General features: G+C 41.0%; 1 long non-coding RNA gene across 3 annotated transcripts; it reads right to left on the bottom strand.

Annotated features, from left to right (window-relative positions):
- Positions 1–4,778: 4,778 nt before the first annotated feature.
- LOC118776288 lies at positions 4,779–60,511 on the bottom strand. 3 transcript variants are annotated; one of them, XR_005004918.1, is made up of 4 exons: positions 59,879–60,511; positions 37,081–37,169; positions 9,562–9,635; positions 4,779–5,420 (listed from the first exon to the last, which is right to left on the bottom strand). It is a non-coding gene; the product is annotated as an uncharacterized LOC118776288 (long non-coding RNA). The 3 variants fall into 3 exon arrangements; XR_005004920.1 differs by having other exon boundaries at positions 37,071–37,169; XR_005004919.1 differs by lacking the exon at positions 59,879–60,511 and adding an exon at positions 57,149–57,289.
- Between the last annotated feature and the right edge of the window lie 11,578 nt (positions 60,512–72,089).

Here is a 72,089-nt window from a genome sequence, read left to right on the forward strand (position 1 = left end):
GCTCACAAGCCTTTTTTCTTCTCTAGCAACCGAAAGCTAAGGGCCTGCTTCGTACTCTGTTTGCTTCTTGCAGACCTGACCAGCACTAACCTCGCTCAGAGCTGAGGATTTCCTTGCGTGTGTGTAGACTCTGCACAGCCGTGTATCGCGTATCGCCGAATGGTTTTTAAAGATGTTTCCGTTGATCGTTTTCAAAGAGTTATCGCATGCAGGTCGTCTAGCGTAGTGAAGTTTCTTATCTCTGGCAGGGTCGGAGAGGTCAGGTCTCATATCAGTAGTACTGAATCCCAGAGAATGTGACCCTCATACAAAACTTACATGGGTGGTACATTTGGACAGCAGAATATAAAGAGCACCTTGTGAAAGAAAAATCAGTAACTCCCCTTCCAATTATCGATTATTATATAATATTTGTATCTTTTCTTGTAAAACGTGAAAAACATTTGAAATATTTACATCAGGGGAAGGTGTCCAACCAAACATTTCCTTGGGTTTTACTTTCCCAGTGACCAATTCAAGCTGCCTTATACCGCATAACAACAAGAGCTCCTCATTATATATGGCTCCTTGCACAGATGAAGATTTAAAGCAGAAATAAATGATAAATAAATAATAAAACAGCCAACATCCGCAGCTGGTAAACCCTCCATGCAAGAAGGATAAAATATACTTTTTAAGTTCAGAGTTTTAAAATTGTGTGGTACATGCTGGAGAGACACTTCTTTCACAAGTGTAACAACTATTTCCTGACTTAAATTAACAGAGAAAACTTTTGTAATACGGATTGTCCAATTATATATACTTTAGTAAAATGGATAGTTAAATAGATAGATAGACAGAGAGGCAGATAAGTTAAGAGCCACTGTTCCAGGTAACGTGGATGGAAATAAAAGAGGCATCGCAGCCATTCCTCTCCACATGAATGTGAACCCCCTTCCATGTTTCCCCAAGCCTCCTTTAAACCAAAGCACTTGCGTGCACGCTTTGCTTACTGCTTATTCACTCTTTGCAGTTATCTGCAGAGCATTTCAGGGAAAATTCATAAAAGTCTATTCACAACACCCCCATTTTTCTTCTTCGGGAGTTTCAAACTTCGGGAGAGTTGTTCGGTATCTTGGCGTCCATGGGGAGCGTGGGGCTAATGTTTTTTTTTTCCCTGACTCGTTTTCAATAAAAAACAAGATAGCAAAATCCTGCTATCTAAAGATAAACCTGAAACACAGTATTTTCCCAAAACTCTCCGAAACATAATAGAGTTTGGAAGTGAGATATCCCCTACCAGCTCCTCCAAGGTCATGTGCGTGGGCCTAAAATGACTTTATGTATTCAAGTGTCAACAACAGAGTGCTTTGTTTTGCATTCTGTTTATCGTGGATCAATCCTAAGTCATTTGGACGGAGAGGCTGGGCTTTCAGTGGCTGCTGGTTCTGGTGCCTGAATTCAATTGTACCTGAAAGATGCAGCGGAGAGCATCACAGTTCCAGTAAGGTCCACTTTAAATCAGTGGTCCATAACTTTAAATGTTCAATAAATCTTCCAAAAGTCAACCGAGATATTCAACGTGCTTTTTCAGTGCAGACGTTTTTATGTGTCCAGTAATGGATTGTGTGTAAAACACAGATCCTTTCACAGAGCCGTATGGCTAAATGACCTCTAATTAATAAAGCGAGAGTGTTTTCATTAACTGTTTGTTGATGTTCCTCCATGTTAGGAGAGTCACTGGCTCCCTTGGGTAAGGGCGTATGCAGGAGCCAGGGAACGGGCCAAAATATATGGAGATGCTTGCAGTCACTTCAGAGCATGTCTGTTAAAATCACAGGCTGGTTTGTCATTGATGCAACCATTTGCATTGGGTCACAGAAGAAAAAAAAAACATGCCACTCATACTTCTTGACTAAAGCATCAGGTTACGTTGTTGCAATGAATGAAAAGGTGTTTCCTCTCTGTGTTGTGAAGATGGTTTTTCTTCAGACCAATAAGGTCTGAATATAGGATGGTCTTTATTATCCACTATGTGTCTGTTTCAGCTTAAATCAAGGCTAACCGTACAAAGCTCAGGACATTCCTACATGGCAGAATATAAAACTGACAGTATATTATTCTTAAACAAACACTGCTCGGCAGATGCACTAAGTGTGTATGTAGCACACTTGGAACAAAAATAGTTATAAAGAAATTACATAAATACCCTCTTCATTACCTTGTTCAATTTTTTTTATGAAACAAGGCAAAATAAATTTATGTTTGTCAGAATGCAATGGTGTTCATTTTTTGTAAAGTACTTTTGGTATTTCCATTCAGCTGAATGTGCCATTGTTCCAACAAACATGATTCCTCTATGAGAGAATAACATAAATAAACAGGTTGAAATGCTGTTAGGATTATCAACATCATTGTTCTGTCAGCATGATAGTGGCTGCATATTTTTGTTTTCCATTTATCATATAAACATCATGCACATACATGCACACACATGCATGGACAATTTCACACACACACACACACACACACACACACACACACTTGAACATAGTGACAGGACTTCCCGGTGAGTGTTCTTACAGCAGACTCATTGAGCTGAATCTCGTGGGACCTGTGGTTTTCTCTGCAGGTTTGTCATCCTTATGGGAATCCAGCTCTCCAGGGCCATAAATGGATACATGATATAATCTGTCCATGTATGGACACAACTCAAAACGCCTCCTGTTGTGTGGCAGCTACTATGTGTGTACAGGGGTGTCAGTGTGTGTGCGTGAGCGTGAGCGTGCATCTGTGTGCGCATGTGTGAATGTGTGCGCCAGTCCTGTCAGTGTTGATATGTCTCGATATCAGTATGTTATAGTGAGATCTAAATCTAGATCTACAGATTTGCATTATCCTAAATATATGCAGTGAACAAGGGAAAGCTGGGTTATCATCTTTCAACTGAAGTGCTTTGTAATGCATATGAAAGCAAACAAACAAAAAAGATCAATGTGATTTCATCTTTGTTGTCTAACACAGTGTGTCCATAAGGAGATACTGTTATATGTCCATTTCTGAATTGTCTTATGGAAAAAAATATACATTAGAATAAATAAAATATTAGAATAAGATTAAAATATACATTGGAATACATTAGAATTTAACAATAAAAACTTCAATGTTTTGTTTGAATAAGTCCCTTGAAAAACGGCCTAGCAAAAAACTGGACACAGAGGCTATTGTGTAAGGTGGAAAAGGTAAAAAAATGAATGATTTCAGACAAGCGGAGAGTCCTGACTGGCTCACCCGTCATGTTCTGCAATCTCAGGAATGAATGGTGGCATGAGTGCGCAGGGTGTCACAGAGAGCGGGTTTAGCCCAGAGCCCCTGATCTCTCCCCAGCCGCGTAAGCGATTCTGACCACAGAGGATCTGATACGAGGCGCAGATGCAACGTGATACGGCGCGATAGCGCCAACTCGCACAGTCCGCAGATGGGGAGAGGCAGAAAGCGAGCAAGAGGGCGGACCAATGGGGGGGTAGACACGAATCAGGCCGTCCCTCGTCGGCACCGTCCAGGCACTGTGCGGCGCAAGATACGGGCCAATTAATGGAGCTGCCTGTACAAAATCTGATGATTAGGGGAAAAGGGGAGGGCGGTGTTGGGGTTGGGGGGATAGGCTTAGATCTGACATCTGAGGGAATGGACTCAGCAGATGGGGGATCCACAGACACAAGGGTGGTTGGCGGGAGAGAACTTTGATCACGCTCGTTGTAGAACAGAACTGAAAATGAGGGAAAACAATGTGACAGGGAGGGATCACTGCCAGTGAATGTGAGCGCAGCACGGGGAAAGCAGGGGAAGCCACCGCTCCTTCAGGACGGCAGAGTAATCGGGGCTGCTTGCCTGTGATTGGCTGGGTGATGATTGCATATAAATCACTGGGGACCAATGAGGGGCTTTTTTGTTTGTTTGCTTTTCCTTTAATAGGTCAGAGTTGAAACAATAGAATTCAGTGTCAGGATTCTCTACATTTATAGGCTTTGTTCCTATTTGTACACACCTTCCTCTAACCAGCTCCATGTGAGCTCAGGCACATAATGATGGGAATGAATGAGTTTTTACTAGCAGTGGTGGGTAAGCTGGCAAGAGAAGTTACCTTTATTTGGTAAATTCTCTCACACTGGTTTTGTTTTTCATACTTAACAAGCACTGGTACCAATAAGCCCATACTTTAATGAGGTATTTCTGCCTTTGTGCAATTCCAATGAAATCATATTTGTCATAACAAGCGATCAATAAGATAGCAAGGTAAAATCAATCTGTTCCAATCAATTTTTTTATAACCACAAACATTTATGAAACCCGCTATCTTTCTTACAATTACAGTGACAGATTATGACAGGTGCAACTGTAATGCTGCCCTATTAAACAGAGTTACTCAAGAAAAGCATGTTCAGGACCTTTATTGGTTTAAAGATGAGTTCTTCTGTTTCTGGTGCGTCAGAGGCCAATGGATTCGTCTCAACCCTCTCATTCCCATCGGTTCTGAGTACCAGCTGATCAGCTGGATCTAATACAAGCAACAGTCAAACTCCAGCTGTCATGTGTACGGGGTTTAACTTGGTGACAGCCAATAGAACTACGTGACAAACTGCTCAAACACAAAGTGTTGATCTGCAAAATATACTTTATTGAATCAATCATATGTTTGACAAAAGAAGGCCAATGCCTAAAGAATAAACACATAAGACTTTTCATGTCACAGCATTCAATATTAACAACAGAAATATGTATTTTTGAAGGCACTGTAGCATGCATAGCAGTTGCCAACAATGATGTGATAATGGAATCCTCTTTCACTGAGATGTTGGCAATTGTATTCTATGTCGAACAATCCACAGATAACAGTTACCATTGACACAATAAGGCAGAAGAGGTTTGGCATTGTCTCTGCCAGATGGCACACGTTGATGGTTGTGTACATCTGTCTGGCTCAGGGTTTATTGCTTTACATTACTTTTACATGTAAAGTAATATGTTTCAGTGTTGCTACGTGTAAGCAGAAACCAGCAATTGCACTGGAAAGCAAATGGTTTCAGTTTACAGAATGCCACCTTTCCTAGCACTGCTGACACAAAGAAGAAAAAAAAAATATATTAAGCGTGTGCACTGTATCGAGGAAGCATTCGAAAGATCAGGGACCATAGCAACTGTAACTGTTTACCTTGGGCCAGTGACATATTGAAGTGAAACTATTTCTTCCTGTTTCCTCTTTCGCATGAATTCTTGTGAACCCATAGACAGATCGGCGTAAGGTTCTGTGCCATCTGTCTGAAGACAATGGAGGTGTGGTCCAAACCTGGATCTTACTTTCCATCAGAGAGCAATGCTGTCACTTCTCCTACATGGGTGTAGGCCATGTTTGCTCTCCGTTGCCTACAGGGGAGCTCCATCTGAAAATGTAAAGAAAAGCATTAATAAAGACCAAAATGGAGAAACATGCTTTCTGCACATACTCCATTGTACTAACAGTTTACCATATGTCGTGGCAAGTTACAAGTTGGTAGGTTTTAAAAAAAAACAAATACTCTTCGAATGCTAATACACTGCATGTGATAAAATGTCTAGAGCAATAGACCCTGGAGGGGTTGCAGGTTTCTGTCTGTGGTGACACATATCTGTTGCACCCTTGAGCAATGTAATTCACCTCAGTTCTATTTACCGGTGCAGAAGTCAACTTCTTTAAGGTCATCTGCTAGACAAATAAACAATGTCCACCTGTGTGCTAATACTAACACAAGAAATGATACATTTCAAGACATCTCATCAATGGAAAATTAATCAGGTGCAAAAATGCACCTGCATAAATACACATAAATGCTTGGCTAACTAGCCACATTGTGTGCTCTTCATGGTTCTCTCTCAGAAACCACACAGTGCACAGCACAACAATGCAAGACCACGTTTTCAGAGGGACAACAAAAGGCGTGTGACAGGAGGAATTCTCTGCACTTCACACCACACTTTTGTTTGCCTCTCCATGTACCCTTCTCACATGTATTTTCTTACACATATCCTTATAACCTGATGAGACCTTTCATTTTGTCCACACAGCCCAGGTCTGGGAGTGTCTGTACATTATAGCTACTTATTATTTTCTCATAGGCTGCAAGGCAAGGGAGCACTTTATCAGATCTCACATGTTCTTTTTTCTTCCTCTTCTTCTCTTTTTTTTTCTTCAAACAAGGTATTATGGTATTATGTTTCCTGAAACTATAGAGGCCGATGACATGAAAGAGAGTTTGCTCTGGACTGTCTCTGTGGGAACGCGTAAGAAAGCACACATACAGTATCTTGGCCTGGACAATGATCTCTGTCTCCATGTTTGTCCCTGAGAATAACTCAACATCCAGTGAATTCAGTATTGTGGTTGCCTTACAACAGAACAACAGCACTGAATACAGTTTGTAGCAGATTACTCATCCATACTGCAGCAAAGACTCATCAACCTGTTTTCTCTTGTTTTTTTTGCTGCATACATATTTTGTTTTCCAGATAAAGTTTGTATTTGCTGAAGATAAATACATTTTTTTAATTCAGTGACATTATATTTAGATATATAGTGTATTTAGAATTCAGTCATAGGACCTTTTTGGTCATGCAATAGTTACTTAGAATAACAAATCACATCTTCATTAAAATCAGCCCGGTTCAGTAACACCAAGCATGATATAATGCCTATGTTTGAATGGCAACAAATGGCACTACCAACTTTTAAACCTGGAATATCAGGACATCCATCGGGGGTAATTATTCCTGCTGACCTGAAAGAATGAGGATCATATCATCATTGAATCGCACACACTCCAAAAAGAGATAAAGACATAAAGGTATGCTCTCTGAACCAGTGTGTCCCTTTTGGAGAACGAGCACTGGCCACACCCTTGTTAGCAACCTATTAAAAAGCCTCAGTCTCGATGCCCCATTTCTCCACTGCTCTTCCGAAATCATCAAGCTGCCCTACATCTGGGAATGGACTGAAACACATGAGCAGACCTGAATGGTGATATTAGCCTGAACTTGACTCTCTGTCACCAACAAACCGTGGCGCTGATGCTGATTCCATCTCCAGGGTACTCAGATAGCAAAAGGTGTTCAGATTAATTTACATGCAAAAGTGAATAAGTAGCAAACCGAGAACAGGTGTGCTAGCATTTGAGCTTACACTGACAAGCAATAAAACCAATGCTACATCATGAAATTTTTAGACATGCTCCACTGCTAGTGGTGCAAATGTCAGCTTCATGAATCCAACTGGTCATACCCATGATGGTTCAGGGGGATACAAATCTCAGACTGAATTTCCAGATTAGTCAGAGAGTAGACAACGTACTGTTACCAGAGTCCCTTAGAACACGAACTGTGTAGGACAATCTCTAGAGATAAAAATAACTAATGCACTGTGATCATAATGCCATCATATTCCATGACATTGAGACCACAGCAAAGACACGGCCGGCGTGTGAGAGGTGGCTCCACAAAATGACGCATGCATACAACATGGCAAAAGAGCAATTCCTGTACAAGTACATCCTTGACTTTTTTTTCAAAAATGAAACAGAAGCCCAGAAACAATGCTTCCTACAAAAAAAGGTCAAATGAGGTGAACTCTTATCCCTCTGATGGTGCCGGCAACAATCTGCAGGGCCAGGCTCCACAATACGCTGAGCAGCTGGAGCTCATCACAGAGTCTTTGATGACTGACTGTGGACAACAAAGCACTTTAATTGGTGGAAATCAGTGGCTCATTGATGATTTTTGGGGGGCGGCTTTGTAGTAGTTACACGAGTAGTTAGAGCTCTGGGTGGGTTCCAGTCACAGGTGATACATGGCTGTTACACTATTGAATAAGGTACATCATTTCAATGGCTTCATTACAAACTCCAGCAGTGCAAATTCATTACAGAGTACTGTCCTGTACAGCTCATCTCTATGGGGAGGAATCAGGCATTCCTGAAGCCCTGGGCATTTCTCATGGTTGTGGGTTCGATTATGCATGAATATGAATCATCACTTCACAATTTTTTGTCAATGCAAACTTCACACCGTGAAGTTTGCATTGAGAGAGCCACAGCTGCAGTTAACTGACACTAAAGAAAGTTGCTGGCTCTGCATCAATGAGAAATGAGCACCTTGTGGTAGTCTGCCAATAGCCTATGAGTCCACGCCTAATTATGGGACATAAATCAAGGACCAGCTACAAATCGAGTCTCGTTGGGTTGGTTCAATTCCCAACTGGGTATCCTCACAAAACCCTCAGCTGTTCATATGTGTTTCATGATACTGTCCTCAGATCGGTCATTTTATCAGGGAGAGAATCTAAAATCCCATAAGTAAAGGCTCATTCACTGCACCAGGGCTACACTGAACAGAGGCAGACCGAGCTGACGTGTAAAGCCTTTAAAAAATTAATGTGCCCAAAAACCCTACGTATCACTCTTGCATCGCTTCATGGAGGAGAGTACGTCTGAAGGCTTTTTTTTTAAGCTTTCCCCTTATCTGAGGGCAGGAGGAAGAGGAGGGGAGGGAGGGGAGGGAGGGGAGGTACAAGCTACACTCATTCAGCACGGTGTACTGGAGCAGACGTGCTGAAAAATGCCCATGAAAAGACAGCAGCTCGCTGCCTGGCTGTGGTTCTAGCTTTACCACTCACATTCCATTCTGCTGCGTCGACCATACTGTCACCGGAATAAATAATGTATAGTCTTTTTTATGGAACAGAGGGGAAAGCACATCCTTTCAGATGAGGGAACAAGGCCTATTTAGGTGTAATGGCCATGGCTAAGTCGAGGATTTGACGTGTGATGCAGGGAGGTTCACATGGCAGAGAAACTAATGGAGAAGGCGTCCCTTTGTGGTCAGTCTTTTGAGGAGTGGCATATGGAGGGTGAGGAACTGGACTTAAAATCATAAGGTTGAAGGCTCAAATAGTGATAGAAAAATGAGGCCTTATCAGCTCCAAGATGAAGCCATCAGGGACCCACTGGTTCAAATAAAAAAATCTCTTTTGTACCCTTACTTTGTTAGTTGCTCTCGATAAGAACAAATGCAATCACAAATGTCACTATTGCCCGTACTTAATCCTGAGTTTGACTATTATGTGGTTTGCACTTGTGCATGTATTTCTCCAGTTGGTCTGGATGCATACTTGTCATTGATTTATCAGTGAGAAACTGCTGCACCTCCCCAGTTAAAAGCTTTTCATTCAGTGTAATAAATGGGTTTTAGCTTCTGTCATTGGCTTAAGGGGCAGCAGATACAGAAGCAATGATGATGGGAAATGTAGTTTTTCCTTGTCACGCATATTGAGAAAAAAGCCTGTGAATGATGTGAGCGGAAGAGTGGTTTTCGGATTGCAAATGTCGAAAAGCGACATGACAAATGCCCCTTGGCGCCGCCAGAATGACAGAGCGCGCACGCGGAGAACAAAGGCTGCAGGCATGCAGTCCGCATAGCCGCGATCTCCGACCGTTCGCCGTTTCCTTGCGGCGCCCGCGAGAGCGTACACCATTAGGTGCCTAATATTCCGCTCACCTTAACGAACAGAGGCGCCATCCTTCCCTTCAAATTAAGCCGTCAGCTGTTGTCTCCCCGCGGACTCGTCCTTCCTGGAAGAAAATGAAATAATTGCAGATTAAATCACGCCGGGGCGAGAGGGAGTCCGTTTGATAAGGAAACTTCCATGTGACAAGCTGGATCAGGCATCGCCTCGCTGTTTGACCTTGGGCAAATGACCTGACCTACTTTTTACGCTTTGCGCTATCACCCTGGAAGAAAAGCAGCAACGCTAAAATAAAAAAGAACCGCATGAAGGCAGGACCACACCGCAAATCTCAGAGAACACAAGAACAGCAACAAACGGGATCATGTTGCTCCCTTAATCACCGCCCCATTTCGGGTACATTGAAAGAGTTTCAGCTACTGTAAATAATTCACCGGGGCGCGCTGTTCGCCCTTTTAACCCCTCAACAAATGCACATCCTGCCTGGGTTGCAAACACACCCCCCAGAATAGGGCTGAGGGGCAAGCTTGGATATAACAGACATGTTGTGCGTGAACACGGTCCTCTGTGGGACAGAATTAATTGGAGCTCATTACATCATCAATTAATGGAGTTGGAGGGTGCGTGTGTGGCCGTGGTCGCCCTGATGGTTGTTGTTAGACCACAGCTTGACGTGAACGCAGGGAGACAACATGGAAGAGGGTGTGCAAGCATTCAAGCTTCACCTTTGCTGACATGTGACCTATTTCCAATCCCACAGAGAGCAAATGTGAGAGCTACATGGTTCATTTAGGTATGTATTTGTGCTGTGTGCATCTGTGGTGCAGGCATCAAGAGTCATTTGGTCAAGCAGAATTATGGGATTAGGGCAAGCAGCAATGAAGCAAATAAAGATATACCATGAACATTCTCCTCCCTCTGTTTACACATAACATGCACATAGGCATGTGTACACATGTAAACACACACACACACACACACACTCAAGTGCAATCACATGTGGAACTCACCCCTAACTGGCAGTAGCATTTACATTAGAGGGGGAAAAAAATCTCTCAAAAATATGATCTCATAATCATCTCACAACATTTCTCTGACTCTAGCCGAAGGAGGAAAAACATACATGTTCCTCCTGACCTCCTCCTTCCTCCTGGTGCTAATGATGGGCAAAATCAGACCTGTCATGCCTTGTTGAGTTGTAAGTCATGACCTTTGACCCCACAGACCTCTAGGCCCCAGCACTACCTCAGTACTGAATGGTGCCACCCTTCCACACAACCACACTCTGTGGATTTCCAAGGTGACAATGTGCACACCGTATTCTTCCATAATTACAAGCAGCGCCTGAGACAGCAAATGAATGCAAGCAGGTCTCCTGCTAGCAAGCTAGATAACTAGCTAAGTACAGCAATGATACACAGCCGTGTGGAGTCTCGGGAGGGAGGCTTTGGCTATCGTTCTCACCGCACACTCTACTGCCTTTTGCAGCCAATCATTGCATTGACCAAGCTGTTTTACCATCCTTCACCACTTGTGTGTCAAAGACAGCTGGAAAACCTCTGGGACTGCATCCCTGAGGACGGGAGTGGAGTAGCCCCTTAGGAGCATGATATTGCATTGCTCATGGTGGACTAAAGGAAAACACCTCCAGGAATGTACAGAGGTACCTTCTGTATTCGGCTAGTACTGCAGCGCTGTTACTGCTGTGATCTAGAAACGGAGCATGCTAACCATAAGTCCTGGTGAATGCCACGCTGTACTTGTTTCTTGATGGAGGAAAAAAAAAAAACAGAGTTGTGGAATGAATAAAAGAAGACGGGGAGACACCCCCGGAAAACGCAAGCCGCAGAAAAGAGCGGGAACGAGATAGGGCCTGTGTCTCCATTTTTCCCCTTTCATCCCAATGTGCTCCTGTGAGACCATATAAGAAATGCAAATGGTGTGGCATGAGTGTGTAATACAGTGTAATTAGGAAACATGCCGTGATGGTGATGAGAGGGATTTTTCTTAAGAAGAAAGGGAATTTTTAATAGTGTTCTGCCAGCTGGGTAGCAGATATGTGCCCACCTGGGATTTGGCCTCCGCCTTTCTTTTGTGCAAGTTCTTCTTTTTTTTTCTTGAGCTCTGTGATTTAAACCAGATCCCAAATTTGATTTTGCTTCATATGATATACATTTAAGAATGAAAATTAGCATTGTGTAATTTTTGTAAAGAGACTATTCAGATTTAATGACAAATATATATGATTAGCTCCCAGCCAGACAAGAGACAATAACCTTTCATTTGCATTAATAACTACAAAGGGCACAGCTTTAAATTAAATACTGTATGTTAGCTGTGCCTTAGATCCTATATTGAGGAAGAAAAAAAAAATATAAACCTGGAAATGAACTCCAGATAAACTGGGCTATGCCGTTGGCATTGAAATAGTTAATCACAGCACACATGGTGAATATAAATTAGGAAGGCAATACCATGTTTAAAAATAAAAAAAGAAACACAGTGCCAAATGCACTATGTCAGTGGCAATGTTCTGTTAACAATGACTGCTCTGAGGCTATAGGCTATAGCCTAAATATTTGTATATATGTGAAATACAGAATTACTAAGCATAATATAATAGCATAACAAAATATAATACAATGGTATAACAACACAAAGATATCTGTACAATATGTGTATATGTCCATATATATGTATAGATCTGTCTATTCCCTTATATACAGACACATACACACGCGCACACACGCACACACACACACACACACATATATATGTGTGTGTATGTGGGAGTGTATGTGTGTGCGCCTGTGTGTGTGTCGGAGAGTGTGTCGGTGAGTGTGTACTGTAACACAAAGGCTTTCAAATATCATTTGTATTCATTACTATTTTAAATCTATCCCTTTTCAAACCCCTCCTCTGCCCTTGGCAGAATAGCTTTGGTATATCCTTGGCATGCTGGAGTGTTGTCATGGATACCCCGAGACACTTCCACCAGCGCGGAGTGAGAGAGACTCAGAGCCCTTTGGTAGGCCCTGCGCGGCGCCTCCCGCCCCATGTCAGCTGGACGTGACACATTGCGACAGAGGCGATAATGCAGATACACGGCGGCCTGAGCCCTCCTCTCTCTCTTACGCATGCCCACATCTAAAGGAGATTTACCCCCGGTATGGCAAAACGCACTCTCCCTGGCGCATTACCCACTGCGACCGCGATCACATACTGCAAACGTATACATATTAATCACCGCAGAAAAAAAAATCAGACACGGTGTATAATTTAAAATGGAGCACGTTTGGCATTTCTTTGTTCAGCGGGTGTTAACACATGAATCCATTCATTTTACAACAGACAGTGTGGAAATGGAAGCCCCCTGTTACAACTACAGAGGAACGGACGGCCCCTTTGTGCATCAATATTATGTCAACTTTGCAGAGTTTAAAAGGGGAAGGAGTGTGTGTGTGTGTGTGTGTGTGTGTTCGCGCGCGCACACGTGGCGTGTGCGTCTGTGCAAGTGTAAGTATGAGTGTGTAATCTACAGCCACTTTAAGCCACACAGGCACACTGGGTATGCCTGAAGTCCATTTAAAAAGCGTGCTTTTCATTAGCCATTATGAATTATTTAGCATTGGGCTCTTTCATCCACCCACATTTCTAAACATATTCTCCATGACAGCTCTGCTGAATGTTTATTTTGAATAGTGAGATTGCATGTGTGTGTATGTGTGTGTGCATTAACAGTTACTTGCTGGGGCAAGAATTACTTGCCTTATTTGCTTGCAGGTATTTCTTGGAGGTAAAATAAAAAAATAACCGTTCTAATTAAGGGTTATTTCGTATATAGGTCATATACATGTAAAGATCGAGTGTTATTTGCCTGTTGGTTTTAGACTTGTGTTCCTTTTTCCTGCATTCCTTCTTTGCTACACTGTTCCCTCTCCCACTCCACACCCCCACTTACTGTACCACTGCCCAGATAAACCCTGATAAAAGGTCACCAATTAGGTTGTACACCTATTTGATTTGCACTCCAGGAGTTCTTTTGGACTTGATCAAATGATCAAAACAACAGAAAAAAACACACCACTATTTGAGTAAATAATTTACACTTACAAAAGAGGGATTCCATTTCCACAGCTCTTAAACATTACAACTAAACTATGACAATATATTCAAATTACCAAATGGCTAAAATAATGAGTCTGAACGTAGATTTGAAATTAATGACTAGAGCTGACTACTTTCGATGGACAGGATACCATGCCTTGGGTATTTAAGAGAAATTTGTTTACATTTCTCATTGACTGTTGTTGTTGCTATTTCACAATACTGTATCTTTATTTCTATTATTGATATCCATTTGAAGTAAGCCCTTTGCTGAGCATATAATTATACTGAGAAAATACTGCAAAGTTCACAGTCATGAATTAATTTACCATGAGTGGAAAAAAAGATCAAAATAATTACAGGAATTGAACCCAGCAATTACGCAAACAATGAAAGGAAAAAAGAAAGACAATTTAAGATATATTTTTACATTTTTTTTCTTTCTTTGAAAGTGCTTTAGCATATTTTCATAGATTGTTTTGTTGTGATGTGCTGTAATTTGGCATTACATACTGGATTGTGTGTGAATCTTTGAACTGTATTGTAATAATTTTTAAAAATATAAATTTAATATTTCGCATTAAATTACATCAATACTACCTCTCCCAAAGGAGCTAGTAATGCCAGTAATGCCTGTATTCTTTGCAATTTATGTTTACAGAAAACAAGGTTGTTTTCAGAACTGCATTTATTGAAAGCTTTTTTCCACCACTGAAGAGCACAATGCCTTTAATTAAAGGGTTAAACTCAATGCCTCTCTCTCCCCCTCCCTTTTTATTATTCCAAGATGGCGGCCCTCCCAGGCAGCACACACCCCCAGCAAATAACCCTCCATGATTGTAGCGCTAATTTGATGTGTCAATTATTCTTATGCTAATGTGGTTACAGTTTCTCACATTTCCCAAGGTCTGTGGCACAGATGGCGGCTGCATGCAAATCTCCCACGAACAATGCTCCACCGTTTCTTTTCATTTCCGGGCAGCAAAAAAATGACAATGTCAGAAAACGGAACAAAGCAAACAACAAACAAGAGACCGGCATTATATGCAACAGCAGTATCTGAATGCCTTTTTCGCTGTGCATATGGTATCACGGCAGAGAGACGCAGTGACGAGGATACCCTCAACGCGGGGCACCAAGGCGTGGCTCTGCGAGGCTTCTCTGACAGCGCGCTGAAGGCTGGGGGGTTTGTTATTCCTAGCCCCCCCACGACCAACACCACCACCAGCAATGCAAGACACAAAAGGAGAGCTATTGCGCGCCCAGGATTTGAATGCCATCCTGGCACTAGGCGTTACACAAAATGGGAGGCTCTGCACAGATCGCAGAGGATACCCCAGCACCTGCGTACCAACGAGAAATGGCACGTGCTGAGGGTGTAGTCCTTGCCCTCCCCCCCATCGAAGGGACGACCGAAGAAGGACAGGGAAGGCCTTGTCCTGCCCCATAACGGACAAACAAACAAACAGAACACAAGGCTGCCGCTGACTTCCCTCAGCGTTTCTGGTAATAACCTGCTGCCACTTGTCCTGTCATTGTCACTCAGTATCACTCTGTGTCAGATTTCCCCTTGGTACAACACTAAACAAAGGACACACTGGTTTGCTGATGATTGTTATGCATATTAAGCATGTCCTAAAAGTAAACTTAATTTATTGTGAGCGCAGGCCTGTGATGTCAACTGCAGTACCACAGTGAGGAGGGTGGTGGGTGTGGGTGTGGGTGAGGGTGGCTTACCCTCAAAGGATATCCAATCCAAGAGACCCATCTCTGAATATAATCTGAACATACAATGAGGGCAATGGCAGCTCTGGATGTTACCAATACAAACACGTGAATGTCGCTGACTCTCGGCCTCGCCGAGCCCAGCTGCTATCGCATGTCAGGCAGCCCATTCAAGCTGGAGCCCGAGACGGGCGTGTCCCTCCACAGAGAGATAGATCACCGCACAAGAGGCAGCGCAACGCCCCTGCCACATTTTCTGAGGACCAGGGAGAGCCGGTCCTCTGACCCCGGCTTACCTCCCGGTTAAAAGGCCTTTTAGTTCCTCAAACAGAAGATCAAACATCCGGGCAAAGTGTCCAGTTTCAAGGAGGGGACAATAGGGCCGATGAAACCCTGTCTGAACACAGCAACTGATTCCTCGAGTTCTCTTTTTCCTTCAACAGGTCGAAGAACCGGAGAGTTGATTTCTACAGAGATACTAAAGCCCATAATGACACCTCTCAGATCAGATGGGATCAGCATGACACTTGTTTTGACCTGCATGCTTTATCCCAGTATCATGTGAACATCGTACAGAATGTACACTCTGTGTTCTTATTTCAGGTGAAAAACCCACAATCAAAATAAAAAAGACATATGTCAACTACAAAAAAACCACACAAAACAGCAAAAACCAACACCATAGATTTGTATATTGACATTTTTCTGTCATTCCTGTCTGCTACGTCTTTATTTATTCTACCACAAAATCACTGTTCATGTCACTTGGCCAGTTTTAAGTTTTTTTTTCCTCAATATCATACAGTAGTTTATATTGCCTGGATGTCCAAATACTTAGACTTAGAAGTTTTATAATGAGAATAATATTCCTAGACCTTTTCCCTGAATTATTCGAGACTCCAGAGATGGATTCACTTTCAGTTCAAGTTGCTGGTGTCTGTTTAGGAGACAAAAAGGCTCAAAAAAGGCAAAATAGCTACCTAGGACATTTTAAACCCAAACCCATTTGAAGGTCAACAATTAGATTGTAAAATTCCTTAATTTACTTTCCAGGAGTGCGTCTGTGCTTAACTGATCAAAAGAATAGAGATGAACCCCACCACAACGTGAATACCTAATTTACAGTCACAGGAAGAAAACTAAACCACTGCAGAGTATTCAATGTATAAAAAGGTTAAATGATGGGTCTGAATACAGATTTGGAATGAATGTGGCCTGACAACTTGGGTTGGGCAGGTTACCATGTGTTGGGTATTTAGGTAATTGTAGAAATATGTTGATATGTTCCTCTTGCCCAGTTGCAATACTGTATGTGAGTAACAATTATATAACACCACACGACAAACTGCAAATCTAAGTATTTAAAGAATTTAGACAGCAGAATGAGCCTGTTGATATTTGTGTACTTTGCACCCATTTGAAATCCCCGTGATCAAAAAGACGACTGTGCCATGTTTTCGAGTTTTGCTTCACATCACAAAAAAAAGCTACAAGTTGCAGTAATGCCTTAAAATGGTAGTTAATTGCAATAGTGAAAATACAGGCGAACCCTTTTCATCGAGCAGATCCTTCGACTGCACTTTGAATAAACACCCATATAAGGGAAAGCAATACACTGCTATCACAGCAGTGGTGCTCCCGTGGGAGACATGCTGCTGTACAAGGGACAGAGGGGTTCCCTTGTGGAGACACACTGTACACCGTACTGTGGCCAGGCCCTATGTTTGTACCCATGAAGCCTGTTTCCCTGCAATCGCGCTTTCATCTGCTGCAACTAGCCGCAACTGGTCCACTTTTTCCTCCCCCTTCCTGAGCCATTAGAACCAGGACACGATCCAGGGTGGCGGCGTTAACAAATCCGTGAAGCAGAGAGATAGAGAGAGAGAGAGAGAGAGAGAGAGAGAGAGAGAGACGCCACAGCAAGGGAAACACGCCTACATTAACGTCAGGTTCCAAGTTCCTGTATCTCTCTCCCTCGCCCCCCCCACTCCTCTCTGTGTCTCTCTCTCTCTTTTTTTTTTTTTTTTTAACAAATTCGCGCCAAAGGAAGAGATCTCATGAAGCTGTTACATGAAAAAAACAAGACCTCCTCACAGGCGGAAAAGCGGAGGGGAATTAACGCGCGCTTTGTCCGCAGAGGCCCCGGGACCCGGGGGAAGACTTTTTCAGCGGGACAGAATGGGGGGATTTGGGGGGAACTGCTTAACACTGTCCTGCTTCAGCGCCCATGAGAAAGTTCACAGCCAGCTATTAATCATCATCTTTGTGCGCCTAGCACCCGCCCATCCCCCCCTAAAAAAGAAGGAATAGGCTGATGTCATCATCATTAAACAGTGAGCCGCTAACCAAGAGAGATGGGAAAGTTCCACCAGAAGAAAAAAAAAAAAACAAAACAAAACAAAACACAACTTTTTGGAGGGAATCCATTTCAATAAATTTACATCCCATTTACTATTTTCTCTAACAGACCCCCCCCCCCCCCCCCACACACACACATACATACACACTCAGCCCCCTCCCCCCTGTATGGGAATCATACCCTGAAATGAAACAATGCGCTGCATTTTCAGGGGACCTGCTCTATTATTCTCCTGTCTCAGACCCGGGCTTCCAGGAAGCCCATTGCTGGCGCTGACAGCACGCTTTTCTCATAGCTTCTCCCTCTCATAGCCTTTGCTTGCTTTCAAGTTCAATTTAGCACAATAAAGTTGTTATGCATGACAGTTTGGGGTGCAGAATAGGTGGTGTTTGAGCCTGCTGTGGGGCTACAAAGTGGACCCATTCTCCGCGGGCCGGCTCAGTTACTGAGGCCCCGCTGCTGGGACACCGCAGCGGACTTCCAGACGTTCCCATCCTGACCAAAACAATTAGCTTCAAACCGCAAGGAGCCGCGGGGTCGTCCCCCACCCCCAGCTGCCCCCCCCAACGCCCCCCTGCTCCCAAAGAGGCCTGGCCATCCAGTGTGCAGTGGCGGATTCCAAATTCAACCTGATTTATCCCGTTGCACGCCTCTTTCATCCCCCTCTCTTCCCAGACGATTCCGGCGGGGTTCGGTTTCGTGCCGCTAAAGAGCTGAACGAGGATTTGAAATCTCAACCCGATTAATTCTTTTCATTGCATGTATTCATTAATGAATTTGTTTTTAAAAGGGGGTGGAGCTGAGGCTGATCAGACCTGATTCTATTGGGTGTCAGGGCCAGCTGTGTCACAGACTGTAGAGTCACAGGTAGGAGTGTGGCCCTGAGCCCTTCTCTCTGCAGAACGTGAGGCGAAATGTCTCTTCGGCTGAACATCACCCTGAGCTAGGAGACCAGCTATCTGCAGCCACAGTCCTGCGTGTGTGTGTGTGTGTGTCTGTGGGAAAGATAGAAAGAGAAGGCTGAGAGACGGAACCACAGAACACGCCTGCATGAACAGATCGTACAGATCTGTCACACGAATGCCACCCTTAAACTGAATTTGTAATTTCAACAAACGCTCCGCATTTTTTCTTTTCGTGAAATTTTCATCTTGCCACAAACAAGGTGATGCAAAAGCTTGTAAGCATTAAAAGTAAGATTACATAACCTAGAAAAAATGCATAAAGTAAAAGTCTAGGGGTTGTCAAAACAGCTCAGTTGGGACACACACACCAGAGCATGTGTGTGAGTGCTTGTCTTGTCCCTTCTTCTTCTGCCCTGGTTGCACACTGAAAAGGTGCATGGGAGAGCACTCTCCCTGGACACCAAAATAAGGAGGCCATATGTGCAAGCGTTCTGTGTCATTACGACACACTACATTGCTCTGGAAGACCACCATTACTTAGTTTGTCTTCTATACAAAGTTCTGCCAAGCATGGATAGACTCATTAGAGGGCTATTCTTTGGGACCAATGAAGCTAAAGAGAGCCTCAACAATGGAGCTAATCACAGCCTCTTCCCTGACCTGCGCCCAGATCTTCTCTTCTCACTGCTAGGCCTTATATCATTTCTCAGCAATTTGCCCAGCTGGTTCTGATCACTGTTAACTAACAAATATTCAGTTACTATTCTTCTGTGGACTATGCTGATCACCCCCCCCCCCCCACCCGAAATCTCCTCCTTTTGCCCCCCTCCCATACACCCCTTTTGTCCCCTCAGTCATTTAGCAGCATCACAACACTGCGTGTCGCAGAAAACACAAACGCTCCGAATTAAAATTAAAAAGCAAAATGATTGCTGTGAATCTCAGATAAATGTCCATGAGCCACCATTCGAACAGGAAAACCAACAAACTTGATTTCCGCCGTGCAAATCATTGCTCTTTGTTGCGTCGCCTTTTCTCTCTGAATGGCCGAAGCCCTTTGAGCGAACTGTAGGGTTTTGAGAGGAAGCCGGCTGGAAGACACTGTGTGTGTAACGGGGGGAGGGACTTGGAGGCGGGGGGGGGAGCAGTGGGGGCGGGGGGGCAAAGCGCAATGGTATCAACTGACTGGCTCTTTTCCCGTGCCCAGAAAGAACCTTTGAGAGCGACAGGGAAGAGGGAGCGGGGCAGACAATGCAGCCCACGGCGGCCGGAGGGGGGGGGGGGGGGGGGGGGGGGGGGGGGGGGGTGGAGGGGAGTGCTGACCTTGAACCCTGCCGGTTTGCATTCCCATGACTCCCGGCGGTGGTGGGTGCGTGCGCTCCCAGCAGCTGGGCCGTCTACGGCAGCAGCCATCGCCTGGGTTCCCTATCCCCCCCCCCCCCCCCCCCCCCCCCCCCCCCCCCCCCCCCCCAGAGAGCCAGACCAGACACCCCCCCCCCCCCACCACCACCCTGAACACCTCCCTCTCTTCCTAAGAGTGCACCAACATTCCCTAAGTAACAAACAGCGTAACCTGATCAGTGATTGCGCAGCAATGACTATTATCAAACACATATAAGGAGGAGAAAGACCGAATTGCTATCTTCCCCTCTCAATGTTTGATTAAGGTGTGTTTTGACCCACAAAAATGGAGTGTTGAGATTTCCACTACACTTCCTCCTGTCTTGCATTAAATCCCATTTGCATCTGATCACAGCGCCCTGGTGGGGGCGGGGAGGGGGGGGTCGGTAATATTTTAAGAGGGGCGGCGAGCGACAGAGGAAAAGGCTGAGTTTTGCACAGCGGCGCGACGCGGCTCGTCACCTCTCTCTGCGATGCGCAGACTCTGATTGCGCGGGTACGGTCGCGGGGGCTTCGCTGCCTGATCGGAGGAGCCGGGCAGCGTTAGCAACACGAGGAGGGCCGGGCGCACGGGGGGCTGCGTGGCGCAGGGGAGGGGAGAGCGGAGGACGGACGGAGAGAGCTGATTGGTGGACGCCGCTCTCCCCTCACGATCGCTGCGCTCGAGATGGAACTGCGAGGGTGCTGTGCTGCTCTTAAATCCAGGTCCCTGCTCCCCTCATCCTGTGCGCAGCATGGAAGCCTGCTTCTGACTCTCTGTCTCAGCCGATTGTTTTATATATGTATATATATATATATATATATATATATAAAGACACACACACACACACACACACGTATATAAATACAAATGTAAAAGCAGCATTATACAAAAGCATGCATGGGAGAGCAGCCAGGGCTGGGAGCGTTTGTGAGCACACACTGGAGGGTGTTAACTCTTGCCGTGCCAGCTCCCTGCCGCCAACAGCACTGCACACATGGCACATCATGCAGTCACTCACACGGACATCTTGAGCCGTGACGGACAAGGAGGAATATGCTGCCATGTGCTTGCTATGCGCACTGGAATTCGCTCGGGGTAAGGGCGTCTGCTAAACGGCTAAACATATAAGTAAATGCTTGTTCTGTCATTTGCTGTGTATTATGTACAAATGAATAAATGGTGTCTGGTTGCATTGGTCAATACACTTGTAGGTGCTAAAATATAATTCTTTTAATAAATGCTACAGTCCTGAACCTATTTGAAAAAATATGAATCTGGTTTCCCCAGCATCCTGTTCAACTTTAAACTTGATTGACTGACATGAAATTGCTCTTTAAAAAAATGGAACATAATTAAGGTAATAGAAGATGTTTGAGTTGTTAATATGGGGCTCCCTTAAGAAGATATAGACTCATAATTCATTGAATCAACAACACCAAATATTAAAACTGGCCATTAGAACAAATCGAGGGCAATGATGTAAAACTAAGATTGCTAAGAGAAGCTGCTGATGGGAAATAAAATTACCTTGAAAAATGTATATTCACTTTCATTTCATTTCAAATCAATTCAGTTACATCCACCATAATTATCCCACATTATCCGTCTAAATTAATTTGGCCTTTCACACACATCCACAACCTTGAACATACATGCATATAGTATGTTCCTTGAAGTAAACATGTGCTCTGTAATTTAGTGTTGATCTGCACAGAGAAGGAGACAGCTGCCATGCTGTGGCTGCAGATTTGCAGGAGAACACCACTGTTCCATGCTTTGTGTGTTTGGTGTGTTTGGTGCAGGGACGTGTGACTAGCAGAGTTCGTGGTGATGTTGGGCCTCCTCTGCAGCTGGGAAGAAAGGGCACGTCACAGACAGTCACACCGGCATTAGCCCCACCTGCCCGGCCCCATGCAGCCCGTACACAGGCAATAACGCCACTGGCACAATCCCATCCCGTGCCCGATTAAGACTGCGCTGGAAAAAGACAAACACATGCATACACACGCACACACAAGCACACACATACAGCACACACTGCATTATACATTTGGGCGCGTGTGTGTGTGTGTGCGAACAAGCAAGCCTCAAAAATTAGGCATGCCTTTTACACAAATGATGTTAATATAATCGCACACAGATACAACGCAGCACAGTGCACCTTTCACATTTCCAACCACACTTCTCTCACATCACCAGGGCAGTACAGAGGAAAAGACTGTCACAGCAAAGTGGAGAAATTCAAACTCCCCAGCACTCCTCCGACAATACTCTCCTCTCTTTTCTTAACATAGTTAAGCTCTTACAAGGAGTGGTAAATGAACCTGGCCCATGTGATACATATGAATAATGCTTGGAGTGATTAAAAGTGAAAAATGTTCCCATGTCTCTGCATTATAACGGAGGATCTTCCAGTGACTGTGGGGAGTCCCAGCTATGGAGCTACACAAACAGGAAAGGAAAGTTTTGTTAATTTTAAGGTTGGGGCATGCACTCTGTTTTCTATTTCTGCATGGAGAGCACGTGTGCAGCCCAGGCCTGGGACTAGGCGGCGAATAAATCCACTTTCTTTTACACTCACAGCTTCTTTGATTCCATGACAAGGCTGTCTCCCCCCCTGCAGCTGTGACTCATTTGAACGTTCTAAAATTAGCGAGGGTCCAGAAAGTCGTTATTTATGTTTTTGTTATGCAGGCCGCGATTGAAATAGCTTGCTGTGATCATTACTACAGCCGTGTGAATGAGGCCTTGTCATCAGTGTTTTTGGAGTTTTTGAAGACGAGTGATTTCAGACCAAGACTTGCTCCTAAAGAGATAGACAAAGGAAACATGCACTGCACTGGAATAAGATCATATCCATTTATAGATACCACTTCAGTTAATATTCTATTAAATTGCACTATGAATAACTTTGGCAAAATTTTGCTCTGGTGCAGGTAGTCTTTATTGTCTCACAGGTTTCATGCCAATGCAAAAGCATCCATATCTACCCTTTAAACAACATCAGTGCAATAACCTCAATCCTGATTTCTAGCATTCGAGTGTCGCAGAGCTTTGTTAGACTACTGGCATGGCTTCATATGTCCATGCTGAGGTCTTGCTAAAAATCACAAATGAAGTTACAGTAATCTGGTAATTACAACTAATAATTACCCCAACTCCCAGAGGAAAGGGAACCACAGAAGACAATGATTAATTCAAATAAAGTCCTAGTTCTTAACAAACCTTGAAAATGGATTTTCCATTTTTGAAAAGCTTTTTTTTCAAATACATATATGTGCCATAGTCAAGTATGTGTACATAAGATTCATACCCTGAATTTAATCAACATTTGTCCTACAGTCATACTGACAAATAAATTTAAATTTTACTTTCTTCAATTCAAAGTTTTTTTTTTTTTCATTCATGCTGGTGACCCACAAGCTCGCCAAACAACTTGTGCGGAAAAAAAAAAAACAAAACAAAAGCCAAAGAAAAAACATTTGCGTTTAATTGTGACTCAAAAGGATGAGAACAAATGTTGACTGAATCTGGGGATTTAGTTTTGTTTGCTAGTTTGCTCAGAAGTAGTGTTAACCAGGGTGATTTTAAATTAGGCTTTCATTAGCCTCGTGGGCTAATGATTTTCATCAGCCCATTTTGACAGATGAATTTCCGCCATCTCCAGATTCCAGTTCCCTGATCGCAGCTCCAGCCCGGCCCAGTGTTTATATCATAGTCTTAACTAGTGCTTTGTGTGCTTATAAAACGCACTGCTGATTTACTTCTCTGCCATGTAAAACATCAGAAAACAACCCAACACAGCGAGCCAGTCCCAGGCCACACACAGCTTGGGGCTTTGAATGGGAGGCTGTACATGAAATGAAAGCAAGAAAGAAAGAGAGATACACAGAAAGAGAAAAAGAAAGACAGAATGAAAGGCAATATAACAAAAAGACCTAGGAAGAGAGAAGAAGTGAGAAGAGCTATAATACACATACATACAGTTTATCCACCATTGAAACCAGTATTTAGCGTGACTTAATGCCTCATAAAGGCTTTAACAAAGGATCGGATTAATTACATTTTCTTGTCATTCTTCTTGCACACAGCAACATTTGAAATGATGTTACAGAATTTAGGATCGTCATGTGGTAGAACAGTGTTTTTGCACGCTGTGAGCCACTGACAAGGCACATCCAAACACAATAATCCAGCTTCGTCATTACTGGAAGGGGAATAACTACTGATATTTTTACAACTCGTGTTTTACTGTTTAAAATAGGCCTAAAAGGGACATCGTTGTACGAATCTGCGGGGACTGTTCGGGGCCTACCGTGAAAAATTCCCCCATTCTGGCCTACATTCTGCCACCTCTTCCCATACAGTGTTCCTTCTGTCACACATAACCACCACAATACAAGCTCCGTATTAAATATTGAAGAGCCAACTTTCAAGTGCAAAGAGTGAGCGAGCGCTCCACCATCCTCCTGCCCAACCCCCCAGCCACTGCTCTGACACACGCGTGCACACACATGCACAGAATTGCACCAAGCACCTTCCCAATTACTGTAAAGCATCAGTTTAGCTGTTCGCTGTTTGGTCACATTGTTTGTCAAAGAATCATGTACGCTGTTTTTTTTTTTTTGCGTTCTCTTTGTCTTAACAGGCGGAATTAAACCAAATCCACATCCACTAATGGATGTCTAACGGGATGTACCATTGACAGGCCCGACGGTGTGCGTTAGAATTGGGCATTGAAGAATCACCGCATTAATTATTTGGTTACTTACTGTAGATTGCAGCTGGTGATGTGCTATTAAAAAAGCAGCAAAGATGTACTGCATATGCACTGCACCACGGTACAGCCTGCAGCATGGATTCAGAGATTGGAGGACAGCAATTGAAAGCACAGTTGTTATTAGAATTTAATAACAAGCAGATAATGTACCCTGACCTTTTTTTTCTAACATGCAACAATGGCAGAAAATGTAGGCAGCAGAGGGAGAGACAGAGAAAGGCATTGGAGAACGACAGCCCCTAGTGAACAGGTATGGGGGAGAAGGCATAAGGTAGATTGATATATGATGATAGCAGCTGCAGTGAAAAAAGGACATGTTTTCCTTGCTCAATGGCTACAAAAGGAGCCTTCCAGTCACAGACTGTGTGCATGCGTGTGTGTATGTGCATTCGCGTGTGTGTTTGTGTCTATCGGGGGAATGTCATGTGGCATCAAACTGGCTGGGAGAGTCTCTGGCAGTATTTGTTTCTCCATACGACCCCTGAATAAACCCAGCAGCCAATAAAATATCCAACTAAATTTAGACCTAAGTTCCGCATTAAAAGCTCCCAGAGAACCTGGTTCAGTTCCTTTCCTTGACGTAGGTACCCAAGATAGGAAGAATGTCTGAAAAGACTGACATGACAGCTAAAATGTATAGTTCACACTTTCCGAATTGCCCTTAAATTTTGGAAAAAAAAGGACACAGCCCTCAAAACTTGTGCAACTTGCAGTCATTGTGCATGCCACACCGCAGCTCCCTGAAAGCACACAAATTTGCATGTCACATCTTGCGCAGGCACAAAAACAACAACACAAAATGACTCGTAATCACAGAAACAAATCCTCTGCTGAATCTGCAGGTGCTGCTTTAAACAACTTTCTTCCTCTTTATCCCAGCCCTGGCCCTCTTACTCATCGCCACCAGTTCCCACCCTGACACAATGGAAAGGCACTGTAATTGTTTTTTTTTTTTCCACGCAGATACATATTGGCTTTTGTTCAACATTTCTTGTGTTGCCTGTAACAAATCCACGCCCTACCACACCACCACTACAGTCACCCCCATACCTATTCGTCAGGAAGACAATTAGACAAAGCCTTCAAATGTATTTCAGGCATAATTCATTTGAGTCTTGCTGAGGTAGAAATGCCCCTTGCCTTTGTTTTCTATAAAACTAAAAGCTTGCGCCAGGGTATTACTGTAAGGATTGCTGTCATTACCAGGGAGATTTTTAAAAAATCACAATAAAAGGACAGAAGAATTTCTCCCTACTTTATATAAATTGTTGATGGGACCAGGGTGAAAATTTGATATTCAATTGTCAATGTCATTCAGAGAAAATCCTCTGGCTCTCATTTCCGAAAAGTGAACTGTTTCAAGTTCAATCAACGTTTCAATGGGAATGGTGAAGATTGTTCAGCACTTCCTGCCAAACTCCCCAAGGAAATATACTGTAAAAAGTGTGCCATGCGAGATTTCATCTGCTTTCTATCTGCATGTGTTGTTATTGTCATTTGAAGATGCAAACATGTAAAACCAACAGAAGAGTCATACAGTTGTGGTAGTGATTTTTTTTTTTCAAAATGTGCCGAATATGACAATATTGACAAAGAGAGAGAGCTGTGCTCTCTACAAACTCCTCGTGGGAGTGATCTTTTACCCATGCTCAGTGAAACTTGGTGGGGTTGGTTCCGGGGGTGAGTCTTCATTTTCAGTCATTAACGCTCCAAGTCACTGGAGACATTTTGCTTCGGCGATGACAACAGAGCGCCGAGTGTCGCGACAACCTAAATACGTATGATTAAACAAACCCTGCGCGCAGGCAACGCACGAGGCTCCGCGAGGTCTGTAATCTGAGAGAAGCCTTCACCTAAAGATCAGAAAGAAACAAGACTACACAGGAATTATTCATCAGCGGCACCACTAAGCTAAGGCTGCACTGTTCTTCCCTGCAACGCTGCTATGTTAATACAAAGCCGACCCAAGTTGAAAAAGCACCTTGAAGATCAGTGGGGAGGGCCAATTTTCAATACGCAATGAAAACAACAACAATGAAAAAAAAAATCAAATTGTATAAATTATATCAAATCTTTCATGCGGCGTTACGCGGCCGTTTTGTACTCTGCAGTTCCGGAACATCTCATATTTAAATACTAATACAAATGCATGCCATTAGGGTACGTGTCCATCTCAGCCAGGGCCCCGGCATTATCACGCATAATGCAATCAATTTGTTCCTTCAGAGTTCTGACTCAATAAGGCGCGCTGCACATGCTAAGATTTTTGCCTTTTGTTTACTTTCTGGACTGTCTTCACATTTTGCTGGGAATCCCACATTAACGGTGAGCGAACGGATCGCGCAAACTCGCTTGCATTGTGAATGAACTTCGCGGGAGCGGTGTGTATGCGCGCGCGCAGAGGTGCCCCATCATCCCGTTAATTGATTGCATCTGCTAACAAGGCGTAATGTATTCTATTGTGTTTTGTTTCTTCTATGTTCATTAAGTGCGCTCAGACAGTGGCCCTCTCTCTCCCCTCTCTCCGAAAGCACAGACGGGGTTTTGATGTGAAGACGGTATGACAGGCTTGGCTTCTCCTGACGCAGCTGGCACGGTTGATGCCAAAAGCCAGAGCCTGTTGTAATGGGATCATGAGAGACTTGCTTCCCGGCGCTGTTTGCCTGTCAGGTTCCCACCCGCTTCCCGAACCCTCCGCCGCTGTCCCTGGGTTCCCCTAATGAGAGACCGGGGACAATGCCACCATTGTTGCCTCTGTTTGGAGCCGTGCGCTGCGAACAATCGCTGTTTACCCAAGCAGTTGTGCGACCCAAACTCTGCCGTTAATTACTTCTAGGGCTCCTGATTAACTCTGCTCTTCGCTCCAACACAAAGGGCTATTGAGCCAGCCACAAGGAAATCCTCTCCCCCTCGTCCCTCACTCTGCCTCTCCTTCCCTCTCTCTTTCTCTCTCCTCGTCCTACTCTCTCTCTCTCTTTCTCTTTCTCTCTCCTCGTCCTACTCTCTCTCTCTCTCTCTCTCTCTCTCTCTCTCTCTCTCTCTCTCTCTCTCTCTCTCATATCTAGCTAAGTCCTCATCTCCATCTCCAATGCAGGAGCACTCCCTGCCTGATTTGCCCACGGTTCATCTACAGCATGCTAAACGTCCATGCATAACAAATCCAAGTCTCAATATGGTGAGAAACTGGGAGAGAGAAAGGGGGAGAGATAGAGAGAAAGGTAGAGAGAGAGAAAGAAAAGAAAAGAACAGAGAAAGCACCACTGTAGGCAGTAATGACAGGGACGTAAAGGAAAAAATGCTATAAATAAAAAATTGCCTTCCCTTTTTTGATAATTCAATGTTAAAATAAAGAAAAAAACTAATTACTTTATTAAGACGTTCTGCCGCACCTATGATGCACGCTGGATATTTTTATGAGGTGAAAATGTCATTTGTGAAGCATTTTCAGGAAAAAAAAAAAACAAAACAAAACAAAACAAAACAAAAAAAACAACACAAAACCATAAAGAAAGGGCAGTGAAATACAACGATCTCTTCAGGGCAGAGCGCATTTGCATTTGGGAATTCGAGTTCCTCATACTGTCACGTCTCCGCATTATTTCGCTCGCCGGTAAATATGCTACAAGCGCTATGCAAAATAGCGTCATGAATATGCGTGATTACATGGGACTGGTGTAATTTTTCTGGGTTATGAGATTTGACATTTGTGGGGCAGAAGCATAAGTCAGTGTAAGCGGGAGTGACAAATACATAATCCCTTCCCTCCACATTATAACATTTTATAGGTCCCGCGGAATGCACAGAAAACTAATTAGTAAGAGGAGGGGAAAAACATCCAATATGCGTATTAAAAAGGTCTGGTCTGGTCTTCTGGTGTCGCTATGTTAAAGATGAAGGGATATTTTCCAGAATACATAACTGTACACGTATGCACATGAGTACTGCTTTCAATACGTTTCTAGTAATTTCAGATGTGATTTAAACAGATGTCAATGACTATTTCAAAAATTAAACGGTCTTTAGATCATATATGGTATAAATCATATTCAAACCTGAAAAAGAAACCACTGTCATAGTTTTGTTATTCTTTTATGGAAGGAGGGACTAATGATTGATTTAGTGGTCAAGCAGCTCCTTCCAGTATCAATAAACTTGGAGGTCTATTACAAGGGATCAATGCAAAAATCAATTCAGGTGTGGAAAATCTTATTTTACCAAATAAAATTGACAAGAATGCAAAATAGACTGTAAGAGAAGTCTAGGAGTTTTGCATCATTTCAATAGTATATGTGATTTTGTTAGCAAGGTTTGATTAATGTAGCAAGAAGTATTCAATATGCAAACTCAGAGCAGTGACCTCTACATAAGACACCTCTTATAATATCACAGTTGGAGTTTGACTGCTCTCTTTTAGCTGTGAAGGATATTGGCCAAGAATTACCCAAGTATGATTCCAGTCATTGGCAATTATTTATTGAGTATCTTCTCCAAGAAATCTCTCTTCCTTGAAAGCAAACATGGTGGTGTGAACTAGATAATATATCTAGTCTAGAAAATATTTTGGTCTGTGATCATTGATATGAGGGAAGCCAGAAAACCTTCAGTTCACTGCTAAAGAGGAACCAAATATGCATTCAAGGTTTATATCAAAACTGCAAAAGTGCAAGTGGTATTGTCATGTGATGTGCAATGAAATTGGGAAATTTTGCCATGGTAAGTCACAAGGAGAGCATATTGCTTTTTTTTTTCATCAACACCATAATGACTCCAAGCATTTAATGTATATTTTATTTTGAATTTTGTAAAAGTCACCATCAGCCACTAAAGCATGCCTACATGTAACTGCGCTGCACCCAGATCTGTATATGAAATACAGCATGTGTTCGATTTGCTGAGCGGCCATAGTAATTGCACATATCTCTGTGGCGTGCACTTGTCATGCTCTCAGGAATATTCCTTCCTTGTAATTAGTGGGACGGTCTGAGGAGACACCATGATGAAAGAGAGGCTCATAAATGGGAACGCATATTAACATGCGGCATGTCGAAAGCACAGAACAATTCAGTGTAATACGGGTGAATTCGCAAACAGCCAGGACACCGGCTAGCTTAAGCAGACAAAGCCTACCGCTGCCATGCTAGTGCTGCATTTCACACAAGCCATGGTTTAGCAATTACCCACATGTCCTGCTGCATTTGAATTTAGGGCAAGCATTTGTACCTACATGAACAGCGCCTTCAGGAGAGGTAATTATGTGTGGTGGAGAGATGTCTGTTTTTCATGTTAGAAAATCCCATTTTGCACAATGCTCAGTGAGTGTATACTCCCGAAAACACATGCACAAATGTATACAAATTAAAGTATGATATCCTTCAAAATCCTACACAATTACCTTCATCCCTTCAACGACTACCATCAGACACACACACACACACACTTCCACAAATATTTGAAAGAGAATCTGTTCCATTCCCAGGTGCTGAGCTGGCAGTGCAGTTATTTTGAATGTGAATGAAATCATAAAACAATAATGTCAGAACTGTGCTCTACAATACAATAGTCTGTCATGAATATTATAAAAACGATTATGGTAATATGCAGAATCGCAGTCAGTTAAACATGGCTTGTGAAATCGCAATGACTGCACTGATTGGATGACAGCAAATGCAAGATAATATAGTGCGGATTCATGAACTTCTGTGTGGTTGTTTCTCTTCTATTATGGAAGAGGGAAATATTCTAAAATAACAGTGCCATCAAATTGTGGTTATGATGATGAAGGTACAGCCAAACCTAAAATCTAGTAACACAACAGGCTATCCAGTTTTATTATTTTTATTTTCCTTGAAAAAAAATATTGGGTTGGATTTGCACATCTGTAAAATCCCTTTACCAACATGCTTAATTTATACCACCATAATGTGTGACTAAATAGAAATATATGTCCTGTACATCTGAAAGAACATATGTGACATTACAGACAAAAGAATCAAAACAATATATCGAAATAATGAATGTTACAGTGTGCATAAGCATTAAAGTGCAGCTGTATAAACAGAGCAATACCAACAACAAAATTGTAGGCTATTTTTAAACGTACAAATGTAGCACCTCCAAACACCCACCCACCCACACACACACACACACACACACACATAAACGCACACATGCATACACACAAATGGACGAACAGTTTTATCTAAGAGCAGGAGACAAAGTTTCCTCCCGGAGATCTGCGAACCACGTAATACATTTTCAGGTTTAAATCCTCTATGAAAAATCAGTCGAGGCTAATCCCTGATATTGGGCCGCATGCAAATGAGAACTGGAGGCTTCCTCCAGCCCCCCCCCCCCACTTTTCCACAGAGTTGGAGGGAGCCAATTTGCACAGCCTGGCATACTGTATGCACGCTCGCCTTCCCCCCAACCCCCACTCTCACCCTCGCCCTCACCCCCACCTCAGCCCCCCGTGTGTTACAGACTGCGCCACTCGCACGCCGAGGGGACGTAGCGATGATAGCACCCTGGAAATTAACTTGACATTTGATGCAGAAAAAAAAAAAAAATACAAAGCGCATTGAGAAAAAGGCAAAAGAGATGGCAAACCCTTGGTCTAGCCCACCTGCAACACACATGGTGTTTTCAGCAAAGAAATACAGGACAGGGTGCCCAACAAAAATGATTTTTGCCCACTCCTGGAGGAGCCAGTCTGCCTTTTGCTACCACAGACATGGTTTTATTCCTCCACTTTGTCACAAAACGAGCACCTTTTTTAACAGCTTGAGCTACTGATACTACAATAAAAATTCTTAGGGGCTGCTGAAATATCTAAATACTGTCAAAACAATTAAAGAGAAACGAAGACAAACAACAAAATAAATGTGCAAACGAGTGCCAGGACAGTGCTGAACATTTGCGGATTTTCACAGAGCTCATTAAGACGTGCCCGTCTGTGTCTGGTTGTCACCGGAGCTGCAGTGGCTCTGAGGTGGGTTCAGATGCAGCAGGCCGGTGTGCTGAGTCCCCACAGCAAACCCGCGTGCTCGGCTCACACAGAGCAGACCGATGCTGAGGAGGCATTAAGGCCGGAACATGCAGATAAGGGTGGGTGGAGATTAATAAATCATTAAGGCTGGCTGGACTCAACGTTAATGCCCTGTCTCACACACACACACACACACACACACTCACCCTGCCGGCCCAGTCAGCGTCTGTCTGCAGACCCTTCTGCCACTGCTGCTGCTACTGCTGCTGCCCCGCCATTAGACATGCAGGAATGTTAACGTTATTATGCATTATTGTAAGTGTCTGTCTGTGTCCCCTTTTCCCCCCTGTTCGCAGTGGCAGGGCTCACCATATTGTGTCTGCAGACCAGCCCAGACATGGAAGCCCCCTCCCACACGCACACAAACACACACAGACACACATCATTGTCCTGGCAGGGAAAAGCATTATTTAACTAGTCTTTCTCTTCCTCTCCTTCGTGTGCTGGTGAACGCAAATCACTGATCTTTATGCAAAGCACACAGCACTTCAAAAACGTGCAACATTTTAGATGGCAAGTCGGCATGCAAAGACACGCACACGCACACACACACACAATCAAGTATATATTCACAAAAAATGTGTACACACATACATACATGTAAATATCTTTAAAGATGTAGATAAATACTTCAAAGGAATATACAGTTATGATTCTGAGAGAAATATGATTCTGTGTAGTTGCCATTTTATTCTTCCCTGTGTAAAATCAAAGTGTAAAAGCACAATGAGAATACTGAGTTTAAATAGTAAAACAATTTACATTTTGCCCAAACATAATTCTCTCCTTGTAGAAATGACCTGGCCTGCCTACAGCACAGAAAAGAAATAATTATGGTTCTATACCATAAATATAGTAAATGGGGACGGGGGTTTAAAGAACAGAATGTAATTCATTTTGAACAATCTGCTAATTTAAAAATGACAAGGAATTATCATTACTGTTATTATTTATTTGTTTGTTCTTTTTTGCTTATTCTTCAATGGCCTGATCTTAAAAGCTGGCACAGAGAATGTTGAGAATGTTCTCAACATGTGCATTGTGAGCTGATTTCAACATTCAGTGGAAAAAAAAATAAGAAACAAGAACAATTCAGGAGGTCACTGCCTCCTATCCACCTTCTTAACAGAAGAAAGACATTTAGAAAAATAAACAGCCATTAAATGTGGCACATAGAAACGTCAGGCTTTGATAGGGATGAAGTGTTTGGCTGTTGATTATAAAAGGGCCTGATTCACACTAACCCCTACCTACAATATGTAATCAGTTTCACATTTTTCAGATACAACAGACAAAACCACATTGGCTCATTGCTATGTCCATTTCCAACCCTGTTCATCATTAAAACACAAAATGCATTTTCGACATGCTGTCATCAACGGTAAAATCATTTATGGCATGTGCGCTATTTTTAGAGAAAAACCCTGATATGATGCTTTAAAAAAAGATGAAGGAAAAAAAAAACATGGCTCTGTGCTGGCGGACGCATTTGCAATTCATATTGTAACTGGGCTGAGCATTGTCTTAGACGAGTCCATCTCAGCTCAGAGGAGGGAAATTAAAATGTGTCGCTTTTCAAATACAGAGGCGGAGGTACAAATATGAATAAGACAGACAGAAAAGCACCTGGGCTTCTTTTTTACATTAATGTGCTTTGTCAAGGTTGCTTAAGCACTGTTTTAGAAATATGGTCTAGGGGTACCAAATACGAGGTTCCTTACTCCCTACCCCGCCAACACGCACCCCCCTTGCTGTTGGCGATTTGCATTCATTTGCAAAATTTTATTATGCACATGGCCTTTGTTCTCACTGTAAAATGATGATGCTTGAGAAATCTGCACTACACAGCAATATTGCACAGTTCGGCGCCGGCTACTTGGATATCTAATGAAAACACGGCCGATTTCAGAGATTATGAGCCCATCGCGGGTGATTTCGCCAAATTCCCTGCAAATGAGCTAAACAAAAATGATGAATACATTACGGCCACGTGCAGCAGGAGAGTGTGGGGAAGAGATGGAGCCTGCCACACTGAGGACCTATGGGGGCTGGCGTTTGCTGTCACGGGAGGCAGCACGGGGTAGGACCACAATAAGCCTTGAGATATGGACTTACACGTGGGGATCCGAAATATCAAATCACATATGGAAAATAAATTATTTAAATGCAACGGACCGTATTCTTTATTTACTGTGCATACGGAATGCGTTCTGATACTTCAAAATAGGTAAAAGGAAATGCTTTTATGTTTCTCGTTGTAAGGTGCTTGTGTGCGACATGTATACGACCTGATAAGGTTACGTCATATCATTTTAAATAAGACAGCGTGTAGTTATTTGAGGTGCTTGTGTGTGTGCACATGTACAGTGTGAAATAGAGGCATTTTTCGCATTTACATTGACCCACTTTCTCTTCCACGTGAACATGCAATACATGCACAACTATTGTCCTCTGCAGGCGCCTCCACTGCAAACTCCCAGCACACAATGATACAAACAGGCAGAGCACTTAATTACCTCCTTGCGGTTACTACTGGTTAAAAAGAGGCAAAATGTGTGTGGGAGGTACGATTTCAAAGTGCTTCTATCTGCTGCGTGTGATAATGTATCCAGCTGTGTATTGAGGGTCATTTCTCCCAGCTTTCATCTGCTTATTCTAAATACAATAATACCATATACATAGCAGCATTATGAACAAAAATGTTGGCTAACAATGAATAAAAAATATGCTTTATGAAATATATCATCAATGCATTTTTAAATGTTCACAGCCATAAAATACATGTAATTTTCAATTCAGAGATTGAATTATATATATATGTGCACATGCTATGATCAAAGGGGGTAGAAAACCATGATGGTCAAATAATTGTAGTGTGTTTTGATGAAAAATGCTACAATAAGATGCCAGGGAAATGACGTATATCTGTCACTGCGCATCTACATCCCTGACACTAAATCTGTTCCCTCTTTCTGGCTTGACCCTGGAGTCCATGCCACATTTCCAAAGGCAATCAACATGACATCAACAAATACTGTTCCAGCCATTAAAATTCTTGAAATGCTTGGTTCTTATTACAGTAGGGCAAATGATTGACAATGGATTGCAATATAGAAGATAAGCTAGCTAAATACAGATGCCATCACAAATAAGCCACAAGTAGCCTCATGTAAGTTGGAAATTCAAACTGGGACAGTAAGTATCAGTACAACTGTGAATCTGATTATTCCGCGGAACAAAGCCAGTCGACAAAACAAAGCAGCATTGCATTCTATAGCTGAATGAAGCGAAGCACTCAGACTGCAGCCTCACCTCTCCCGGCTTTCAGATGAAAAACACAAAGGTTCTCTTAAAAAGAAAAGGTACACAGCTCTGCTTCTTGGATTCAAAACTCTAGAATGGTGCTTTCTGGAGAACAAAGGAGTATCATAGGACTTATAAGACAGGATGGGCCTGTATTCTCAGTCTTTCCTCAAAAATATCATGTATCAAAATGACAAACCAATCTAAATGTCAAAGGGAGAAAAGTAGAGAACTTTTTATGTACAGTATAAATCAATTAGACATGGCCGGTTAGAACCATTTTGCTGCAAAGAGCCTTCATCAGGATGTGACTTGCTGAAGCACACACACACACACACACACACACACACACACACACACAGAAACATGCAAGCACACACACACTTTTACTATATTTGACTCAGAGAAGCTCCAACATTTTAGAACCAAGATTTGACATCAGTCATTACCCTAGACCCAATACAAAAATAACTGTATTTCTTAAGTAATACTTAATTTCCCTCTACAACTTAATTGCCCTCTATAAGGAGGAGTGTGTTGTACATTCATGTGACAAGAAATATTCACCTGCTTTGCTCTGAGGACTACTCATTGTGGTACATTAAATCACAAAGCTTCTCGACTGCATCTAGACCAATTCAGGACCATTTATTCCATGCAATGTTAAATATGGTGGTAACCGCCCTGTGATGTATCAAAGAGAGACTGTTGATTTGCTGACAATGCTGGGAGCCCTCTTTGCCTGATAGCAAAGGTCCTGAGGTTTAAATGATGTTCCCTAGCTTTCTCGACACGGTAACCTCACTTTAATTGGTTCTTCGATGTATTCCACAAATAGAATCTGAAGGAGATGGGCACGGTAATTAAGTTTAGCACCACATGCTGCTGTCCACAGTCTACATCACCACTTCTTTCCACAGATAAATTCTTTTTTTTTTTCAAACATGATGAGACAAAAATACATTTAGCTTTGTGCCACCAGTCATGAAAATGGCCACACTGACTTTGAATCTCAAAAGAAAAAAAGTATTTTTTTTCTGGAGCTAAGCAAGCACCAAGAAAAAACTTATAAGATCCAAGTCTTCGCTGGCTGAATTGAACCTTCTTTTGATTTTGATACTGTATTTGATACCACGGGTTACACGTTTAGTAATTACAAAAATATGCTCTGCCTGCCACAGAGGAACTTCATCTTACAGGCTTAGTGAGTGAGAATGTGATGTGTGTATATATGATTTCTAAATCACTGCCTATATAGGGAGCTGCCATCATTACACAGCAAGGTGTAAAATGCAAAGGTCACATCAGCACTCATTTGCATTTTGGTCCCTGTGCATTAAGGTTTCAGTATTATAAGTATTAATATTATAAGTATTAATTTGGACAATGTGGACCTGCATGACTTGGAAACCAGGACTTTTAGTAATGCACATCATACTGGTAAGCCAACTGTAACTGTAAGAAGCCACTGTGATTGTGAATGTGAGAATGCACTGCTGCCATGCTATTTTTCAGTGTATAACTCAGAGGGAGAAAGGCCAACCACAGGTCAGGGATTTTGATATTGCCCATGGCCTAGTTGACTAAACTACCCTAAAAACACAGTTTTATGTTTGCTTTATCTTCTGAAGCATGCAAATCACTGGATTCACCCAGCCTTCACAAAAACGCTGCGGCAGGCATGCACACACACATACACATACAATCACACACACACACACACACAAACACAGACTCACAAATGCACACAACTGAACACACATACACACATGCACACACACACACACACACACACACACACACACACACAAACACAGACTCACAAATGCGCACAACTGAACACATACACACATGCACACACACACACACACACACACACACACACCCAAAGTGCCCTTGGACACTCTCGCGGGGTCCTCTCCGTATCTCTGACCTTAGCTCACCTCATGTAGGCTTCGCTTCGGGATACATTTCAAATAGGTCAATGCCCCCCTCTCTCCTGCAGCGGGCAAATTCTGGTCATCCTCACCTCCTTTGTAAGAAGAGAGAACAAAACACAACAAAACACCTAAGTGCAATGCCTTGAAATGTGGTGTATAACCTTTACAAGGCAAATATCATTCCAGGGCAAAACAGAGATGATGTTAATGCAGCGGAGTAATGGCATTAGCCTGGGTAACGTTTACTGCAAAAGGCTGTCACATTTACTCTGCATAATTTAAACCAGCAATAACCTCACACAAATACCGGCTGAACCTCCACAGGTATCAAAATAGAAGTTTAAACATTTTGATATGAGCTTCCTCGACTTGGGTGGGGGGTGGTGGTGGGGGGAGAGAGCCCGGCCAATCACGTTTTGCCGTTCTGTCGTGGCGCAGCAATGCTCCCTGGCTCTGTGCATGTTCTCCCGTGACAGATCTTCAGCTGGGGACTTCAATCGAGACCCCCAGAGCTCGCGCAGCGGCAGGCCGCATCAGAGATATGAGAGTGGTACTGCAAACATCTTTGAATAAACACAACGAATCCAGCCCCCCCTTGCCGAGAGTCTACAATTCCACCATGCCCATTACAGCACACCCTTTACCGACAGCTGCTCCCCACCCACCCCCGCCCAGAGGTCACGTGTGCAGCATCCGCATTCCAGCCCTGCCTTGTTAGGTGGGAGCACTGGCCAGAATTCTGATGCCTCATCAGTGAACTGTGAAGGCCCGTGACCCCGAGGGCCCTGAGGGCCAGCATCGTCCACTGGCTCGCCCTCTGTAGTGCGAGAGCCATGCTGCACCGCTGCAGGGCGATGGTGCTCTCTACAGCAGGGCCAAGGAGAAATCAATCAGCGCCAGGTCCCCTTAGAATCTGCACATAATATATTTAACGTGGAAGTAACTCCATGGGGATAAAACACCTCCATGAGAATCTCAAAGAACAATTACAGAAGGGTTCGATTTACTGGCAACAATAAATATATGTTTTGTGTTCCACCTCATGAAATCTCATTATTTTTCATGCTCCAAAAAATGAAGGGCTGCTCTCTGTTACTGTGGTCAGGTGCAGCTCGACCCAAGATGCATGTTCATTTCGCTTGGTCAAACACACAAAACAGGTTTGGTGTGTATACACGCGGTATGGGGACAAAAATTTTGTGAGAAAGTTCAAGAGAGAAGAGAAGGACATTGGTTCTCGTTAAAGGATGTCGTCAGCCAGGAGGGCACGCACAGATATATGTTATCAGCGCCGGTCAGTTGATTCCGCGCTCATTTGGTGTGCTTCCAAAATTAGGCCTCCTCATGAGTAAAAGTAAGGACTTTGGTCAAACTCCACAAACACACCTGGAGGGCCTGTAGGCAAATCGGCCTGATTAGAGCTCAATAAACAGGCTGGGAATGGCGGAGAAGATGAGTCTGCTCCTGATCGCTCCATGCCCATATGCCGATTTCCACACATTAGGAACTGCCTCATGCCGCAAAGCCACATCCTGCAGTACGGATTAGTAGAGAGTCATAGGAAAATGACCAGAACCAAACTGCTTACAGGAAATACCTACATCATACACCCAGGCGATGAGAGCGGGTGGGGGGTGGTTGTGTGTGTTGGGGTTACACCCAACAACGAGCAGGGCTTCATCAGGTATGACAGTGCAACTGTCAGAAAATGTAGGGAATTTCAGATTTCAGTTTAGTTTCAGAATTTCAGTTTAGTTTAGGGCAGTCAGTTCATTGGTTACTTCAAAGGTCAAGAATTGATTGTGTGTGGCCTGTGCAAATGAACAGGTCAGAAGTGTGGAGTCATTCTGTATTTGCCATGCATAAAAAAGGCCATTGGATTCACAGCAATATACGGACATGGACAAAATATGGCAACAGTCAATCATATATTTTCACCTGTACCAACAGTGGCCCAGAATGATACCCCAATGCATAAGTTACAACATCTTTGTTCTCTCGTTATTTTTTTCTCAGTGTATGAACAAATTAATGTCTGGTCACAAACAAATTTGATTGCTACAAGGAGAAGGCAATACTTTCAAACCTTGACCAACATCATGGCCTGATTAGCTGCCAGGTTGTAGTACGTTAGGAAACGTTACCACTTGTTAATTTTGGCCTAACAGTTACTTGATAAGCAAATTTTGTAAACCTTATATATCTTGTCAGTTATACTTACTCGTTTATCGTTTGGTAAATAGTGATAGCCATGCTAAAGTTACCGCAGAGAAAGCGTGTTTCGCAATAACGACATACACAAGCTAGTTGTTAACAACAGGAAATGCCAGTGCGTAAAAACGCAGTTTCACGACGTAAAATGGACATGAGATTAGGACCCAATGCGCTGAAAAACACGCTGGGAATGAGCAGTGTTTCAGGTAGGCTAAACCAGATAAACTTAAGACATAACGTTACCTGCTATCGAGCTAAAACTTTTTTCCCTGGTCTGTTCGAACAGTACAAATGCACGAGACTGGTTGCTAGTCAATTTTAACATATTTGCAAAAAAAATCGACATTTACCGGCTTTGATAGGTCCGTACAAAAAAAAAACATTTGCGAGGTTACTGTAATGATATGTAGCATATCATTTGTTTATCAGACAGCCTTACGTTTCACATTTTACACATTCTGCCTTTATACGACGAATAACAGTTCGTTTTGTGAAACCGTTAACGTAAGGTACCGTAGGCTCCACCTGGAATTTAATCTTGCAGTTCTCCGGGTTCAAGGCCAGCCCCTTTACCATTACCAGACACTGCCCCACTCGTCATACTTAGAGGTGTTAGGCAGTGAACAGAGTCCTTCCGTGGACGCAACAGCACCTCTCAATCAAGATAAAATGAAACGACTCATTCATATACTTGTAAAATAATTCAGATATAATAATATTCATGGAAAGCGGAATTCAAAACAGCTGGCCAATAATTTGCAGACTATTTTTCAACACTTGGGTTATCATTTACCACCTGAATATCATTCAGATTACCTGATATATTGTTCAAAAATCAAGCGTGACAAAGGAAATTAGAGCACAGACTGCATAGTCAGCTATGGATATGGAATATGGGTTTGATGCAAAGAAAAAATTTAAAAAGGTGCTAATTAGAATTTCTCTCAGTTTATTTTTTTCTGTTTATACTTCATTGTTTGGACAAAACAGTGCACAGACACATACAAAAGCATAGGTCTATGTACTACATTATGCTTATACCTACACAGTGTCATTCACTTTACACAGTGAGCAGATAATCACACTGTGCTGTATCACAGATTTACAATAACTGTTAGATGAATTTATTCTGGTTGTCTGTACTAAAGCAAAATCCACACATTTACAGCATCAAAAAATTCTAATAATAGAGCAACAGAAAGGAAGAGATGCAGAAGGGGGGGGGGGGGGGGGTGGAGGAGTGGGAGGGGCCTTATATTCAGATTCTACCATATTTTCTCCTCAAACCTCTTCATAATAAAATGAGAACAAGCTTTGTTTGCCGGGGCTAATAGCGGTGGAGGAGGGCCTGTAACGTGGAGTGTGACTGACTGGAGAAGGAGACATGGCTGTAGGGTGAAAAATTAACCACTCTACGGCCGTGTTGGTAAAACAGCGACAAGCCAGGTGTAGCCGCGGTGCCTGGCCAAGCGACTGGCACACTCAGACTGTGCTGGGATGGCGGTGTGCGTAGCGCTCTGCAGTGAGGGTATTAAGGGGCGCGGAGGCGTTCCACTTTCTCTCCACACAAGCCTCCCTTCCTCCCCCCTGCCTGTGTGGCTCTCCTCATCGTATCTCTCTCCAAACTCCCCTGTGAGCCTCAGCATTTGTACTACATGTGCAAGGCGTTCCGTCATAGAGGCTACACTGCCCTGACTGATGGCGGTGAGTTCCTGCGGCTGCAGACTCACTAAACACGTTACTTTATGGGTAAACACACATACACGCATGCATGCACACACACGCGCCATCACACACATACTTTCTCTCTCTCACACACACATATGCCAACATAAACTAACTGTATAATGTGGACCAAAAATGTGGTATTTTATGATTGTTATTAATGTTAACATTAAAAATTTCATTTGTTTATCGATTTAATTGAAATGCAATATTCTGTGCTCGTTCAGAATTGATTGTTTAGTAACCTAAAATGGTTTCATCCACGCAACCACACAAATAGACTCACACACACACGTACACAAGCAGCGTCTTTTGAGGCATGAAGTATTCAAAGGTAAAACGACATCGGTGTCTACGCTGGGAGTCATTATCCATTGTCTTGTTTTTCTCCGCCAACTCACACCACTACCCAGTGTGTGTCAGTGTTCCTCGCCCTTGGTGCCACTCGTCTCTGCACGGAGCAGGGAGGAGGAAGGCACTTGCAATCCATTAATAAATGACAGGTGATGCCTGAAACATGCAAAAATTTAATTACGCTCACCTACTTCCTGTATCAGCGGTCTAGGTTATTTCACACTGTACAAGAGGAGACACACTCCTCCTAGGGCAATTCACCAAGCGCTCGACTCCACATTCTTGTTAACACTTTTTGTACTTGCCCGCACACACACACAGACACACACACACACACACACACACACACTCTTACAGCCCACAAACAGCCACACAGTTCACAGAAGCATTCAACCAAATACACACCACACACCACAACAAAACAAATGCATACACATACTTGCACACATAGATATGCCCACATAAATGCAAATACACACACATACACACACACACACGCGCGGGCATGCATGTTTTTAGGGTTTGGTCAATATGGAAATCCATTAAAGCGTGAAATGAATTGATATAATCTGCACAAATTAGAAATCGTAGTGGCACAGGTCCACTTTCATTCAAAAAAAAAAAAAAAACAGACTGAACTGGTTTTGAAATCGTGTCATTTTCAACACAGTGTTCATCCATGAGAGATGTCCATGCTCTGCTAGTAGCCTAAGCTGTGACCCCACCTCTATACCGCTGATATACTGCCTTTCTGATATAGAAGCTTAAAGGAATTATTCCAGTTTCAGGATGCAAGTGAACTTACATTGGCCCACAGTCATACATTTATGGAATTCTAAACGAAATGAATGTCTTCAGTCATGCTAGCGTTAGCCATGCTACCATGCTTTACACATCCAGCAGGAATCCAACACCCTTTGACATGGGCTACCTTGCATATTGAAAGATGCTGGTAGGAGAGAGCAGAGGGGAGAACACCCAATGACACGTCAGAAATAATCCACCACCCTCTTGCTCCAGCTACCCATAGCAGTGGGTGCTAACATTGAGGTGCAAACTATGGCGCATAGCACACACGGTTGTTCACATAGCTTTTCAAATCCTTTGAAATAATTAAGGAGGGAGACGAGACGGGGTACCCTGGGGAGCGGAACGTGCATTTCCTTAAACGCTCCTGACCATCGCAGCCTCACTGGGAAAAGGAGTTTATGCAGTTCCTCACACTCCCTCACAGTGGGTGCTGTATAGAAAAAAAAAACACTTTTTCTTATGGGTTGGTGTCATTCAAGAAATGAAATCTTTCACATTTTCACATGTGTAGCTTTTTTCACTAATATGGTCATTGTGCATATATAATAAGGCTGTTTTTCTCAGTAACTGATCTCCGATATTAAAAAAAAAGATAATCTGAATAAAAGCAAGAAGGTTAATTTTAGCCTATAATCCTTCACATATATATTGAACGTGTCAGTGATTGTACAAGACCCTTTGAGAAGAAAGTGTACATGTAAGAGAAAATGCATAGTATATAAATTTATAATTTAAATGTAGCACTGCAGCTGTACTTTAATGACATCATTTACACAAATAAGTGCTGCATGTTTTGCTTTTTTCTGAGTAATGTTAGACTCTGATGGGAGTCATAACAAAATGTGGGTGGTGTGTGTCATGGAGCCATGTATTAAATCACCTATAATTTCTCTGCTATTCAAAAATGAGATAATGGGATTCAGCTACAGTAAAACCAGTGCTTCAGATTCTCGCACACCATCATTCATTCCTCAAAGTTACAATTTAAGCCAAGCAAACCACTCATTATAAATCATGAAGTCATTACAGATTCTGAAATCAGACAAATAAAGTAGCACATGCTGTAGGCGTCCAAAAATTCAAATTCTAGAATCACAAGCATGTGTCTCCGACATCTTATTCAAATTGATATTCCATGCAGTAGGGTCGTTCTACATACGTCGCATGCATATACACATGCATAATGTGTTGGACTGAATGAGTCCCTTTTTTTTCAGAGCAGCAGCTGATATTAGGACTATCTGTCCCATATGACAATGTGTGATTACGTTTTAGCCAGCAAGATTTTCAGAAATAGGAAGAAAAAGCTGCATACTTTGTGTCGGCTACGCACGGGAAAGGATGGCATGAGCAAAGCTCATACGTGGCAGTAATCGAGAGAATTATGCATTTAAATGTGGCGCTTAGCATGCATGGCTGGCTATGTCACTAATTAAATGATTGGTATTCATGTCTGCGCTTGCTCATTGTTTAGTGACACATGCAAAACCAAGCGCTGGGTGCCAGCAGACATTTTAGGTCTACCCCATCCGTGTTCACCACTGCCAAAGCCTTAAGATGGTGGCACCTTGAAAGGAATGCTACCACAGTAAGCAAAACATTACAGTATCCCCGACCCCACCCTACCCCCGCGTCTTCGCGGCCACACAGACCAGATTGAGGAAATTTTTCTGATGAATTTTTAATTTCCACTTTCTAGTAAGGATATTAGGTGTCTCCGCTGATGCCCACGCATTTATGTATGAGTCCATTCACGTTGAATTTGCATAAAATAGCCAAATGCTTGTTTATGGGGTTTACTGTATCTGTGTGCATGGATACTAGGCCAAGTGTTCCCTACAAAATTGTTTAATTGCCAAATGGTGCAAAGCCTGTGGGGGATGAATAAAAAAGATGACCCCGAACACTAAATGTTGTGGAGGAAAAAGATAATTAATAATTAGATAATCTCTATTTACCTCGATTGTTCAATTACTGTGAAGTACACTTTTTATTTCCTTTTCTATTTTTTGACCATTCAGAAAGGAATGACATCAAGGCCTAATTTTCAAAATCAACTTTGACATATTATCTTTGGTGAACACAGTTCACCTGGCTACTAAAATTATCAAAGTGATATACTGAAGATCATGCATATCCGTTCACAAATCATAATATAAATTAACAGGAAGGCAAGGCAAGGATGGAAATGATTTGCTGTGAGAATGTAGAAGTAAAAATGTAATCATGAAATGATTTTCTGTTTTTGAATTTTTTTCTGTTTTTTTTCTGTCTGTCTAATATTTTATATCAAAGGCTGAATGAATTTGCATTATACTCACTGCTAAAACATGCAATGAACACAAAAAAATAAATAAATAAAAAAACATTTTCAAAAAGGTCAAACAATTCTTTTGTCAAATATCATGGCCCAAAATTCTGTTTAGGTCAGTAAAAAGTACTAGGCCTACCCTTTCGGTTATTTGGAATTAGTACGAATAAATAATTCATTGACATGCAATATATTATTTAGATGCTTTCATCTTAGGGGTTTGAGGGGTATTTCAAATGCAATTATAGTAATTTATTTATTAGAGGGACATTTACATAATCCAAATCCAGTAGACCACACTGAAATCAAAATGACAGGCTGTTCACCGGTTTAGACAGACTGTAATTCCACAATTAATAAATCCCCTAAATAAAAAAATACTGTATGTTCCAATGTTCAAATCATTTCCCTCAAATCTCACACTTTTATAAGACTGAATCAGAAGCAGACATGGTGTACAATGGGAACCATGTAAGACATGTAGCATGGAGTTCAACCCTTATTTATGAAATATTTCGCTTTGAAATCAAGGTAGTACACTGATGGTTTAGAGATTTTTCTTGTTCGAAGAGCAAGCACATGAAATCTCACTTTATCTTAAATTTTACTTAAGAGCCTCAAACATAAATTTGCAAGATATGTTTGCACTACCATACTGTAACAGATACATAATCACTTGCAATCTAGCGTCTGCATTTCAAATGCATGCTTATGTTACATACACTGAGAATGTTTATTTCTCTCATTTCTTTCACAACAATGTAAATGTAGCTTTATAAAAAGAGATTTCATACCTGTCAAGCAGAGAAAGACACATGGTATAAAAAAGGACTCAGTTATGATAAAATTGGAAATGAAAATAAAAGAGCTGAAAGCACACGTGGCCAGCCTTCAGGAAAGCTAATGCAGCTGCAGCTGTAGTTTACCATTCATAACGTCTTTTATGATAATGTTATGTTCACGTTGAACCAAAATGGGTTCTGACTTGGACTAAATATAATTCCTTTTGAAGCCACTCGCACAATACATACATAGGCATTGCCAAACAATGTGATCAGTGCCTGAAAATTAAAATTTAGTAACAGCTGAAATAAATTAAGTAAATTTAAAAACTCCACTGAAATATCTGTAATTTTAGACAAACAACTGAACCTAGAAGGGCAGAGTAGCACTTTTACCTGTGTCCTTTTTTTCAGATAAATCTCTGTGAATGACTTTTGAACTCCAGCTGGTGACATTGACATACATTTCAGTGAACCAAAATGACATTTGAGGCCTACTGAAAAGGCTGAAGGACCTTTTTTAGGAACAAGAAGTTCCTGTCTTGTGCTGACACAGCTATTGTCAGCATGTCAGCTCCAAATTGATGGTTGGACTAATATTCGGTCCCTAACTTTGAGTTGTTAATGTAGGCAAACATATTTTTTGTTATTCATTCACATTTTTTCATTGATATCAGGGAACGTTTGGATAAATGATGCTGTGTAGGTATCCAAAAATGCCCAACATTCACCAAAGTTCATTACATGAGGTTAAGGGCAAATCACATTAGACTGCATCTTGGCCATGTAGTTGGCCTACTACTCAGAGAACATCCAGCACCATGGCAGGACCAGGGGGCCAGGCACAGCATGGTCGCCCACTAATCCTCTCTGGAACTTTCAACAAGTGTAAGTGTCCATGCATGATGTCATTAAATAGCTTAGCCATGATTCTCAGGATTATTGGCACCATTTTTATTTTAAGAGGAGGAAAGCGGCTTGGATGGTACCACTAAACTTTTCAAGATAATTAAGGAGAGAGATAGGAAATGTGCTTGAGGTATGCACAGCATTGTTTTACTGGAGAATATGGGGTGATCACAGAAAAAGCAAAGGATTAACTTTCACGTGCCCCGGGAAACTAACATTAAAAAGCTTCTTTAAAATGGTCAGTATCATGCTTTTGTCCGTATCTTTCAACATGTGGGGATTGACAAATATTGTTACAATATTTGTCATTTTCAGGATCATCTGTGTTCAATAACTGACTGACATGCCAATAACGAAGCTTTTTCCATCAACTTCATCTGAAAGTGCTTAATTACAATTGTCATATCCCAACTGTAACTGGCTGTGTGAGAAAAACAGGTATTGGCTAGCAGGCCTCACCTGTCTAATTAGTAGGGCTTTACAGCAATTTTTTGGCTGCTGTATCAGTTAGTTGAGCAGTTGGTTGAGTTTTTCTGTGGCCGTTAACACTTTTCATTTTCAGTTTTCAACTTTTTACTGTTCTGTAAATCAGCCACTACTGTTACAGAGGGTGGGTATTATTGGAGGTCCGTATCCACATTGTTAAATCATTTTTTGAATTTTTCTCTCTTTCTTCAGCCGTGATTATACGTGAGGTGATTGGTGGCTTTAGAGATTTACATGCTGGGCTAAACAGTGTTGCAAATCACTGGGATTCTTACAATATCCGTAAGAAAAAACCTCAACCTGTGATACTGTTTCTAATATGAAATATATTTCAGGCCGCAACGTTTGGTGTAAATCCAGGCTGAATCGAGCGGAAGCGGACCATGGGGAAGTTGGATGCCGTTGCGTAAGACACATTGAGAGGCAGCGAGTCTGCCCGAGCCAGTTACGTGTGCTCTAGGAACCTGGCATGCTCCAGCACTGCTGATGCCGGCACGCACACCGTGAGCTCACCTCCTGTTTCCACGGCGACACCAATCAGCGGGAAAGCCCGCTGCATGCGACAGAGACGCGCCGAGAGGAGGAGGAGGGCGCAGGGATGCACATAAAGGATTGCTTGTTTAACAACCACACTTCGTTTAAATACCTTATCTCGGGCATTCTAAGTTTTAGTGTCTCTGTTAACCCGTCAATGATCTCAACACTGCCCCATGTTAAAGCATGCAGTAAACCTTAAAGAAAAGGGAAAAAAGCTTGCACACAGAGATAGTGTGTATGAGAGCTCCAGCATAAATGAAACACAAACCAGTCCACACTACTGCTCCTTAATTTTGGCTGGTATCATTTCAACACAGGTTGGATTGTTTATACATGAAGAAATATTCAACAGAACCTGTGCTCTGTGCATACATCTTTTCCCTGTGTAAGCAGTAACCACTTTATGATGGTATCACTGTAATTTTTAGTATTTACAAGGAATAGCCACAAACTATTCTAAACTCTTCATCTAGGCAAATGTGGTTCTTGTTAGGCCATTAAAATAATGACTACCACAATGGTTTAATTATATATACAAGCGGTTGTGCACAAAATGAGAAGTAACTGGCCCTTAATTCTAGCATTAATTTAAAAACAAAAATAATAAACTAGATTGTATTTAACAATTCTTAATGATGTGGTCATAAACATGGAGTGGATATCTACAGCTGTTTTACCCCAACAATAGCCTACTGCTGGCTGCTCCCCACCACACAGTCTTTAGGAGGCATCCCCATTGACCATGACAGTCAAGTTCAAGTTCATGTCTGAAAATGACACACCAAAGATCTATCCTCATAGCAGTTCTTACACAAAGTTCAAGTTCATTGTTCTATTAACAAATTCAGCAATTAAATTATACACCCCCCCCCCCCCCAACACAAACACACGCACACACACACACACAAACATGTATGAACTCATGAACATACATCAGTAAAAAATGATAAATCAAAACATAAAACGTGAAGTGGATAAAAGCAACCATAGAGAAAATTCAGGCTAGGGACAAAATGTATTTAAGGTCTGAATTCACAAATAGTTTGTTTATTTTATTAACATAACAGAAATCCAGACCCAAACTCAATGACACATATGTATGCACACACACACACACACACACACACACATTCACATGTCTACCTCTCCCTATTTTTGCTGCCATTACATGACCTACTGAGAGTTCCAGCAGAATACAATTTTAGAAGATCTGAATGTGGATTTAGGTGTGCCTCCATTCTTGGGAAGTACAGCGCATGAAGTCAGTTATTTTAGTGCCATAATAATTATGACATATTACAAAATAAATGGTGAGCAGGTTAAGAAGCATTTTTATCTGGAATGTCACTATTATCACTATTTAAGAGCATATATTTTGAAACCAGACACCATATAAATATAAATCACTGTCACAACCTTAACCTAATTAACTGATGCACAAGTTTGCCCTGACACTAGTAATATAACAATTACCCCACTAAAGAAATGGGGTAAAAACAGTGTTTGTAATTACAATGAATGACAACAATGAAGATGACTTGGCCAGTAATACTAACATGGGGTCCAGTCATTTTTGTGTTTATTTTAATTTATCAGGTAATCATATTTATCTAATCCTGTTTAATATAAACTTTTTATGGGCTCACAAATTTAAGCATTCATCCTAGTTCCTGAGCAAACGCCTTTTGAAGGGAAGAAAATAAGGTTGCTTATAAAAATGGTGATTGTCCACCCACAGAATAAAAGCAAGAAGCCACACAATGACATTTGTCGCCATGGTTATGTTACCCTACCTGTCACGTGACAACAATGGCTGCCTTATTCTGTAAATGTGACCTGAATAATAGAATTGCTGATTGGTTACCATGCCACAAACACTAGGAAGGCGTTTCCACTCACAGTATTCTATCAACAACCTTTGCATAGTGTCATTTAAGAACACAATACTTGGAACACAAGACAATGGTTCTCTACAATGCACATGCTATCTCACTGTCACAACTGAAGCTACATATATGGCCATTCTAAGCAGGTACAGTAATAGCAAACATGCCAACCAACAGGTATAAGGGAAACAGTACTGCCAAGCTCTCTAAATTCTCTGAACTAGCCATTTATATAGCAAAATACTTTATTTTATTTTATTTATTTATTTTGCAATTACACATTACCCAACTTAAATGCAAGTATTGTCAAACACTTGCTTATTTCACAGCACACTTGTATGGTACATGCAACCTACATTGCTATCATTTCCCTGCCACATAGCTCTGAAATATTTTGACAAAATAAAAACATAATTTCAACTTCACACTTGCAGTTGCCTTGCAACATTAGAAGTCTTAGCATTTCACTCTCCTGACATATAGATAGACCACTTTATGTGTTTAATCCTGTGCTCAACCCATTACTGGTGGTGTTCATGTGGAAATACAGATAAGCTTTACAGCACTGGCTACAGGGCCACAAGAAACATGGTGGACGCACATGAAAAGCTATTCAAAAAACAGTCCAAAGTAAATCAAAAGAGATCAAACAATCTAAAGCAAAGAATGAAATTTAGTCTCAGAAAAGAAGTTTCAGAATTAATAAATACATTTAAAAAGGTCACATGATAAATCTCATTTGAAATATTTTTTTTAACATAGTATATGTTATGCATCTAAGAATTAACCTGTAATAAACCGAAACAGGCTTATAAATTATGTCATTTTGATGACGTTTATATGATTCTATATTGTGGGAACCATTACACAACCCTTAGCTTCTAACAATCAGGAAGGCTAAAGGGGGGCCCATAATTTGCTTTTTGTATTGTAAGCCTATGCAATGATATTCCACTACTGTGGGAAATATAATGATTGAGATTCGCTGAGTTATTTGCAGACTTCAAGATTTTCTTTACTCTACGCTGACATTTAGTGCGGCCCCAGTCGCGAAAACAATGCCACCATTCATAGCTCGAGACGAAGATTTCAATCGACTTAAGCGGACACAATGGAACTTGGTCATTCACTGGTTGCCCATATTGTGTTCTCAAATTTTCTCTCAGCAAATGTATAATGACTTGGTATTGTATACCTGCTTAGACAAGGACTCGGAACAAGAGACACTAGTTTTGTCTGACGGTGTGAGAAAGTCGGGGAGAGATCTTTTCTTCCAGATGGTGTTAAATTCGGCTGCTTTTTAACATTTTACTTGCATAGCAATCTTCTGCGCCACTGCAACCGAGACGCTGTCTGTCTTTCACACTTGTTAACATGTATACTCAGCCGACACACAAGTTAACTAGTACGTATTGTCAGTTTCACAGCATAGTTGTGTCTTTTAAAGCACAGCTGGTTCACTGAAACATTCCAATGTCAAACTCACTCGCCTTACAGCCGATTAAAAACAAGACCACTGGAGCATATACATTACACGCATCCCGCATTTCTATACGATTTTCGGATTTAATGTATATTAGTACTTTTAAAAATAGGCCTACTATGTGTACAAGTATAATAAATTATAGCCTAGTGATGATGACTGGAGACAACGCGTTCTGTAACACCATTAAACCGTAAAGTAAACAAACAGCAATTGTTTTGCGGTCAAACTATGCAACAGTGGACTGACAATTACAAGAGATCACAAATCACAATAAAATAGAAGGACAAGCGAACGCAGACGAATCAGTTCATTTGTTTTTATTGAATGGTTGTATATAGACAATAGATCCTGGTCCTTTTTCCAGAAACAAAAGGCTAACAACGTAGTTGCTTGAATTGAAAACATTACTAACTCCCAGACTTTGTAAGGTAAGACCCTATACCTTCGGCTATAGTAAACAACAATGGACGTTGTATAACATTGAGTCACAGTAGGGCCACAAATTACGAACAATTCAAATTGTTTGTACTTAGCGGTGCTACTATACAGACTAATGTTTTCCACACTGGTTATCAGAAGGATATTAAGGCCTGGCACGCGCTCTCTTGTCACTAGCAAACTTCACACACCTACTGATGCGTCTCACATATATGTATATGTATATATTTATAAACAAACCTTTTCAGACTCATGCAAATAAAATTAAATTAAACCTTATGCAGTCATTTTCGTCACGGTCAATGTATTAATTTTAAAATAAATAGTTCTAAATATTTATGAGTAGATAGATTTACCTATCGAGGTAAAAGTTTTGATAAACGAAAAAAGTTGGACGACAACATACAATTTGGTGTTTTGTGGCAAACGTGCTAACCCTTATCTGGCTTTTGCAAACATACTTTTTCCGAGAGTAAACATAGCAATCCCATGTCCCAAGTTCAAATACATATGACGCGTGTCTTTGAGACGATGTTAGCTGAATGTGACAAATTATACTTGTTTTGTATTTCCTTCGTAGTCTTTACCATTGTTTAGTTATGCAATAGCAAATGAATGTGATGCATACGTTAGGTATACGTTTGTCAGCAATGTTTTGAAATAAATTTTTAAAATATGTGTGAGTGTGTGGGGAGGTGGTTGGCGGGGGAGGGGGTCATTGCAGACTCAAAGCCATTGCCAGTCGAACTTTGAATCCTGCGTCTGCTGGGGTAGAGAAACGTCGCCGTCTTAAGAGATGCAGATGAGGCTGGTGCACTTGATGTTTTTTCATGACCTGTGTCGCCCCCACCCCCAGATCTGACAGCGCTGTCTGTCATATGCGGCCTGCGCATGGCATTGCCACTTGCCCTCGAGCGTGGGAATGAGAGCGTCCAGTCGTTCACATCTCTTGCACTCCGTTTAACGGAATCAATTAAGCAAGGCCGACCCTCACACTCCCCGCTCCCCACCCCCTTTCCATTTTTTGTCAGGTCTATATACGTCCTAATTATTTCAGTTTGGGATGCCAGCGCCGTTTCCTGGATAGACTCGATCATGCCTAAACAAAAAAGAAGGGAGTCGCGCACGTGGGTTCCTTCGTAAACGTCAATCTCATTCTCAACGCTACGAGCAGACTGAGCATTTGGAACTCTTTGTCAAAAGCGGGGCTATGTCGCGTCTATGTGTTTTACTATTAAACGTAATCGTAAGAGGAATCTTATCGCCTGCCATTTAAACATTTAAAATAATACATAACTATGTTGCTTATTGTAGGCTACCTGAAACAGAAAAGAACATAAATGTTTTCTGCAAATGGAGACCGCACTGTTAAAAAAAAAAAATTGAAAAGGAGTGTGTGTGTGTGTGTGTGTGTACGCGCGCGTGCATATGTGTGCGACTTCAGAACTAATATAATTCCTTTAATCATACATCTAAAATAATTCACTAAACAGGCCTGTGCATTAATTTGCAAATAGGTTTTCTGTAATGACATATTACTAAAATTTCCAGCTACGATACTTTTCTATACACAAATCAAGAGTTTTGTCATTCAAATTTTAGAATAGTTAGCATAACTTTTGCATGCTTTACCAGTTGAAGAAGTTGTCATTTGAAAAAATCCAGCCAAACGGTTTTCTTTTAACGTATTGATAATATATCTTGTTCATACATCCATCCAGCGTCCACGATGATCCTGGAAGCAGTTTTTACTTTCGGTTATCTAGCTTTATGACGACCAACACACTCATACAGCTAGATAACCAAAGATAACAACCCACTTCCCATCCATCAACGGTATTCCACGCAAAAGTGCTCATTATCTTTGCGGCAATGTTTGTAGTCCCTCTTTCGCTGTCTGTCACATTGCCCGGTGGTCTTAAGTTTTCAAAGCCAAAACGAACAGAATTCAGCATCCTGAAATTTGTCCCATCTTTGATTGGGGCTGCTGTCCTTAAAAGTTTATCCCCAACTCCCCCCGCCCTCCCGCAGCTGTTTTCCAAAAAGCAGAACGTATAATCCCGGTGATTATATCATATCGCATAACATTAACCATCACTGCAGAGTTGAAGTAAGAGGCAGAAGAGTAAGGTGCGTTCATCCTTGCACAGGCCCGTATTTGCATTGCAAATCGCTCCATTCTCACAAAAGGCTCCCTTGCCTCTATTAAGTCGTTGTAGCATGAGCAATATCCTGCGTAGCCAGGCAAGTGGATATAGGGGAAAAATCCGTTTCCAGAAGAAAGTGCAAAGACGACGCAACAAAACACTGCGATCGCTTCAGATTATGGAGAGAAGAATCTTTTAGCCAAACGATAGCAGGTTGGAACACGAAACAAGCGTGTTTTGGGGGGGGGGGGAGGGGGTGAGAGACAGTGCCTTGGTCTCATTTAGCTGCGAGAGCTGGGAGACGAAGATGCCGTCCTGCTGGCTTGCCGCTGCCAACGGTCTGAAAGAAGGAAAAAAGGGCCATCATTGCGAGAAGGGGGGAGGAAACGGAGGAGGGAGGGGGGGGGGCTTGTAAGTGCCAAAATCTGGACCAACCCGGCGAGGTCAAAGGTCTCGGACCACGAGGGTATAAGGTAATGATGATGACCTGAGAAATCTCAACTGCATCTTTATAATATATGCAAGAATGAGCAGCAGTCTCCTCGCGCCATTGTAAAGCGCTCTGGATTTATTTTTTTCCGCAAGCATTTTAAATCAAAGAGGAAATGAGGACCTACGAAACACATTGTTCCGTCCCTGAAAAAAAGTCTTCTTGGTCCTTATGAGGATCGTTATAACGTCCACGTTGTCAGACAACAGTCTCTCCAATGAAAGATGAAAACGGTTCGGAGCTGACCGGGCAACGTCCCTGTCTGAATTTTTTCCTCGCAGTATGAGATGAGAGAAGAACAGTGCCCTGGCATGGAGCCGGGCCTGGTTTATTGAAACTACGGGTCTGAACACGCCGTGAGTCCATGTAATATTACACTGACAATTTGCTTTGGTGTTGTATTTTCATGGCTAAATATCTGATTGATGCATAGGCGTAGGCACAGCCAATATCTACATTGGTGTACAGGTACACGCGCTGTCGCATCATTTTTGCTGCATACTCACGTAGTGCAACAGAACACTGACATTTAGGACAGATTTTTCTCGTATTGCATTCATATGGACGGCAACCTGTAAAAATGTGGATTTGTAAAATAATTCTTAATTGCCGTTTTTTTACATCAGTATTTTGTGAATAGACTGTAACCTTACTGCCATCGCCAGAACAAGATCGTCTACGTGCATATGACCTAAATGCGCTCGCCTGTACGTGAACTATTTGTGTACACATACCAAAACAGGTAAACAGAGGTAGATATCTGTGCATGCGTGTAAGTGGTGTGTGTGTGTGTGTGTGTGTGTCAGAGAGAGAGAGAGAGAGAGAGAGAGAGAGGGAGGGAGGAGAGAGATAGAGCGGTGTGTGTATATGTGTATGTGTGTATGTGTTGGGGGGGGGGGGGGGCACTGTGTCATTCACACAACCACACGCGCGCAGCAATATTAATGCACTGATTACAGCCTGTTATTAATTTTGTCACGGTAAAGAACACAGAGCCATAACGTAGTAAACATAACCCCATCTTTGGTTCAACGCCGCCATATGCAGAAACCCATCCAAAACGTGCTACTGTCTTACTGTTTTACAGCATCGTGTTTATATGTGTGGGAGGAGCGTTTAAAGGTGTCCTGAGCACCGACAGCCGTCCACTGGCACATTTACGACGCTATTACCAGTTCTACTATGAATCGAAAGCAGAAGGGAACTTCAAACAGCGGTCTGGGTAGATAGTTGATGTATGAACACGATTTTCATCTTAACATATTTTCTTACACTCAAACACTCTCTACACTCTCATGTGCTTTCCTGTGCCCCCCCCCCCCCCCCCCCCCCCCCACACACACACACACCACGACGTTTTGTTTCTGTGTGTTTGTGTTGATTCAGAATGAGCATTTACACATCTGTTTTTCTCAACTGGAGCATCGTTGCCGCAAGCAAATTAAAAATATGGAAATTGTTACAATTTATAAAATATGGTTAAGCTGTTTTCAAAATTCAGGATTCGGGGCTCAATACATGCTATTCTTATATCTTAAACTATGATGTCATGTGTAATCTTAAAATTGCCTTAATGTGTATTATTTATGATGACGTCATAGGGTGGCAGTGAGAACTATTTGACACACGTGTTTTCTGTTTGCATTGCCACTTTGCTTTCAGGCTAATTACAAGACGTGGTAGCAACTGAACGACAATTAAGCACTTACACCTTTGATTAGAAACTTCCATAGTTCTGACTTGTTTGAAATGTATATGACACACTGCACATCTGAATAAACCAATGTGTTGGCTACACATTTGATGCATCCACGGCCATTGCTTCATTTCTGGTGGAGACTGTGGATTTGTCTTGATTTACCACACGGGCTACATATCCGTATTCACAGTCCATAAACTGAGTCACTGTGCAAGCACCTCGCCCTCACACAGCCTGACAAGTTACAAATTAGTCCTTACGTTTTATATTTTGATGAAAACAATTGTTAAGAACTATATTCTATTTAGAAATATATCCAAGCAACACACTTTGAGAATACTTAACAAGAATACCAATATCAACAACAATAACAACGCTGGCAATGCAACCAATACTGATTTTAGTTAGTAGTGTTAGCGTGTATGTTGAACTAGTGTTTATGTCCTTGGTTGTGGTATGTTCTTCTTCACAGGTAGTACTTGTTCAGATCTACAGCAAATAATATCTGATGGACCATACTGCAAAGCATTGAGTAAATGCACAATTGTATACAAAATGTACACACATAAACCATTTGTTTACTGTAAGGAGAGTTGTTATCAAGGCCAAAGCAAGAGGTGAATGTTGAATATTTTTGTCTAGTTTCCTCACATAAACTGTTATTGGATGTCTGACCATAGTTGGTTCCTTGTTTCCTAATAAAATAATAACAAAAAAAAACATGCTCAAATGTGTATCATGTTTGTGGGCATTGGGTTCGTGTCTGAGAAAGAGGGAGAGAGCGAGAGAGAATGTGTGTTCGTGTATGATATCTGAGGTATATGGGTGGGTTTAGCTCAATGTAATGGCAGTTGCATATTCTTTGGGATACCGTATAGATCTCTTTTCGAAAAGCTATCTCACGCTGCAATTATCGAACTACGTTGTTCAGCCTCTGATCCATGACGTCAGCGGGGAACTAATTTTCCTCTGTTGCTGCTATCCATACATTCCTACTGTATGGGGACCATAGCTTCTTGAAATACAAATAAGCGTTCGTTTGTGCGTTTGCCTGTAACACACAGTGGCCAAGTACTCCAGTGCATCACGTATAACAATAAACTACTACTAATATTACTAATACTAATACTACTACTACTACTAATAATAATAATAGTAATAATAATGATACACTTATGCTCAACACATAGCATAAATGATTAATTTCTACGTTCGTCCAACTCTCCCTTCGACAATAGCACAGACCCGCTCAATGAAATAAAATGTATGTCTTCTATGTAATGCGTCTTTAGCAAGTGTAACGTTATCGGTTAAAAAAAAAACAATCACAGAGTATTAAAGCGAGACTGTACAGTTGCGGATTGTACTGTAAACCTGATCTGTGGCCTAATCTTATTAAGGAACGCTCTCAGCTGAGCTAAGGACTCCATGTGCCGGTGACCGTGGCCATGAGACGAGCCCCTCAAACCTTTCCACATCTTCTAACTCGACACATCACGTTCGTGTGTACTTTATGTATTCTATATAAGACTATTCTGCATAAATCATTTAATTCAAGTGGTATCCAAGTTCCACCATACGTAAAGTGTCCATAAAGTATCCACTTTCAAAAATATGTCTGCGATAATACTCGTCGAAGAAGAACATCGTCGACTTAGCGTTTAAACTCTGATGTGTTACGTTTAAAATTCCGATAAAAATAATTATCGTTTGTGTTTATACTAGCCTACCGGTTGTGTAAACACACAATATTACGGCATAAAGCTATATTAAAAATTTAAGTAAAAGTGTACTTACATATTTAACATGTCAGTCAAATTATACCGCAGGTGTCCTGAGCGGTCAAAAACCATCCAAGAGACAGGCCCTTTGAGCATACGTACGGTTCTTTCAAGTCTTCCCCCCAAATATCCAGCCATCACTCGCCACCCCTTCGTTTAAAATTGCCGCTAATACTGAGCTCATTACGCTTGCTTCAGTTCCTTTGAGTTAAGCAAGAGCATATTACAACCACATGATTGGGGGGGGGGGGGGGGGGGGGGTGTAAAGGAGAGCGAGAAAGAGGGAGAGGGGAGAGAGGGGAGAGAGAAAAGAGAGTGGGTGGGTGGGGGGGAGCAACTTTCCCACACCGCATTTGTCTTCAGCACCAAATGGAAAAATGAACTTGCGCTGGGAGAGCGTCTGCAAGTTTTTGGGGTTGGCTGGGGTTGGCCGAGGTATAGTCCATCCCTCCGTGTGGGCAAGGACGTGCTCTGAAACTCAAACAGGTTCCCCAGTTCTTTTGTTGGATGTAAACTGAAGACCCATTGTTCATCTATTGCCGTGGACTTTCGGTCGTTCCCAGGCCAGGTTACGGGTTGATAGCAATAGCCCTAATGAATTTACTCCAAGGCCTTCAGTAACGTGTTTTGACAGACGGAACGAATTGAAAATTCGTTGTTAAAGAGTGAAGCAAAATATTTAGCTAAACGTAGAATTGGGTTCTTGAAGAGGAATAGTTTGGAAAAAAAAATGCGATAAAGACTTGACTGTTTGAGAGGATATATTTCTTTTTTAATTCCCCTTTTCTAAGGTATTAATTCTGACTCTGCAAACGGTAGGCATTCAACGACTGTCGGATATGCGGGGAGGGAGATTATCTAGTTCATTATTAAGACTAGTTTACTTTTTGCCAGTCATTCTGTTAGCCCTCCCACAGACGGTGAATATTCACAAAAAACAAAATCAGTGCCATAAAATCAGGTTGTCATGGATAACAGTAGAACACATCTCTCTGAAATCTATCAGCGTTGTCATTTCCTTGTTTGTAATTGTTCATGTTTTATAATAACAAACAAAATAAACCAATTACTAGCACTACCACCACTTATGATGTTGGTATTCCCTATCCCTAATGAAAAATCTTTTTGAACTGTGATCCATAATTGCTTCTGAATGTAAATGAGTATTTTTCTGCGTAGCATAGGCAATTGAAGATTTTAAGGCACTTTTTAGGAATACAATACAATCATTGAATGGAAATCCGTGATTAATCAAACATTTTTTCAGTAAAGAAGTTATTCAATGTAATAATAATAATAATAATAATAATAATAATTGTGGTGTAGGTATGAAATGTGCGAATGAAATTAGCCATGCTTCTTTTTCACCTCTCTTTTCTTTTGTTCTCTACACATCAGCATCCTTTGAAACCCCTTTTTATACTATTAAACTTTCCAGAACAACTGTATCTAGATCACCGTTAGTTCTCCCTTTCCAAGTTCAGAATTTTTCGCAGCCGCTATTCAGTTACCTTAGCAGGCGTATCCGTTTGGCTCCATTGGATTCACGTTCAGGTTTTACAGCGAGGTCACGTCCAATGACGTAGGCCAGCATATCTGCTACGTGCAGCCATATTTAAATACATCAAGGAAATTAGTGCATCAAAATATGCAAATCCAGCTTACATAGTCTTTCTCCCAGAAGCCGGAGTAATGATTTTCCCACCGATTTTATTCTCGTCGGTATTTTAAAAAAGGCACGTTTTTCCATTTTCTTATTTGTTTTTGTGAGGTTCCGAGCTTGTGTGATCTGTGTCCTACGAATCCGGGAACATGTAGTGAAGAAGCGGAGATTCCTGCCGAGGAAATCGTCCATGCATAATGAGACGTCTGCTGCACCATTCTCACAGCTCCGATGCTGTTGGTTCCAGAGTGTGTATGATTTTTAATATCGATGCATATGTAAAAGGTAGATTTGCATTTCCTTTACTTACTGGATGTGTCATTTTCGGTGCATTTCTCTGAATTAAATGATATTTACGAGCAAATGTCTGCATATATGCCATAGCCTAATCGTCTAATTTTCTATATAATAAAGGGGAACAAATGTTTCAGTTTTTAATGAAAAGACTTTAACTGTAATAGCAGGGAACGGAAATCTGGCATATTTAGTAAAAATAACATTGGTTTTGAAATATACAATGACAGTTTAAGAATCGTATAAACAAAGGGCTCATTACTAGTGAAACAAAGAGGAAGACTAACGCAGTATGTATGCAAGTTAAAGATGTTTACACAAAGGCACTACCTTCGCATTACAATTTAAGATTTCAGATGCTGTATATATATACTCTCTCATTAGTCGTGTAACTCTAATGACAAAAATGTTATGTAGGCTATTTATTAACTAGTTACATAATCAAAGTTGTGGATTAATATAATTTTAAAAAGTGGCAAAAGAAACAAAAGTACTTATAACTGCATAATTATAGTTATTTATGTGAGAATTCTGTCGCTGGCAAATTTATACTCCGTAAGTGTCGCATTTATATTTCCGTTTTCAGCAGTTGCATTCAGAGCAAAATCCTCTTGTTTACAGTAGGCTGAAAAGTGTAGCCTACTGTACACTTAATGGTATTGGCAACATTAATATACCGTGTAATGAAACGTGTCTTGTTGAAGAATTCCGAGTGTGTGCTGTCATATCAATACAGTGTGTTTAACCCCAATCAGCCCCCTTTAAGTAAATTAGTCACTTTTAACTTACCGGATTCATAATATTTCTACGTCATCTTTAAAATCCTCCATCCAGAAATGTGTGCTTTTTCAGGTTTAAAGTATATGCATCTCAACTGTAGTGGAATGCCTACAATAACCCACTGGAATAGCTTTATGGTGGTTTCCAGTAGTAACTGTTCCTCTTCTTTTAGTGAACCTTGCTCTGAAGTGCTCATATCATGTGCCACCCAATAGCAATGGTCAGATGGCCACACGTAAAGATTTTTTTTTCCTCCCAGCAAAAAAAGAACCACATGCTGTCATTGACTCACAAGTTGTTTGTCTTCACAAACACATTATAGCCTGTATGTACACCACTTACATTTGGCGTAGTTTTATCCGCATAAAATGGACTCACCTATATAGTAAAATCCTTTCTCATATCTCGGCGACTTGGCGGAGTTTTGAGTTCTGAGGCACGTGGATTAGATGAGGGTGCATAAAGACAGATACTAGATTACCATATTGATGCATATTCACCACAATCAAAATAGCAACACCCGTTTCCCGAATCTGAGGCTGCAGCGTCAGTCGGGCTGTGAGAAAATACTGAAAAAACGGACCTTTCACAATATCCAGAGGTTTCAAAATGGGGGGAGGGGGAAGACAGTTTTTCCGAATATTGCACGTCACTGGCCGTTTTGATGTTAAGTTATAACATGGATAATTTCACCATGAGAATGAATGATAAATATGAAATTGTGGAACAAATAACAAATAACGTGGAGTGATTTTCGGGCTTTTTTCTCCAATACTTATTTTATACTACGGTGTTTTCCTCACTAAAAGACGTGTACGTTTTCTAAATTTACAAAGGTCTTTCTGAAAAAGAACAAGAAAAAAGACGAGAAAATAACACGAGAACTTATTTTGATGCTTAGTTTTTCTCATCTGGAATCTTTTAGTTTAAAGCTAAACACTATACAGTAGAGAGCAATTATGCTTGGCGCATGGATCATGCTTAGAAACGTTTCCACGTGTCACATAGTTTTGATACTGTAATCAATACTGTATTTAAATGAAGGACAGATTTTTTTTTCAGATAGCTTGCTAAAAGTGTGGTGACAGACGTTAAAATATATGAGTACACAAATGATGACAGCTTTACGGGTAAATATATTTTATTTTTACTCTCTTGTGGAGATGCTGACTTAATAATTCACAATGAAACAGAAAATTGAGCAATTACATGCTTGAACCCTTACACCTGTTTCACTGTTTAGCAAGAGAATATTTATGCAACCATACGATCTTCTCAAAAGAGAGATTACATAGATTACACTTGTGCATATCTTCTCTACAAAGCTGTAGCCCAGCCATGACCATCTCTCTCTGTATGTGTATGTGTATGCTCCTGTGTCTGTGTCTCTATCTGTGTGCTTATGTGTGTGTGTGTGTGTGTGTGTGTGTATGTGATGTGAGGACAAGATGAAGGCATATGTCTACTCATTTACTGCAAATTGTATCAGGATTTTTGGATAACCTTCACAGTTCTGGTGATTCATTAATGCAGCTCCTTACACTAGAAATATTACAACCGTCCACAATTCAGCGACGCAATTGGTAACAGCGCACATGTATTTTAGCGAAACGTGTCAATGATGTAACACTCATGACTTAGAAAGACATATATGCAGCGCTACATATATAATGCAAGTTAATGTAACTGATAACCAATATCAATTTATTATCATTATTTGACTCATGTATGTATTTTTTAAAAATAATTCAAACACATATCAATACCACTGCATGCATTTTTACATTAAGACAAAAATCGTCTGAGTCCATAACAGATAATTTTAAAGATTTTGTGATTGACATTTGTCGAAGTGGATTGCTTGAAACTGGAAAAAGAAGAGAGACTGAAAACAGGCAGGTCGCTTAAGTAATGGCGACACCCAGTGGTGGCTTTTGACTCATGCACAACTGGGCACAATGAAGGAGAACATATCATTTGGAAAGGTTACCTTTTGCCGTTCGTTTTAGCTGAAATAATTTAGTTCAACAAAGTCATCTGTAAAATATCATGTTTTATATATGCTAAATGAACATTTCTTAATTGTTTATTTTGGATTAATGATTATCGGAAAACACAGAAATACTCATGCCATTAAAAACTGAATCGAACTTCCATATTAACAGAAAAAATGAATGAATGAACGAAGAATTCATTCTTTAAAAAATTACATATTTCTCTCTGTTAAACGTCGTGTTATCGTATGTGTTAAATTCGTAAGAGTGCATTTCACCATATGCATTCCTGATGTCAACATGCGCATAATATAACTGCGTATATTCTAGATTTTCATTAATTTTACCAATGCCCACTGAGATTTCCTTAAATATGTAAAACACTTACACAAGGTCGTCAGAAAAACCGTGTATGTTTTGTTTCAGGGTTTTTCACATTAAAGATACACACTGGCACTACATGCGCTGACTCGCTTCAGTCGTGAAGTTTCGTTGGGGTTGACCTGTAAATCTAGAACCATTTTTGATTTTTCTTTCATACAAATTAGCGACATCTATATGCATTCAAGGCCATACTCATAATATAGCCTACTAGAATGTTCATTGCCAATATAAATGGTGGGCCTTGCTAGGCTTCTATCTTCCATTGGTACATATATTTGACAAAAACTCATCGTATGGAACTACTGTCTATTGCACTTAAATCTAAAAAGCGTATTATAAACGTGGAAAGAAAATATGCAAGGTTTTCAAGTGCCCTGTTTAAAAACGCGTATTTACATAGGGAGGACTTGTCTCTCTCATTGTGTGTGTGTGTGTGTGTGTGCGCGCGCGCGCGCGCGCGCGCGTATGTCTGTCTGTCTGTCTGTCTTGTCTGTATGGAAGTGCGTGTGTATTTGTGTGTTAACACCAGATAGAGAGGGATAATGTGTTCTGGGTATCAACCTTGTGTGCGAAAAATTTAACGTTTGAATGACGGTTGTGCTCTGCGTACACTGACATTGTGTTAATATGAATCATATTCTTACGAACTTTATGGATACGAAATATCATTACATATGAGTTATTTTCAATTATCAATATCATTTTAATTATATTACTATATATTCGAAACTTACACGCATTTATGTTTCAAACCAACGTTCAGTGACTGAACTTTCACGCGTTATCGCTGTCAAGACCTGCATCTTTGTGGCATATGCGACATAAACATAGCCTACCTGCATGTATACATGAAAAACAACAACCAAAACATAAACAAAACAAATGTTTAATACATTTGACTCTGTTTTAGACGAAACCATCATTTCAGTCACCAAGAGGTTATGAAACTACAACTGTTTATATTAGGTTGAAGTCTTTAAAGAAAATTTGGATCATGTTATGCATAGCTCCGTATTCCAACTGCCTCTGTCAGAAACTGTAAGTAATAAGCCTGGGCTGATTTGCGTTCACTGAAAAAATTGGATGAATAATTCTTGCATGATCTTAATTACGTGATATTTATTGCCTTGATTAGGAGTAAAATAGGTAATGAGTAGCAAACAGCTGTCATTTTAATATAAAAAGCTAACTTTCGTTATCTGCAATATTTCAGTAATATATAATTAATGCTATACGTGCTTGGGTGTGTGTGTATGCGTGTGTGTTTGTGTAAGGGAGGAGGGGATGTATCTCCAATATAGGTAATACCTGCAAAACCACACATGAAAATATTAAAGATTTTGTTAATTTGTGTTCATTTCTTGTTTGAACGTTCTTTCCTGAGAGAATCTTGGTAGATTAAAGCAACTAGTTTGATTAAGGCAACGGGCAAATATCTCCTGCACGGCAAAGACTGTTAATGTCATTTTAATTTTAAACTTTTTTATTGTGATACACACAATCAGAACAGAGCGATACGTGTAGCTGAACATATTCGATTTTATCCGCACTTATTTAAATGGAATACGGCTCCACTGTGACCTCTTGGATGAGGCGTTGTACGTGCACTACACACTAAACAAGGCTGTAGAAATTGTAAACTGAGGATAATAATAATACCACAACAACAATAACAACAACAACTGCTGCTACTACCAATAATAATATAATAATAACAATAATAATGATACATTTCTTCATCGTCATCGTTCCCTTCTTAAATTGTTATATTACGCCTACTGATGTAATGCATGCATGTATGTATGAAATTAGGACAGGGAAGATCTTCTGAGAAAAGATTTTCCACTGCTGTCAAAGCATTGAAAATAGACCATTCATAATACTATTGCATAAACATTTCCTGTGTATGTCTACGTATCCATCCGGCATCACGCGAGTAATATTTATTGATAAGTTAACGGGGTCAAAAACAATTAGATTAGCACTTACGACCTCTAGTGGTACAATAATTACACATCGTCATAATTAGGTACCTCAAACTGCACGTGTTTGATGTGCATATTACTCTTGAGTTGGTAATAATATGCGATACAATGCTAAGACCAAAAAAAAGCAGAAAAACATTCAGTAAAGTGAGCTAACTCACACGCGCGCGCTCTCACGCGCTCAAGGCAATTGTGAGAAAATACTTTGTTTTAAACAGAAAACTTTCCCTTGACACGAATTAGATACTTAAAAATTGCTGTTAATTTCAGCATTTTAGTTGCTTTCAATGACTACATATTGACTCTACGCCTAAGATAAGACAACATGTTATGCCTATTTTTGTTTGAGAATGTTTCGCGATTGTGTTTGTCCAAAATAAAAAAAAGCGACACTGTACATGTCAAATGTCTGAAGTGCAAAACCTAACAATTTTGTATAATTTTCCTGACAGGTATAAAACCAGTTCGTTGGTGCTTGAATTTACGTCTGTCGATTTTTTTTTCTTTTTCATTTGGTTGGCTGCAACGAAAAATGTACGATCAATTAAAAATACAAGTCGTATGATGTCACGCAATGTCCATAAACGCTTTACAAGGCTATTCTCCCTTCAGATTTCAATGATCTGAAATGTGCAGACGCAGATAAAAATACCTTTGGAGCCAAAAGCTACCTTCACAAATCCATGAGGTCCTTTACTTAAAAAGCATGTACAAATGTATGGTTTAATAAATGACCAGATCTTCCTGCATAACCATCTGTATTCTTGATCTATGGCAGTATGTCCAAGCATTTTCATATTGCAAATGGTCAGGCTATTTCGATAGATTTAAACTTGCCTCACCGACTTCACGAAATGACCAATTCAAATTCCATTACAACCTAATAATGAGCCCAAATAACTGACTCTCGTTTAATTAAACTCACCAGAAAGGATTTCTAGAAAGGAGGGGGGCACGTGGATATAAAACGTGAAACTGGGATGAGAACAAAATTGCACCAACAGCTGGCCAAACGTGGCAAGTTATTATTGCAAGCATAAATGTATATGTGTAAATGGTTTCTATGGTAATAAGCAAAAATAAATTTCCGTGTTGTTTTAATCGTATAGCTAATTCCAAGCAAAATACGAGCTGCAATATGCTGTTTGTGTGTCATTATTGTGTAAGGGCAATGTTCAATTCCCGAATACCATTTTTAAAAGGGTTGTCTTAAATACCCCTAAATTCAACAAACAGCTTTTGTTGGTGGTAAATAAGTTTGTCAATTTTAAACTGTTACATAGCTTTCATCTGTCGAGGAACACAAATCACACAATTGCGTGTAAGATGGCAACATGTAGGCCCAATTCCTGAAGTGGAAGCTAACCTGTTGAAACCGCCACAATCAGTTTTCTAAAATGTTATTGTGGACTTCAGACAACTCTTAGACGCAATAAAGGTTTTGTCTCGTTTTGAATTAAAAAAAGAACTGCTACTAGACATTTAGTACTGTACACTCATTGCTAGGAGACATTTGGTACTGTACACTCATTACAACCGAAATATGCTCGTTAAAATATTTATCAGTAACTTCCACGCCTAGCAAAACTGCGGTCTCAACAATAATTTCAGGATGTTTTTTTGAAACAGTTGATTGATGAGCACCTATTGAATGGTATATACTGTAAACATGAAACATTTTCATCTAATATCTCTTGGAACCATTTTGGTGACGAGAATTCTGAGGAGAAAATACACATTACATGAATATACAGCAATAACGCAAGGTCATGCACATATTGCGTCACTGCACTGCCAGTTAGCCTCGACAGGACATCTGCAAAAATGCCACAGGCCAAATCAAAAAAAAAAAAAAAAACTCCCACTCGACACAGTAAAAAATGGCATCTCTACTATTTGTATTAAAACCACATACACAAATATGCGCGCGCGCGCACACACACGTATACCATTAATTATATATTATGTCCCATGCCAGTGTCAGGCTGGTAAGTGAACTTCCAAACCTCCAATACAAAAAGAATCAATCAAGAAATGAGAGTGCGTGTGTGGTGTAGTAAATTCCGTGCAACATTTTAAAACCATTTAAATACAATTTTAATTGTGCATTATGTTGATGTGCATGGAGTTTAGAGTGATGTGTAACACTTCCTTTGAAAAAGTGAAATTATGACGGATTACGAATTTCAGTGAACCCATGAATTGCTGAAATGATTCCATTGGTCAACCCGCTATCCAAAAATGTAGGGCTGCATACATACATACACACAATTGTGATGCTTCGTTTCGAGTAATTACTACTCACCCATCCGCTTGTACACAAGCCATTGTGAATTTTGTCTTATACCATTAGGAAGAAACCATATTTGGTCATTATTTCTAGTTAACAACCATAACTGGAAAGTGTAAAACTGAGGCGCCTAAATTCATTGTGGGGGAAAATGCATTCTATAGCCTATATACAACTGTTGGGAAACCAAACCAGAGCGAATTCACAAAAGTACATTTTTATCGGGATTTGAGTTCATTATATCTTGCCATGCCCGACCGAATGATTAAATGAATGAATTAATTAATGAACAACGCTTAATAAAATGAGGGAAAAGCATCCATGATGTTATTAGACGGTAGCAACGACCTCAGAAAGGACACTGGCGCCCCCTCGTGGCATGTTTCTTATCTGGACATCTGCACGTTAAATTCACAACCTTTTCTGTCCGTAAGGTCTGTAGCTGTGAAATGGAGGATATACTGGATAGAACAGACAGCCACTCACGCTCAACAGATAACTATCGGTTCTGTGCCGTGAGAGTTGTTATGTTTTGTGTGGGTTTGAAAATGGGGGAAACCTACCGCAGCCTTTTTGGGGAGAAGAAGTATAGTTTCAGTATACCTACTGCCTCGAGGTTATGTTCTTCGTGTTAACTGCCAAGAAAGTGCGTCTTTTTCATCTTCTGGGTGGAAAATAAGAGGAAAAAAATATTTTATTTATCATGCACCTGCAAATTGCTATGTAAAAATGCCTCAATAATAAACCTTGTCTCAAAAGTGAACGAATCCTTATTCCCCCCCCCCCCCCCCCCCCCCCCCCGACCCGTTTTCTTTTAAAACATAACTACACCTGATTTCAGCCTGTGTGCGCTGCATGTGAGCCTTTCTTTCCCAGCTGTTTCCCCCGGTGTGACCGCAAGAGCGGGCCACACGAGTGGCGGTGTTTGGGTGGGCTGTGAGCAATTCCATGCCACCGCCGTTAAATGCTGCCGGACTGCTGCCCCGTCTCCGGAGAACGGCGGTGAGGTTGCGTCCAGCTGTGTGGTCCCTCCCCACAGCGGAGACATTAGTAGAGGCGGAGGACAACGCGGTTGGAACCATGTGGCTTTTCTGCACACCCTGCAAGTCCACTAATGACAGGCTCAGGGTAAAATGTCAACGACAGCAACTCCATAAGTCAACACTAAAAAAAGAATCCATATATGCTCAAAAGAGTGCAAAGCGTAGACTTTATACAATTTTAAGGGTAACGTTTTTTGGGGGAAGAAAATATTAGGTAAGTGCCCTGTGAGCTTCATGCGTGAGGAGACTTTAACTAGCAGTGTCGTGAATGACTACGTCTAATGAAGATGCTTCCTCATTCACACAGAAAGACGCTCCAAAGGAGACGCGCTAAAAGTGTACGATGTGAAAGGTGAAGGCAATTAACAGTCTGTGATGTAGTTAGCGGCACGAAGCAAGTGAAATGTTACTGTGTCACGTTCTCAGCTCAGTACGCAGGCGCTGTCATCCTATAATTACGGACTGGATATTGTAATCTGTGACTGTGGCACCAACTTAATTCTGCATTTCATCTCAGTGCCAGCTGTTCCATAAAAAGTAATATGAAATATCAACAAACACTCTGACACAAGGTGACACATGCACAGTGTATGAAGAAGTAGGCCAGTTTGCCACTAACAGTACCTCTAGCAGCTCAGGTAACAAGCTCAAATGTGCAATGTCATGAACCCTGCTTTGTATTCAACTTTTCTTAAAAAGATGGACAAGTTTGCAGTTGGATTCTATCATGCCTTAAATCTACAAAGTATAATGGCTGATCTCTGGACAGTCAGTTGCAGCTGTTTAGATTATTACTGGATTTATATTAGATGTGATTATTCACAGAGATTTATTGCTTTTGGTTTTGCTTTTATTTTCCCCCTTCTCTCACAGTGTATGAGAGGCATGTATGGTGGACTCAAGCAGGGCACAATGCCTGAGCCCAGTGTTTTAACAAATATGAACACAATACCATGCAACCAGGGAAGTACTGCAAAAACATGCTATCTGCTTCTAACTGAAAACTGTGCTGCTTAAATACCAAAATTATGTAATGAGCTTTACATATTGGCATGCTATGATTTGATTTTCTCTGTTCTTCATTGTAAATGTGGTGCGTTTGTTTGATATTGAGATATATAAAATCTCAGGAATATCTTGTGAGAGATATGAAGTAAACTGACAAACACAAATCACACCCAGACATCAGATAACTAAGAAAGCCAGTAACTTTACTGAATTCTCTGCAAAATACAAATACCTTTTTTTTCCAGCAGGAGAATCTTTATTTTCATATTTTCTTTCACTACAGACAGCTGAATGAAGTCTCTTGAGATACAGAGATGTGGTTTCATTTAATAACATCTTGTTTTCAAGTGGCGACAAAGTCCAGCTTATGCCGCTGTGAGCCTCTTTTTAGCTTTGAAACATTTACTTCGAACGTTCCCCGTTTTAGTTTTATACAAGCTACATTTGTTACTACAGTTCTTTTTTTATATTTTTATTTTTTATTGAGTTTTTTTTTAAATTATGGAAACAATTAATTTAAGAAAAAGAAAATGGCAAACCAGATGGAGCAATCCAAGCTTCTTTGTAGATTATATGACCAAATATCCACCAAAGCCACAGTTGTACACATTTCTTTATGAACACTGGGTGGCTGAAAACCTTCTGTCACCGTACTGAAACATCAATGATTATCTGAGGTACTGGGTGGGTCAAATTGAGGTACCAGTAAATTACAAAATTAAACAAAGCGAATCCCATACGGTCAGCGAAGGATAGTTACAGTAATCTGAAAGAAAGAAAAAAAAAAAGAAAAAGATTGCTCCATGTCTTTGGTTAAAAAATATGAACAAAAAAAAAAGCCATTATCTAAACCGTTTGAAGCACTCTACAGGTAAAAACAGCACTCCATGAGTGTGTCTTGTGATCTGAAGTGTTCCAGGAATCCGTCATCAAAAAGCAGACACAATGTTTTCTGCCGTGTTTTTTCGACAGAGAGGAGATGGCACAAGCATAAGCAGACAACTAAGAGCATGACATTTAGGCAAACCAGTCTTAAGAGTAAAACATGATCCAGTGGCCATTCAATTCAAAGTCTGAGACCTGGTCTGAAATTAGCATTACTTTAGGCGTCAATGCTTTTTAGATTATTTGCTGAACACTCCCAAAAGACCAGGGTATGGTTCAAAAAATGCTGGTCGGGTACATTGGATTCATCTATTAAAACCATATAAATCCAACAAATAGAGTCCTTACATTCCAGTAAGGTACGTTCATCAATTTTATTGTTTTCTCAGGACATGTTGATCTGCACCTTTTGTGTTTTTTCCCTGTTTTATCTCTAATAACACAATTTAGTAAACATAATTGAGGGGGGTGCAAATTAAAAAGCATGACACACATGTACATTTGCACAGAGATTTGCAAAATGGTTTATTGTTTTTACAGTACTGTACTGCTCACGAATGGATGCTAAATTAAAAATTCAGAAGAGGAACACAGAAATGCCGCTGGCTTTGGTTGTCCTGTAAGACTGTTGCCTAAAATCAGCCTGAATTCATGGCGGTACAATTTTGTTGAATAAAAAAAGGAGAAAAATCACCGGGGCTCTGCCCCTTTCACTCAACTACATGTACACAGTATTAACAGGGTAACCTCGTATCAGCTCTGTACATAGCCATACTTTAACACTTTAGTAACAACAGGTTCAGAAGTAGTAGGCAGAGACAGAGTGCGATACATAGCTTCATACAAAAAGTGACTTGTCAAAATGAAAAGTTGTGCTTCTCTTTTAAAACCAGCTATTGGGTTTGCCCGTGATGTTGTTTTGCTTGTCGCTCGTTCCAAGTCACCATGGAAACTACGCTAATGAACGGCAATGAGGGCCAAACACAGATACAACGCCCCTCACTCCACTCTCAGGTTTGACAGACCAAATGAGCTAATGAAATATACACTAAACTCAATATTACTGATTGTACAAGTTTTTCAGAGGATTTTTAAATGAGTTTTGATCATTTGCCAAAGACATTTCATAGCTCCATTTTCCGTTTGAACTCCTTGTAGTGGATAGTGCAAACACACATTTGTTGCACAAAATGAGAAGTTTTTGAGGGCTTGGTCTCTAAATATACAATATTTTGCCAAAATATTTAAAATTGAACAAACCCTCATAACCCTCATCTTGTGTGTTTGTTAAACATTGCAGCATTTGGGTGTAATTCTGTAAAAGAAACTGAAAGTTTTGACAAAATACAATTTTGTGAGGTGTCCAAACAACTCGAACAAAAGTGTGTTCCATTTCAAGCTTGAGATTTACAAGAGGAGCGTTGCATTTCTGTGTCTGTTCTACCCACAACTGTAACAGCCAATCAGACTAAATAACATGACATCGTTTGCAAAGAGATTTTTTTGTAAATACTTATATGGGAAAGCATAATTTCAGCTGGTTATCAGGATTTAACTATATATTACCCCTGACTGGTTCTGTAAGAGATCAACCAGAACAGCACAGACAATATGTGCAAATGCACATAAATGTAAAATAACCCCACTAATAAGATAAAAACGATGTTTGCTATGACCATAATTATTATATATTTATATATATTAGAAAGCTATACACAAGCATGTTAATTTCACAGATTTTTTTTTTAAAGATTCTTAATATTATCATATATAATTAGAAATACACGTTTAAAACAAAACCTCTACAAAGAGAAAAACAGTTCAGCAAAGCAAGGGTTTTCAGTATCTGTTTTCATGGCTTAGAGGGAAAAAAAGCCCATGTAATTTTTCATTCTTGTAGGCCTATCTTTTTTTAAATATTAGCAAAGCTATCAAAAACACATTCTGGCTCATATAAACTACAAAAAGCCACAAATGCTTTGCATTTCATTTCTTTTATAAGAAAATAGAAGCAAATGTATTGTACATCCTTTTTTTTCAATACTCAATATCTACTGCAAGACCCAGACTTGTCTGAATTAACTAACATGGCTCTTAAGAAAAAAGTATGGTCCACTGTCTATTGAATGCCTTTTGGTAATCCTGGTATTAATAAGCTCCATACTTCAAGGGGAATAGTATATTTGCGAAGGGTTAAAGGTGTTTCCGTCACTTCATCTATGGGTCTGCAGGTATACCTGTACAATCCTTCAAATGTTGCATAATAGCTTTCTCCTTTTTTGTAAATAAATCTGCAAAGTCTGGCAGCTTTTGACCCCCTTCCCCCCCTTCCCGAACCTCTATTTACATAAATACGTTGAACCTGCAACATGACATTGTCTATTGTAACATACATTTTGCAAGGGAGTACTGCAAAGAGTAGGTAGCGATTAAACCTAATCTGTACACGTATATTAGTTGTACAACTCAAGTGCTAGGCTGTTAACTCAGCAACGTATGCTTTTATTTATGTAGGTATTTATTCATTTAATTACGTTATATCACTGAGGCAATTTGTAAGTACTTTTACAAAACAGAGTACCTGACTTTTTTTGTTTATTTCTTTATATATATACACATACATACACATGT

The sequence above is a fragment of the Megalops cyprinoides genome, chromosome 4 (genome assembly GCF_013368585.1).
Source record: "Megalops cyprinoides isolate fMegCyp1 chromosome 4, fMegCyp1.pri, whole genome shotgun sequence".
Classification (NCBI taxonomy): Eukaryota; Metazoa; Chordata; class Actinopteri; order Elopiformes; family Megalopidae; genus Megalops; species Megalops cyprinoides.